General features: G+C 39.2%; 2 pseudogenes; both read right to left on the bottom strand.

The window, feature by feature from the left end:
- Positions 1-21,582: 21,582 nt before the first annotated feature.
- LOC132424481 (centromere protein U pseudogene) lies at positions 21,583-23,550 on the bottom strand (annotated as a pseudogene).
- A 27,136-nt stretch (positions 23,551-50,686) lies between these two features.
- Positions 50,687-51,634, bottom strand: LOC132424480 (E3 ubiquitin-protein ligase RNF220 pseudogene; annotated as a pseudogene).
- Positions 51,635-60,948: the final 9,314 nt, after the last annotated feature.

Below are 60,948 nucleotides of genomic sequence, written 5' to 3'. Positions count from 1 at the left end.
TCTGAGGGTTGTCTTTTCACCTTGCTTGTAGTTTCTTTTGCTGTGCAAAAGCTTTGAAGTTTCATTAGGTCCCATTTGTTTATTTTTGTTTTTATTTCCATTATTCTAGGAGGTGGATCAAAAAAGATCTTGCTGAGATTTATGTCAAAGAGTGTTCTTCCTATGTTTTCCTCTAAGAGTTTTATAGTGTCCTGTCTTACATTTAGGTCTCGAATCCATTTTGAGTTTATTTTTGTGTATAGTGTTAGGGAGTGTTCTAATTTCATCCTTTTACATGTAGCTGTCTAGTTTTCCCAGCACCACTTACTGAAGAGACTGTCTTTTCTCCATTGTATATCCTTGCCTCCTTTGTCATAGATTAGTTGACCATAGGTGCTTGGGTTTATCTTTGGGCTTTCTATCTTGTTCCATTGATCTATATTTCAGTTTTTGTGCCAGTACCATATTGTCTTGATTACTGTAGCTTTGTAGTATAGTCTGAAGTCAGGGGGTCTGATTCCTCCAGCTCTGTTTTTTTCCCTCAAGACTGCTTTGTCTATTGTGTCTTTTGTGTCTCCATACAAATTTTAAGATTTTTTTGTTCTAGTTCCATAAAAAATGCCATTGGTAATTTGATAGGGATTGCATTGAATCTGTAGATTGCTTTGGGTAGTAGAGTCATTTTCACAATATTGATTCTTCCAATCCAAGAACATGGTATATCTCTCCATCTGTTGGTATAATCTTTTATTTCTTTCATCAGTGTCTTATAGTTTTCTGCATACAGGTCTTTTGTCTCCCTAGGTAGGTTTATTCCTAGGTATTTTATCCTTTTTGTTGCAATGGTAAATGGGAGTGTTTCCTTAATTTCTCTTTCAGATTTTTCATCATTAGAGTATAGGAATGCAAGCGATTTCTGTGCATTAACTTTGTATCCTGCAACTGTACCAAATTCATTGATTAGCTCTAGTAGTTTTCTGATGGCACTTTTACGATTCTCTATGTATGGTATCATGTAATCTGCAAACAGTGACAGTTTTACTTCTTCTTTTCCAATTTGTATTCCTTTTATTTCTTTTTCTTCTCTGATTGCCATGGCTAGGACTTCCAAAACTATGTTGAATCATAGTGGTGAAAGTGGATATCCTTGTCTTGTTCCTGATCTTAGAGGAAATGCTTTCAGTTTTTCACCATTGAGAATGATGTTTGCTGTGGGTGTGTTGTATATGGCCTTTATTATGCTAAGGTTGGTTCCCTCTATGCCCAGGTTCTGGAGAGTTTTCATCATAAATGGGTGTTGAAATTTGTCAAAAGCTTTTTCTGCATCTATTGAGATGATCATATAGTTTTTATTCTTCAATTTGTTAATATGGTGTATCACAGTGATTAATTTGCATATATGGAAGAATCCTTGCATCCCTGGGATAAATCCCACTTGATCATGGTGTATCATGGTGTTTTAATGTGTTGCTGGATTCTGTTTGCTAGTATTTTGTTGAGGATTTTTGCATCTATATTCATCAGTGATATTGGTCTGTAATTTTCTTTTTTTATAGTATCTTTGCCTGGTCTTGGTATCAGGGTGATGGTGACCTCATAGAATGAGTTTGGGAGTGTTCCTTCCTCTGCAATTTCTTGGAAGAGTTTGAAAAGGAAGGGTGCTAGCTCTTGTCTAAATGTTTGATAGAATTCACCTGTGAAGCCATCTGGTCCTGGACTTTTGTTTGTGGGAAGATTTTCTTTTTTGCGGTACGTGGGCCTCTCACTGCTGTGGCCTCTCCTGCTGCAGAACACAGGCTCTGGACATGCTGGCCCAGCGGCCATGGCCCATGGGCCCAGCCGCTCCATGGCACATGGGATCCTCCCAGACCGGGGCACAAACCCGCGTCCCCCACATCGGCAGGCGGACTCCCAACCACTGCGCCACCAGGGAAGCCCTTGTTGGAAGATTTTTAATCATAGTTTCAATTTCATTACTTGTGATTGGTCAGTTCATATTTTCTATTTTTTCCTGGTTCAGTCTTGGAATGTTATACCTTTCTAAGACTTTGTCCATTTCTTCCAGCTTGTCCATTTTGTTGGCATAGAGTTGCTTATAGTAGTCTCTTAGGATGCTTTGTATTTCTGCAATGTCTGCTGTAACTTCTCCTTTTTCATTTCTAATTGTATTGATTTATCCTCTCCCTTTTTTTCTTGATGAGTCTGGCTAATGGTTTATCAATTTTGTTTATCTTCTCAAAGAACCAGGTTTTAGTTTCATTGATCTTTGCTATTGTTTTCTTTGTTTCTATTTCATTTATGTCTGTTCTGATCTTTATGACTTCTTTCCTTCTGCTAACTTTGGGTTTTGTTTGTTCCTCTTTAGTTCCTTTAGGTGTAAGGTTAGATTGTTTATTTGAGATCTTTCTTGTTTCTTGAGGTAGGCTTGTATAGCTATAAACTTCCCTCTTGGAACTGCTTTTGCTGCATCCCATAGGTTTTGAATCATCATGTTTTCATTGTCATTTGTCTCTAGGTATTTTTTGATTTCCTCTTTGATTTCTTCAGTGATCTCTCGGTTATTTAGTAATGTATCGTTTAGCCTCCATGTGTTTGTGTTTTTTACGTTTTATCCCCTGTAATACATTTCTATCTCATAGCGTTGTGGTCAGAAAAGATGCTTGATGTGATTTCAATTTTCTTAAATTTACTGAGGCTTGATTTGTGACCCAAGATATGGTCTATCCTGGAGATTGTTCTGTGCACACTTGAGAAGAAAGTGTAATCTGCTGTTTTTGGATGCAATGTCGTATAAATATCAATTAAATCTATCTGGTCTATTGTGTCATTTAAAGCTTCTGTTTCGTTATTTATTTTCATTTTGGATGATCTGTCCATTGGTGTAAGTGAGGTGTTAAAGTCCCCCACTATTACTGTGTTACTGTCAATTTCCTCTTTTTTAGCTGTTAGCAGTTGCCTTATGTATCGAGGTGCTCCTATGTTGGGTGCATATATATTTATATGTTATATCTTCTTCTTGGATTGATCCCTTGATCATTATGTGGTGTCCTTCTTTGTCTCTTGTAACATTCTTTATTTTAAAGTCTATTTTATCTGATATGAGTATTGCTACTCCAGCTTTCTTTTGATTTCCATTGGCATGGAATATCTTTTTACATCCCCTCACTTTCAGTCTATATGTGTCCCTAGGTCTGAAGTGGCTCTCTTGTAGACAGCATACATATGGGTCTTGTTTTTGTATCCATTCAGCAAGCCCGTGTCTTTTGGTTGGAGCATTTTATGCATTCATATTGAAGGTAATTATCAATATGTATGTTCCTATGACCATTTTCTTAATTGCTTTGGGTTTGTTTTTGTAGGTCCTTTTCTTCTCTTGTGTTTTCCACTTAGAGAAGTTCCTTTAGCATTTGTTGTAGAGCTGGTTTGGTGGTGCTGAATTCTCTTAGCTTTTGCTTGTCTGTAAAGCTTTTGATTTCTCTATTGAATCTGAATGAGATCCTTGCCGGGTAGAGTAATCTCAGTTGTAGGTTCTTCCTTTTCACCACTTTAAGTATATCACGCCACTCCCTTCTGGCTTGTAGAGTTTCTGCTGAGAAATCAGCTGTTAACCTTATGGGAGTTCCCTTGTATGTTATTTGTCGTTTTTCCCTTGCTGCTTTCAATAATTTTTCTTTGTCTTTAATTTTTGCCAGTTTGATTACTATGTGTCTTGGTGTGTTTCTCCTTGGGTTTATCCTGTATGGGACTCTCTGCACTTCCTGGACTTGGGTGGCTATTTCATTTCCCATGTTAGGGAAGTTTACGACTATAATCTCTTCAAATATTTTCTCTGGTCTTTTCTCTCTCTCTCCTCCTTCTGGGACCCCTATAATGAAAATGTTGCTGCATTTAATGTTTTCCCAGAGGTCTCTTAGGCTGTCTTCATTTCTTTTCATTCTTTTTTCTTTATTCTGTTCCACAGCCATGAATTCCATCATTCTGTCTTACAGGTCACTTTTCCGTTCTTCTGCCTCAGTTATTCTTCCACTGATTCCTTAATACCTTTCTTCATATGCAACCACTGAACTTCAGACGTGGAGTAAGTGGAGCTCTGGATTTAGCGAGGGTAGGAATTTCTCCTGGTGAATAAGATGGTGGGGGGGTGGATATAGGAGCTGAGTGCATGCTAGGAAACAATTCTAGTGATTACCACAGAAACTAAGATGGGTAAAGAGGAAGTTCAGAAGTGAAATGGTAGTGAAAAATGGCAGGGTCAATGGATTGGACCATTCCAGTGGGTCAAGAATTGTGGAGAAGTATCACAAAAAAGAAGCTAGAAAAATAGGAGACGGTGATCAGAGAGTGGAACGCTTGCACGTGAGATCCTGGAGATGGTAGGGTTGTTGGTAACAATGTTTGGGGTGCGACAATGGGCATAAGTGACTGAAATCGGTTGGAGAACAAGATCACTGAAAGAGAGGAGTTCAAACAATGGGAAGTCTGGTGATAAGTAGGAGACCACCTACAGGAATGTTGACGTTACCAAAAAGGGTGACAGGGAAGGTGGCAGAGAGAGAGTGACCCTGGTTACATATCCCTTTGAAATATGATGAAAGCTACACACTATCATTTCAGAAAAGTGCACATACACATATATTTTTGGTGGTGTAATATTCAAATCCCCTGCCCTCTTCATGGATGGATCTCTAGACCAGGCTGAACATTAAAGCAGCTCTGCTCCAAAATTTTAAATTTATCCTTAGGTAGAGTTATTATTTCTCTCTCCCTCCCCTCCTTCCCTCCCATTTCCCTTCCTCCCTCTTTACCTGCCTTCCATGTGACTAACCATCACTTATGTGAACTTTGGTTAAGTACTCCTTTTGGAAGAATCCTGTTCCCCGAATGCAACAGCGAAGAACCGTGCTTCCCCATTTGCAACGGTAGGGGGCACCCTAACATTTCTAAACTTCGCGATGAGGTTCAGCCCACAGTGCAGAAGAGCAGCAGCCCGTTCAATAATACTTTCAGAAAAAAAGGAGAATATCAAGCTGGAGGGAAGAGACTGTTTACCACTGCACTTTCTGAAATCCAGGGTGATCCTAGCAGTTTCTTCTTTCATTATTTAGTGGCAGTAGTTAGACTGGAAAGGAACATTTTCAATAGTAAGCTAGAGGGAAAGTCTGTTTGGATCATGAAGTTCCATCTCTTAGTGAAACAGGTACAGCATTGTGAAATATTCATGTGAAATATAAATAAATACCCAAATATATCACCACGTTTTCACCTAAATCATGTTTCTACAGAGTTCAGGATGGTCTTGTTAATAGTAAAATATGTTCAACTCATAAAAACTTTAAAAAGCCACTGTTTCCTAGCCCAGACAAATAAACTCAATAAATCTTCCTCACAAAATAGCTAACAAATGGAGGAACTTGTTGGAAATATTATGGGGACCAATAAAGGGTAATTTTATTTTATGTAATAACCACTTATGAAAACTCACTGTGGCTTGATGTGAAGAGCTGGACTCCTTAGAGGTTAACACCCCAATCATAAACCAACAATGAGGGTAAACTTGAAGGGCATTTCTTCTATTATGAAACATTTACAATAATAACCTTGTAAAAAATAATGGGATCTTTTTAAAGCTCATTTATTTCCTGGCTAAGTGGCAATTTCCCATGACTCAAAATGCCAATACTTCCTCCTGAAACCCTAGGGATAATCCAATTCATGTATGTTCATTTAAAAAAAATCTGGTTAAAATAAGCAGGTGATTCTATTTTAATAACATTTGTCCTGCCAGAAATAAGACAGTCTCAGGTGCAAATAAATATATAAACAAACAGATTTTCTTTAAAGCACACGGGATCTCATATCATTTCCAAATTAGCCAATTAGCATGGTGCTATTGGAAGAGATAATTAAAAAGTACATTTAGACTCAGAAATGTTTCCTGAGAGTAATCTGGAGCGTACAGTCCTTATTCCACCTGTAAGTACTTTGGCTGATTTTCCACTCTGTAGATAGAGGTGAATACACCTTCATCTGGGCAGAGGGAAAGCCTTTTTCTTGCTCTCCTGGAGTAAGCTTACATATATCAATACTTCAAACCAATCAATAAACAATTATCTTTTAACAAAAGAACTCCCCATACCAACTCTCTAAGTTGTTTGAGGAGAGTTAACTACTACAGAATTTAAATTAAGATTAAAAGTGTTGTCTTTGTCCAAAGATCCAGCCTGTAATTTGTTCTGTTAGAAATATTTTCACAATTAGAATCCCTGGTAAGTTCATCGACTTTTGTAGTAAAGGATGTCTATCAGAAAAACTGAATTATTGAACTGTACGAGGTCACTTATATGTGGAATCTAGAAAAGACAACAAACTAGTGAATATAACAAAAAAGAAGCAGACTCACAGATATAGAGACCAAACCAGTGGTTATCGATGGGGAGAGGGAAGGGGGAGGGGCAATATCGGGGTTGAAAATTGGGGTACAAACTGTTGGGTGTAAGATAAGCTCAAGGATGTATTGTACAACACGGGGGAAATAGCCAATATTTGTACTAACTGTAAATGAGAAGTAACCTTTAAAAATCGTATCACAAATTTTAAAAGATAAAAAGAAAAACCGAATTATTGAGCTTTAGAGGTGAAAGAATTTTGCTGCGGAGAGGTGGGGTTTGGGGAGGACAGAGGATGAACAGACAATCTGTATTTGATAGTCATTAAGCTGGTGCCTTTTAAATTTTAAAGTGCATATAAATCACCTATAGAGCCTGTTAAAATGCAAATTCTTATTCAGTAAGTTGGGGTAGGGCCTGAGACTCTGCATTTCTAATGTTTCCACGTGATAAAGTGTTGCTGGTTAGAGGTCACACTTGGAGTGACAAAGCGTTAAGCTTTCTGGCAATTCTGTGCCTTTGCTTTATGTGTACTAGCTGTCCACCATTCACCCTCCCTGTTGGTATAGCTCTTTTACTATTTACACGCCTGCTCTCTGCTCAGGCGTGCATGCATTCCTTCTTTTTGGGTAGCATTCACTTTATTTTTAAAAATAAAATTTTAATTTTAGAACAGTATTAGGTTTACAGAAAAATTGTGAAGATAGTTCCCCGCACTGATTCCCTTATTATTAACTTCTTAATAATTAATTAAGGTCCATTACAATGAATGAACCAATACTGATACAGTGTCATTAACTAAAATCCACACTTTATTCAGATCTCTTTGTTTTTACCTCATGTCCTTTTTCTGCCCCAGGATCCCACCCAGGACACCACATTCCACTTAGTTGTCATGTCTCCTTAGGCTCCTCTTGGCTATGATAATAGTTTCTCAGACATTACTTGTTTCTGATGACCTGGACAGTTTTGAGTAGTGCTAGTCAGGTATTTTGTAGAATATCCCTCAATTGAGAATTGTCTGATTTTTTTCCCTCATGGTTAGACTGCAGTTATGTGTTCTGGGGGGAAGACCACAGAGGTAAAGGGTTATCCTCATCACATCACATCTAAGGAACATACCCTCAACATTATTTATCACTGTTGATGTTGGCCTTGATCACTTGGCTAAGGTAGTGTTTTCAAGTTTCTCTACTGTCAAGTTACTCTTTTTTCCCCTTTTCCATACTGTTTTCTATGGCAGGCAGTCACCATGTGCAGCCCACACTTAAGTGGGAGGTTACGTTCTACCTCTCTGAGAGTGGAGTGTCTACATAAATTATTTGCGATTCTTCTGCATGGGAGATTTGTCTATCACCCCCCATTTATAGTCTATTTCATCATTTATTTATATCATAGATATTTATTCTATACTTTGGGTTATAACCCCATGCTATTTAATTTTGTTGCTCAAAACATTCCAGTGTGGTTTTTTGTTTGTTTGTTTTTAGCACTTTTGAATTTTCTGGCACTATAAGATGCTCCAGGCTCATCTTGTATATTTTCTGCCCCAGTCATAGAATTAGCCATTTCTCTAAGGAGCCCGAACCAGACCTTTTAGTAGAGAATGCTACGGGAAACCAAGTTCTGGGCACTAAGTGTGTTAGTTGCTACAGGGGTATCTTTGCTTCTGTGCCCTCTTGGCTGATAGAGCAAGCAAATATATGTGTGAATATTAATCCATGTATATACACATATCTGCAAATATTTCTATGTATAAATATTTGTATCTACATTAAGCTAAACAAGAGTTTATATTGATGTCTCTGACTCCATTTTTTTTAACATCTTTATTGGAGTATAATTGCTTTACAATGGTGTGTTAGTTTCTGCTGCATAACAAAGTGAATCAGCTACACGTATACATATGTCCCCATATCTCCTCCCTCTTGCATCTCCCTCCCTCCCACCCTCCCTATCCGACCTCTCTACGTAGTCACAAAGCACCGAGCTGATCTCCCTGTGCTATGCAGCTGCTTCCCACTAGCTATCTATTTTACGTTTGGTAGTGTATATATGTCCATGCCACTCTCTCACTTTGTCCCAGCTTACCCTTCCCCCTCCCCGTATCCTCAAGTCCATTCTCTAGTAGGTCTGTGTCTTTATTCCCATCTTGCCCCTAGATTCTTCATGACCATTTTTAATTTTTTTTAGATTCCATATATATGTGTCAGCATACGGTATTTGTTTTTCTCTTTCTGGCTTACTTCACTCTGTATGACAGTCTCTAGGTCCATCCACCTCACTACAAATAACTCAATTTCGTTTCTTTTTATGGCTGAGTAATATTCCATTGTATATACGTGCCACATCTTCTTTATCCATTCATCTGTTGATGGACACTTAGGTTGCTTTCATGTCCTGGCTGTTGTAAATAGAGCTGCAATGAACACTGTGGCACGTGGATGTCTCCGACTCCATTACCGCATGGCTCATTCTAGACCTCGTTCCTTGCTTATCTATAACCACCCACTCCAACAATGAAAATCCAGGCTCCAACCTCCCGCCATCCACTGAGGGCCTGCTGGCGGGTGGGGCCATGTTGCTATGAGGCTGCCTGCATGCCCCAGAGCGGTGCGAGGCTAGTGCTGGTTTGCTGGTGGGCGAATATGCCTCTGGCGCTAATAGGCTAGATGGTAGATTCCAAAATGGCATGCGCCAGTGCTGGCATCATTGCGGTAGAGTGAACTCCCCGACATGGCTGCCACCAGTGTCTTCATCCCCAGGGGGAGTCCCAGTTGCCTCCTGCCCCTCTGGCAGGATCTCCAAGGTCAGCAAGTGGGTCTGACCCAGGCTTCTTTCCAATTACTGCCTCTGCATTGGGACTCAGAACATGTGAGGTTTTGCATGTGCATGTGTATCTTATAGTACTCTGGCACCCAAACATAAGTGCTACTAGTTTTCAAAGCCAGACGTTTTGGCGGTTTGTCTTCCTGGTGCAGGACCCCTGACCAGGGAGCCCAGTATGAGGCTGGGGCTGCTCACTTCTTGGGGAGAACGTCTGCAATTGTGATATTTCTCCTGTTTTGGGGTCACCCACTCAGGGGTGTGGGTCCTGACTAAACTGTGTCTCTGCCGCCACTACCCATCTCATTGTGGTTCCTTCTTTATATCTTCAGTTTTGGAAAATCTTTTCTGGTTGTTCTCATAGATAGTTGCTCTGTAAGTTGTAATTTTGGTGTGCCTGCAGAGGAGGTGAGTTCAGGGTCTTCCTACTCTGCCATCTTGGTCACACCCTCAATCGCATTTTTATTTTCAATCACATGTTTTAGTTGGATGTGGAAGTTTGCCTGACAAGTTGATAATTACTGTCACTCAGCACGTTGGCAATATTCACTGTATTTTAGTTTACATTGTTATTTTAGAAATAACTGCTTTCTGACTAATTATTGTTTAGTTGTTGGCCATATGTCTTTTCTCTCTGCTTGCTTTCAAGACTTTCTGGTATTTTTTGCGTGACTCTATTTTGCTCAAAACTCATCTACTCCTTATATCTGGATTCACTTTTGAGAAGAGAATGAAAAAGAAAAGCCAAGAGTTTCATATGCTTTATTCTCTCAAGTTAAAAAATAAAGAATAACCCGATTTAAATTTGGTGGAGATTTTTGCTGAATGAGACTGAAGTTTCAGAGATTAGGAACAGAGCTGAAATCTAGTTTTGGGCATGGGGACTGCAGTAACACTGTTTTCCTCCCATTACTAACACATGGACCTGATGGGTAAAATACAAGAACAACAGCAGAACTAAATCATACCTTTAAAAAAAGAGATGGAAATCTGTGGGTACTTCATTTAAAGCAAAGGTAATTTGAAGTTAGAGAAACATGTTTGCAGCACGATATCCTGATAACCTAGGCCTGTGTGGTATACACGTCAGAACTGAAGCTCTTTACACCCAGCCAGGGCTCTGTAAGGGCTGCTGTGGCAGACTGCGTTCTCCAGAGATGGTCATAAGAATATTTCTCAGTCCACATGGTTTTGTAGAAATTTGCCCCTCCTTCATCAAAGGTGGAATCTAATTCCCCTTCCCTTGAATCTCTTATGTCTCACTTTTAACCAACAGAATTGGTCAGTGGAAGTGATGTTCCATGATTTCCAGGTCTCGGTCAGAAAAGGTGGTGCATCTTCCAGTTGCTGGTTGGAACACTCTTGCTGGGGGCCTGTGCTGCCATGGAAGCTGTCCAACTGCCCCGAGGCCACCGTGCCATGAAGAAGCCCAAATTATCGCATGTGGAGAGACCACCTGGAGAAGCCCTGGAACTACCCTTAGAGCGATGCCTGGCCAGCGCCCATCTGCTCCTGCTGGCCTCCACCCCACCTCCCCACCCCACTTCCAGCTCCAGTCACCTAGCACTGCAAATGCTTCAGAGATATTGAGCCAGAACTGCCCACAGAGCCAGTGTCAAATTTCTCACCCCCATGAGATAAGAAAATGATCATTTATGTTATTTTAAGTCACTTAAAATTTAGTGATTTGTTATGCAGCGTTAATGACTTGAACAGCTGTTCTTTTAGTGAAAAAGGGACTAAAGGGATCCTTTCCACAGACCCACTGATGTGGCAAGAACTCTCCTCTCTGTCTGGGGACTCTGGGCAAATAGTCTCTTTTGGGAAATTAAAGTCATAAGAGATCTCTCACCTTCTGAGGTTGTAAGGTATGAAAACAAATTAAATACGGATCATTGGGGATTTTTTCATTATATGGTAACTGGCTTTTAGGAAATAAAGCTAACATGGAATGAAGTAGAGCCAAGAGTCAGAGGGAGAAAGAGTCCTGAATACAATATTTGAGCACCTAGTTCCAGCTATGCTTGATTACAGTTACATAAGCCAATTTATTTTGTTTTTGCTTTAGTTTGTTTGAGTTTCATTACATTTAACTAAAGCATTCTGACTATTACAACTCCACTTTTCTAGACCAGTTCATATCCAAAGAGATAGGAAGGGGCAGCAAGTTAGCCAATGAGGTAGACTCTTACACAGTGGCTTAAATGAATCACAGCTCCTGGATTCATGTTCTCTGTGACCCCTCCCACAGTGAGTCTGGGTGTGACCATATGACTATTGGTAAGTGTTTGCATTTGGGGGCTGGTCCTCTTGGAATTCTCTCTCGTAGAACCCAGCTGCCATGCTGAATGGATGTCCAGGATATTCTGCTGCACATGCAAGGCCATTTGGAGAATGCCTAGAGGATGAGATACATCACTGAGAGATAAACCACGGGGAGGAACACCAAGGCAGCTCAGCCCAGCTCCTAGCTGAATGCAGCCACAAGAGTGATCCAGCCAACAACACGTGGAACAGAAAAACCGCCCAGCTGAGCTTAGTTAACGCACAGAATCATGAGAAATAATAAATTGTTAATTTTTTAAACAAGTTTTGGAGTAGCTTATTAGGCACCAAAAGAGAACTGAAAGAGCCAAGGATCAAAACACCCAGTCAGAGTAGATCTTACCCAGGTGCCCAAGAAAGAGTCCATGATATCCATCCACCCATATATCCATTCGTCATCTATCCATCCATCTATTCATCCAGATATCCATCCATCCATCAATGCATCCATCTACCCATTCATCCATCCATCATCTACCCATCCATCCATCCATCCATCCATCCATCTATCCATCCATCCATTCATCCATCATCCAATCAATGCAGCATTTAATAAATGTCTACTATATACTGGCCAAAAAAAAAGAGTCATAAATGGCAAGTAAATATGCATAATCACTATGTAAATAAGGGACTTTAGAATTCAATGTTTATTTCTTTCAGAAGATTTAGGGCTTCCCTGGTGGCTCAGTGGTTGAGAGTCCGCCTGCCGATGCAGGGGACACGAGTTCGTGCCCCTGTCCGGGAAGATCCCACATGCCGTGGAGCGGCTGGGCCTGTGGGCCATGGCCGCTGGGCCTGCGCGTCCAAAGCCTGTGCTCCACAATGGGAGAGGCCACAACAGTGAGAGGCCTGCGTACCGCAAAAAAAAAAAAAAAAAAAAGAAGATTTAAAATGGTCTTGACTGTGAAGGAAATGGCTTCTGACTAATCAATACTTAAAACTAAATTTTCCAGCATATATATGGAGGTAGAAGCTGTGTTTTAAGGCCACATCCTCCCAAAGTGTATCACAATTACCTACATTTATGAACAAACAAGTTATTTTAAGGTTTAAAGGGAATACGTTTTCATTGCAATGAGAAACCAGCCATCATTTTCTGCTTTGAAATTCATTTCTTCACTAAGAGGCATTTGACTACCAGAGTTCAAATCTTATGTCCATCACTTTGTAGATTTATGACCTTGTGGGCAAGTATTAACCATTCCTAGCTATGAGTTCCCTATTTGTTAAAAGACACAATAGTAGCATCTACCGTTTGTGGTAAGCCCCAAGCAAATAACTATTATTATTTTATTATTTTTTGTGTGTGTGTGTGTTATGCGGGCCTCTCACTGTTGTGGCCTCTCCCGTTGTGGAGTACAGGCTCCGGACGCTCAGGCTCAGTGGCCATGGCTCACGGGCTTAGCCGCTCCGCGGTATGTGGGATCTTCCCGGACTGGGGCACGAACCCGTGACCCCTGCATTGGCAGGCAGACTCTCAACCACTGCGCCACCAGGGAAGCCCAATAACTATTATTATTATGCAAGATGATTCCTGGATCATCAACTCTGTCCTAGGAAACCCCTTCGCTTTTCTTTATTTGAAAGGAAATGGTAGTCATCTTTACTTCCTAACAGGAAAAACTAGTAAATAAATCCTTATTAGTATTAACTGACTCCATCCTTCCTTTTCACTCCATGCTTTGGGTAATAAAGATTTTAGTAAATAATGTTAAACTTGAAAAAATGCATTAATGTATTAAATGATTTTTATACCCATAAGCATTACCTTATTATATGATGTCTGAAGGAGGAGCTGGTGCAATTATCTGAATATGATTAGTTTTATAATGGAATGGGGAAGCAAGGAGGGAGAACTGGGCTCATTTTTTCCTTTTTGGAAGAATGCATAAAGCTGTGTTAACTGACAAAGGAGAGAACTTAGCTTTCAGGGGATTCGGGTTTGAGGAGTGAACAGTAAGTTCTAGCCAAGCTGGGAAACTTTGGGAGGTTCTAATCTGCAGAAAGTAGAAAGCCTCCATGTACCAAGAACATGGAAATCATGGCCCCAGTTTGGGCTTTGAATCTGCCACAGTTCTGTTCCCAGAACTGCATGAAGTAGCTCAAAGGGTGTATGAGCTGGAAAAATATTTAGAAGACTCTAGAATTGCCACGATGAAAAAAATATAGTCTCATGTCTCAGTCCTCACAGAGCTTACAGTTTAGAAAGGGAGGTAGATTTAACCACACATAGAAACAAAGCTGAAGTTACGCTGTGACGGGTGGGAAGACTGGAGCCATACAGAATACCAGGAAAGCCTCTAACTGGGGAATTTGAACCTCTGTATTTCATCGAAACTTAAGAGGCAGTTTTTATATGATGCATGGTTATTCTATGTACCACTGAGAAAAAACTCATCCACAAGGGAATTCCTAAAAGGGAACCTCCACATGAAGCTGGGATGCCCCCCGCAATAAAAGGGCAAGTGAGAAATAAATGATCTCACGGAAAGGGACAGCAAGGAAATTTACTTGTCTCAATGTCGGCACTGAGCTGATGGAGGAAAAGAAAACTCTCTCGAGAATTTCAACGTCAAGTCAGTGCTTAAGCGTTCTCCATCTGAATTCACATCAGTAATATGTCCCAAAACTCAAGGAGAGAATTTAAAGTGACTTCAGACTGGTAATTCCCTGAGATGACTGGCAGAGGCAAACTGTTGGAAGAATTGACTTGCATCCGGGCCAACAGTATTCACAAGACTCCACTCACTTGTAGGACACACTCTAATCTCAGAGAGGCTAAAGTATGAAGAAACTGGGATGGAGGTTGGGTCTCAAAGATTCACAGGCTCTACCTTGGTGAGGAGGTGGGAGGACATTCCAGTCACAGGCATGAGCACATGCAAAGGGCCCCAAGGAGAGGGAGGCTCAGGGAGGTCAGGGGACAGGAGGGCCGAGTGTGCAGAGCACAGATGCAGGGAACATGGTGGTGAGTCAGGCTGGAGAGGTGGGCTCAGGTGAGACCGCACAGGGTGTTGGAGCCACATGAAGGAGTTTTGTCCAGATCCAGAGAGAAATGGGGGAGACTAAAAGGTTTTTGGAGGGAGAGTTTGAGAGAATCACATTTGTGTTTAGAAACAATGATTTTGGCTTCAGTAAGAAAAATGGATGGAGGGTAGATGGAAGCTTAGTGGATGGTGCCTACAGTATAATGGTCCAGCAGTCCCCAACCTTTTTGGCACCAGGGACCGTTTTCGCGGAAGACAGTTTTTCCAAGGACTGTGGGTTGGGGATGCTTTCGGGGTGATTCAAGTGCATTACATTTATTGTGCACTTTATTTCTATTATTATTACATCAGCTCCACCTCAGATCATCAAGTATTAGATCCCAGGGGTTGGGGACCCCTGGTAACCTATGACTCTCCTCTTTGCAAGAAGGATAACCTGGAAAGACTGAGGCTCACTTTGGACTTAACTGACTGAAAGGGAATAGTCCTCAGACATGGCGAGATCAGAGAGCGTCACCCATGCCAGGAGGTCTGCGGGTGATGGGGATCCTGGGAAGGACCCTGGTGGACTCTGAAGGTGTGGCCTGGCTTTCTCATAATATACCTTACAACACATTATTTGCCTCTTTTTTGTTGTTGTTCTCAAGTGAACTGCCAAGAAACCGTAAGTGTTTTGAAAGAGATTTTCACAGAACAGATGATAATGTTTTCTTTAAATTCTCACCTGTCTTACTTTTTAATGAAAATTTCCTGAAATTCAGTAACTTGGGACTGGTTCTACAATCAGAGAAAGGCAGGGTGTATAGTCTCAGTGGATGAATTTGCTATGCTTGGTCTTTCTGCAGATGCCTTAACTCTGGCTTTTTATTATTTTATCTTTGAACTCTGAACACAGTGTTAGGAAAATGACTTCCAACACTTATGAGATTTAAAATTTGTCCATTGTTTTACAATTTTGCTTTATAAATAAGCATAAAATTATATAAACAGGCATTAGTGGGATCATATCACACATATTGGGATTTTATTTAGTGAAATTACATTTTTCCTGTTTCCTTTTTCACTTGCTTTTCTCCATTCCTAGCCTTCCCAGTCCATGACTCTGTAACCCCCTCCCACCAGTAACCCATGAAATTTATTTGTTTAATTAAAACTTACGTAGTGCTAATAGGAACTGGGCATATTTTAAGCACTTGACAAACTTTAGAGTCTGATGAACCTTGTGGGTTTCTTCTCAGAATAATGTTTTTTAAATGCATAAAATAAAATGCATGGGATTACAAAGAAAACCAATTATACTGAAAAAAATTATCAAATCTTTAAAATATTGTGATATTAAATATCATATTATTTAATAGCATATTAAATAAAAAGATCTAGTGTCAGGTCAAATAACTGGCATATTTCAAAGTAATGATGAGCACAAATAACATTTTGAGATACTTGGAACACCTCTGACGTGATAGGAAAATATTTGTAATTGTATTTGTAACACAGTCACAGGTATAGCAAATAATACTGCAGTTTTTTGCCAATATTCAGAATTGAAGGAAGTGCTAAACTTCAGGTGGATGTTGTGGAAATCATTTTTTCTATTCAAGTTCGTGCATCAACCCCCGGTAAAGATATTAGTGCCTTTTGGGGGAGGAATGCCATTTCTACCAAATGAACAGAGTATCTTGTACTCTGTGTGTTCAGAGCTCATAAGAATGTAGTTTGGTATTCAGGGAAATAAAAGTTGATGTTTCCATGTTGGTAGAGGAACACATGGGAATTGCTTATACGTCGAAGCTAAAAAATGATAGAAATGAACTTATTTACAAAACAGAAATAAACTCACAGACACAGAAAACAAACTTATGGTTACCAAAGGGGAATGTGGGTAGGGGAGGGATAAGGGAGGCGTTTGGGATTAGCAGATACACACTAATATGTATGAAATAGATAAACAACAGGTCCAACTGTATAACACAGGGAACTATATTCAATATCTTATAAAAAACTATAATGGAAAATAATCTGAAAAAGAATATATATGTATATATATTTATATATAAAAAATATAGATACACATATATAACTGAATCACTTTGCTGTATACCTGAAACTAACATAACATCGTAAATCAACTATACTTCAATAAAAAAAAAAGAACCCCAGGTTTGTGGACAGACACCTGCACGTGGGCATCTAAAAGGGCATCTGGATGCATGTAAAGGAGGCCTGTGGTCTTCACTCCTTGTTCTCTTCTCAGACAAATTACTTTCCCAACTCAGTAAGGGTCACACAATTATAAAATCCACTCACTCAATTATAGAAACCATTTACCCAACTATAAAAACAATTCACCTGATTGTAAAACCCAGAAGCCTGGGAATCATCTTTAACTTTCTCCTTTCCCTCACCCTCATGTCCAGCCCATCACCACCAGGGGCTGTCAGTGTTCCCTCTTAAAATTTTCCCCCGATCCATTCATTTCTATCTCCATTGCCATTTCCCAATCCAATCTCCATCACCTCTGACTTAGCCTCTTGGATTCCACTTTTCTTTCTTTGAAACTTGTTCTCCATAATGATTTTATAACACATTCACTTATGGTCAATTAATCTATGACAAAGGAGGCAAGAATGTACAATGGAGAAAAGACAGTCTCCTCAACAAATGGTGCTAGGAAAACTGGACAGCTACATGTAAAAGAATGAATTTAGAACATTCTCTAATAGTATAAACAAAAATAAACTCAAAATGGATTAAAGACCTAAATGTAAGACCTGAAACCATACAACTTCTAGAAGAAACAAAGGAGAACACTCTTTGACATATACTGTAGCAATATTTTTTTTTGTTTTCAAAGGCAAAAGAAACAAAAACAAGAATAAACAAATGGGACCTAATTAAACTTAAAAGCTTTTTCACAGCAAAGGAAAACATCAACAATATGAAAAGACAACCTACTGAATGGGAGAAAATATTTGCAAATGATATGACTGATAAGGGGCTTATATCCAAAATCTATAAACAGCTCACATAACTCGATATCAAAAAAACAAACAACCCAATTAAAAAATGGGCAGAAGAACTGAATAGACATTTTTCCAAAGAAGACATGCAGATGGCTAACAGGCATGTGAAAAGATGCTAATCATCAGAGAAATGCAAGAGAAAGACAAAGACTCTATGATATCACTTATATGTGGAATCTAAAAAAAATGAAACAAACTAGTGAATACAGCAAGAAAGAAACAGACTCACAGATATAGAGAACAAACTAGTGGTTACCAGTGGGGAGAGGGAAGGGGGAGGGGACAAGATAAGGGGAGGGAATTAACAGGTACACACTACCATGTATAAAGTAAATAAGCTACAAGGATATATTGTACAACACAGGGCATACAGCCAATATTTTACAATAACTTTAAATGGACTATAACCTTTAAAAATTGTGAATCACTATGTTGTACACCTGAAATGTATATAATATTGTGAATCAACTATATGTCAATAAAACAAACAAACAAAACTCACTTCAGGGTCACCCCTCAAAAATTAGAATAAAATCCAAACCCTTTAACATTGTGTAAAGGCCTCGCATGGTCTGACTCTTTCTTACCTTTCAGATCTAAGTGCTTCTTTCTCACTCTTGTTTGGCGCTCCAGCTATACTGGGCTCCTCTCTGGTTCTCAAACACACCAATCCTTTTGCTGCCTCCAGACATTTGCACATGCTATTTCCTCTGCCTAAAATATGCTTTCCCTAGATCTTTGCATCACAGGACCCTTCTCACCCTCTGGGTCTTAGCTCAAGTAGTACCTTCTCACAATGGCCTTACCAAACTGCTCTGATGTGGTGTCCACTTTTTCATTACTCTACTATGATTACTTTTAGATTTTAACATGCACACTTAAATGTGTTGTTATTTTTTTTGAATTTTATTTTATTTTTTTATACAGCAGGTTCTTATTACTTATCCATTTTATACATATTAGTGTATACATGTGAATCCCAATCTCCCAATTCATCACCCCCCCCCCGCCACTTTACCCCTTGGTGTCCATACACTTGTTCTGTACATCCGTGTCTCAATTTCTGCCCTGCAAACCGGTTCATCTGTACCATTTTTCTAGGTTCCACATATATGTGTTAATACACGATATTTGTTTTTCTCTTTCTGACTTACTTCACTCTGTATGACAGTCTCTAGACTCATCCACGTCTCTACAAATGACCCAATTTCATTCCTTTTTGTGGCTCAGTAATATTCCATTGTATATATGTATCACATCTTCTTTATCCATTTGTCTGTTGATGGGCATTTAGGTTGCTTCCATGACCTGGCTATTGTAAATAGTGCTGCAATGAACATTGGGGTGCATGTGTCTTTTTCAATTATGGTTTTCTCTGGGTATATGCCCAGTAGTGGGATTGCTGGGTCATATGGTAATTCTATTTTTAGTTTTTTAAGGAACGTCCATACTGTTCTCCATAGTGGCTGTATCAATTTACATTCCCACCAACAGTGTAACAGGGTTCCCTTTCCTCCACATCCTCTCCAGCATTTGTTTGTAGATTTTCTGATGATGCCCATTCTAACTGGTGTGAGGTAATACCTCATTGTAGTTTTGATTTGCATTTCTCTAATAATTAGTGATGTTGAACAGCTTTTCATGTGCTTCTTGGCCATCTGTATGTCTTCTTTGGAGAAATATCTATTTAGGTCTTCTGCCCATTTTTTTGATTGGGTTGTTTGTTTTTCTAATATTGAGCTGCATGAGCTGTTTATATATTTTGCAGATTAATCCTTTGTCTGTTGATTCGTTTGCAAATATTTTCTCCCATTCTGAGGGATGTTTTTTCACCTTGCTTGTAGTTTCTTTTGCTTTGCAAAGGTTTTTAAGTTTCAGTAGGTCCCATTTGTTCATTTTTAGTTTTATTTCCATTACTCTAGGAGGTGGATCAAAAAAGATTTTGCTGTGATTTATGTCAAAGAATGTTCTTCCTATGTTTTCCTCTAACAGTTTTATAGTGTCCAGTCTTACGTTTAGGTCTCTAATCCATTTTGAGTTTATTTTTGTATATGGTGTTAGGGAGTGTTCTAATTTCATTCTTTTACATGTAGCTGTCCAGTTTTCCGAGCACCACTTATTGAAGAGACTGTCTTTTCTCCATTGTATATCCTTGCCTCCTTTGTCATAGATTAGTTGACCATAGGTGTGTGGGTTTATCTCTGGGATTTCTATCCTATTCCCTCGATCTATATTTCAGTTTTTGTGCCAGTACCATATTGTCTTGATTACTGTAGCTTTGTAGTATAGTCTGAAGGCAGTGAGTCTGATTCCTCCAGCTCCGTTTTTTTCCCTCAAGACTGCTTTGGCTATTTGGGGTCTTTTGTGTCTCCATATTAAATGCATTGTTCTAATGTCTGCAGTAAAGTAGTATCTCTGTAGCCTTCCATTAAACAATACAAAAAATGTAGCATGCTTTTATGTCTTCTGCTTCCTCTCTTTTCTCCACCTCCCATCTTTTTTTTTTTTTTTCCAGTACGCGGGCCTCTCACTGTTGTGGCCTCTCCCGTTGTGGAGCACAGGCTCCGGACACGCAGGCTCAGCGGCCATGGCTCACGGGCCCAGCCTCTCCGTGGCATGTGGAATCCTCCTGGACCGGGGCACGAACCCGTGTCCCCTGCATCAGCAGGCGGACTCTCAACCACTGTGCCACCAGGGAAGCCCCCATCTTTTTTTTAAACACATTTTTATTTGCACATTTTATTTTGGTCATGCCCCATGAAATGTGGGATCTTATTTCTCCAACCAGGGATTGAACCCATGCCCCCTGCAGTGGAAGCATGGAGTCTTAACCACTGGACCACCAGGGAAGTCCCTCTCCATCTCCCATCTTGATTTCAACTGGAATTCTAGTTTCAGATTATTTTGAATATTTTAACAAACAATTATTTAGACTTAAGAATAAATTTTTCTAATAGTTCATGCATTTATCTATTCCTCTGAGATTTATTTTCTTTTTTCTGAAGTTTGTTTTCTCATCATTCTTTCAGCATGGATCTGTGGGTAATAAATTGAGTTCTTGGATATAAAGGTGGATATATACATTTGTTAAAATTCATCAAACTCTATACTTAAAATCTGCACATTTCACTGCATGTAAGTTAGAAATATAGTATCGGAAAAAATTTAATAGATGAACCAGTGGATACCACTGAGAACCCAAGCTGAAGAAACTTCTCTTAGAAAACAGCACAAAGAGATAAAAAATGGAAAGTATGAATATGATGTCAGGAGAGAGAGAGAGAAAGAGAGAGAGAAAGAGAGAGGACAGATTTAGAAGGTGTAACATTCAATTAATGGGAGTTTTAGGAGAAAAGGTAGTCTCTTGGAATGAGAACTGGAATGAAGGATATACTCAGAGAAATAAAGGAAATTTCCTAGAACAGAAGACAGATGGAAAGGGCCAACTGAGCAATATAAATATGTACTTTATATCCATATTTAGGCACATAGCAGTTATTGAAGTTAAGAATAGCAAAGCTGACGTGGAAATACTTAGGTGTCAGACGTGGTTTTACCCACTGGACAGAATGTAGTATGGGCCATGTGTTCATCACCAATTTTTGAATATTTCCTGTGCACCAGGCATTGTGTCAGATGCTTAGTGATTTAGAAGCATGTGAGAGATGACCCTTGCCTTGAAGAAACTCTTTGTCTAGAAGGAGCAATAGACAGGTCAGTGGATAAGTGCAACCAAAGGCTGATAAATGGAAAAATGGAGCACACACATACACAGATAGGGCAGCACCAGGGGTTAATCAGCCTGGTAAGGGGAGAACAATGTCCTATCTAATTGAAGTGAGACATCTAGAAAGGAAAAATAACATGTAAAAAAATTTCTTTTCAGAATACAGTTCTTTAAATTGCTTTAGTAACAAGGTGTGGGTGTGAAAGGCTGGCGGTGGGGAAAACACAGGTGTGAGGTCTGTTAGCTGTAGTCTCTAGTTACTCAGGTTAACGTGCAGTTGCTGGAGTGCTGCTCAGAGGCCCAAGTGGGTTTTGGAAAGCTTTCAATCACAAGCAACCATGAAGGTAACCGCAGACGAAGGGAGAAGATCTAAACATCTCTGGGCTTCCGCTATATCTGTGAGGGAAAAAAAGGGAAGGACCAAAGAATTTATGTACGTAGAATTTTCATGGAGAATACATTATTTCTTTTTTTTTAATTGAAATATAGTTACTTGATTTACAATGTTGTGATAGTTTCAAGTATACAGCAAAATGATTCAGTTATACATATATATATAAATTTCAGACTCTTTTCCATTATAGGTTATTACAAGATATAGAATATAGTTCCCTGTGCTTTAAGTAGGTTCTTGTTATTTATCTATTTTTCATATAGTAGTTTGTATCTGTTAATCCCAAACTCCTACTAATTTATCCCTCTCCCTACCCTTTTCCCCTTTGGTAACCATAAGTTTGTTTTCTATGTCTGTGAGTCTATTTCTCTTTAGAATACATTATTTCTTCATAGAGTACTTGGATTTTACCTTTTATGGGTTCTATCTACAAAAGGGATAGAGAACAGGTGGGTAGGGTTGGTACTAAATGTGGAAAACCCTTTTCTGGCTGAAATCTGTAAGTAAGATGAGGTTTAGCTAAAATTTTCTTTGTTATTTGGCAGTTGATTTCTCAAAGAAAGATAACACTAATACTGAAGGTAATTTCAAGTTTCACAAAATAATTTAACTGGAGACAAATATCCCCAGATCTATTTATGCAAGGAGCCACAGGCAATAACTGAGTAAACTGCAGAATTTGGATGAAACAGAAACGAGACTATTCTATTGGCTGCAGCTCATTACATAGATCCTAGAAATGTTGGTCATATCACTACTCATGCTTGTGAGAAAATGCTAAAGGGAACTGGATGTCTTAAATTCTACCTTTTAAAAATGGGTTCCCAGGCTTCCCTGGTGGTGCAGTGGTTAAGAATCTGCCTGCCAGTGTAGGTGACATGGGTTTGAGCCCTGGTCTGGGAAGATCCCACATGCTGTAGAGCAACTAAGCCTGTGCACCACAACTACTGAGTCTGCGCTCTAGAGCCCACGAGCCACAACTACTGAAGCCTGTGCATAGCAACGAAGACCCAATGCAGCCAAATAGAAACAAAGAAAGAAAAATAAAAGGCAAGTTAGAAATTAGAAAAAAACAAACACAAAAAGACAAAAGTTGCCTTTTCTTTTCGATATCTGAGATCATCTTAGCGTTCTTCCTTTTCAGAGTTTTCAACATCTGGATTTCTTTAAGCAGTTCGATGAGTTCTTCTTTCAAATTAGAATGAAGTTTGTTGATGGCTTCCTTACAAATTCTGAGTCTATTTTTTGTTTATACTCTAAGGGGATGCACTCAAATGCAGACAAAACAACATCTAACTCCATGATGTGACTGGTTTTCTTTTAAACACCAAATAGGTACACAGTCAGAAGTATCCAAATCTGTGACTTCACTTCTTGGTTTCTTCCTTTTGCCACAAAACATCTTTTTCTGAGTTTTCAGTTGACTTTCTGTTGCCAGGGTCTCTTTTTCAACAGAGAGCTCAGCATTAAGGGGTCCTATCTTTTTAGGCGTGACTGATTCAGCTGGTTTCTCTGAAAGTTCTGAAGATGCTGTAGCTGAAACAGCTTCATGTTGTCATGTATTATGTTGTCTGCTGGTTTAACTTTTCTTCTTATATCACTTTCTTCAGTGCTTTCAGATTCATCACTAATGGACTTGAGTTTTCTTCCTGGCTTTTTTGCACTAATTTTTACAGACTCGTTTTCACTTGCTTCAATTTCAGAAGTGTCCGAACTTCTTTGTGCTTCTTTTCCTTGAGGAGTTGAGGGGATAGATGATCCGCAGTGTTTGGAGAATTCTTCCTTATCAGCATATATAGAGTGCTGTGTAGAGGAGGGTATCTTTCGTGGAGTGTGTTCTTCCTACAGTGTTCTTTGAACATCTCGTACCAGAGCACCGCACTCGCCCCGGCGGGGCCATCCCAGCCCACCACTCTCTCCAGTCCCCTTTTAAAGCTAAAGTATTTTGAAGCAAATACCAGAGAGTATGTTATTTTACCTGTAAATACTTCAGTAAAATCATGGCCATCTTATAGAGAATGAACTAGTGGCTATCAGTGGGGAGAAGGAGGAGGGAAGGGGCAAGATAAGGGTAGTGGAAATAAAAAGGGATTATATTAAATTATGTGTGTGAAACTTTTGAAAATTGTAAAGCATCATAGAATTTAAAGAATTTTTCACTCAATAAAAACTATTCCATTTAGACTAGTAAAAAAAAAAGAAATCATCTTTCTTTCATATCATACTTGTTGCAGATACTCAAATTATCACTAATACTCATCATTACTTTAAAATTATAGTCGTTATTGGAGCCAACACTAGATCTTGTTATTTAATTCATTAGTAATAAAGCACATATTTCACCATATCATATTATTAAAATGATTTGACAATTGTGTTTATAACTGATTTTCTTTTTTTTAAACAAAAACATTTTTTACTTATAAAATGTAAAGAGTTACACAAATTTAGAAGAATAACACATGTATACATATATATTTATCTTTTTCAAAGGAGAATTTGCATTATGACCTATTACTAAATGTTGTCTGAATAATGAGCTTTCGTTGGCAAGGTTTAATCACTATTGTCGGTTTGGTTTAACATCAATATTACACCTTCTACTTTGAGTGATCATTTAGAGTAATATATAACTGATTTTCTTTGTAAATTTTTTTAAGTCTTGTATTTTAAAATATTAATATTTAATTAATATTTTTCTTAATAGTGTTGACCTTTTTTTTTGCAGTACGTGGGCCTCTCACTGCTGTGGCCTCTCCCGTTGTGGAGCACAGGCTCCGGATGCGCAGGCTCAGTGGCCATGGTTCACGGGCCCAGCCGCTCCGTGGCATGTGGGATCTTCCCGGACTGGGACATGAACCTGTGTCCCCTGCATCAGCAGGCGGACTCTCAACCACTGCGCCACCAGGTAAGCCCAATAGTGTTGACCTTTGTTCCAAGCTAGAATAAGGGTAGGGAGAAAAAGAAGATTTGTGGTTCCCTGGCGTTGGTGGTGGGAATGGAGATGAACACAAATGGCATGAGATTTCTTTTTGGAATGGTGGAAATGTTTCATATTAGATTGTGGTGATGGCTGTATAATTCTGTAATTTAATAAAAAGTATTGAGTTGTAGGTATAAAATGAGGGAATTTTGTGGTATGTAAATTACCCCTCAATAAAGCTGCTTTAACAAAAGAAAAAATCATTAAAATTATTAAAAATCATTTTAATAATCATCTATATAGGAATGAGAATAAAATAGATTATTATAGTTTACATGTATTAAGTTCTGTGTTCAGAGCTCTTTATTAAGCATTCTGTATTGTGTTGTGTCATCCTTTCAACATCCAATCAACTAAGCATAACTGTTCTCACTTTTCTGATGGGGAAAGTGAAGGTCCAAGAGGTGTAGTAAATTGCCAAAGATCACACAGCTAGGAAGTGATGCAACTAAGATTCAAAAATTTTTTTTTTTTGCCTATTCTGGATCTTGTGCCCTTAACCACTGTGTACAAATGCCTCACCACTACAACATACTTGACTTCTGAAAATAGACCCACCCTTGCATGCATGAATTAACTGCTTTGCATAAGACTATTTATTCTATTGTTTAGTGCCCTTAAATAAATTCCTTGTTGACTGAGAATTTGGGGGCAGAAGGAGAATTGGCTTTGGAGTCATACAGCTTTAGGTTAGTTAGGCATAATATTCCATCACTTTCTGGTTGTGAGACTTTGGGTGAGACTCCAGCTCTGAGCCTCAATGTTCTCACCAAATCCCATGAAGATTATATGAGACACGTGAAAGCTCTAGAGCAGCTCACTATATGGAGACTGGAACCCAGTATATGTCAGCACTCTGCTTCCACTATCGCTTCCACTATCTCTTCTTCCAACTCCTTCATCCCACTCTGAGTGTGCTTTTTCCTTCCCCTCCCACCATCTCTCTTCCATGCTATATTGTCAAGGCTACATTTATATCCACATATCCTAGGTTTCTTCATTTAGCATTTTTGGGGATTTAATTTCTACTTCTTTACCTTCTCCTATATACATTTAAAAACGCCCAAGCTTGGCTATTACCTTGTGTTAATTCTCATTGCATTTTTTTAATGTAGGCTATGTAACACACTTTCAGAAAGTCGGCAGGGTGTAAACAACCTATCTCATCATTTCGTATCACATTCCCTATGAGATTATGAAGTAGTATGTGCTGTATAAACCATGGCACATTTTGGTCATCACTGTGTTGTCAATTTCAATTAAGGCTGAGAACGTCTGGCGAATAGATGGGGGTGGCCAGGGGAGGGGAGGGGAGGGTCAGACAGGCTGGTGGTCACATGGGCAGCCTGGCATATTCTTAAAACTGATTTACAAGGCTGTTTTAATTACCTTGGCAACTCTCCGTGGGACACTCTCCAAGTTCCTCACATTAAAGTCTTCTCATCAGCAACCACCCAAATTATCGATGATTAAAATGCATAAACCACCCAGTTCTCTGCTGGGCTCATCATATGGATGAACTCTAAGGTTTTCATAGTCTGAAATGTCAAGCTGATTCTCTGGTTGCTATTGGAAACAGTTTAGATCTCTTAAAAACACTGAATAATCTCTCCAGGTCAATTCATATTCATATTGTGACTACTGAATAAATCAAATTGGGTTAAAGAATCTTTTATAGAGAATTAAAAGGGGCTTTTTGTCAGAAATTGGTACATTATTAGTTGGCACTGGGAGACATATAAAGAGGTAGACATCTAGGTTGTATTATTCAAATATATATAGAATTAAATGTAATTTTGACTTGGTTGAGACCTAGGGCATACAAATAAAAATAAGTAAGTGCATACAGATATACATATGCACATTTCCAGATACTTCTCATGCTCAAAAATAACCATATGCAAATTGTGATTTTAGGGTCTCTGAGGGAAGATCCAAGCTGAATATGGTAGTGGCCTTGCTATTATGAGACAGAGGTGTTGCAGAATAAATCAGAAATGGGGAAAGTTCCTAAAAGTTTATCTGAGGCAAAGCAAAGTGGAAATGGGACAAGACTGGCTTGGGAAATGTGGGCAGGAAGCAAGCCTGCTGGCCCATTTTGGCTCCAGGGAGGATTTTCTACCTGGGCATCGTTTCCTGGCTTCCTAAAAACACCCAGACAGATGAGATCTGGAATGCAGTTGAGTAATAGAGATAAGGAGGTAGGGGAAAGAGATGGCTTATTAGATGGCTGCATCACAAGCCGCCCCAAAACCTAGTGCCTTAAAACAACACCATTTATTGTGTAAAATTCTGTGGGTCAAGAAATCCTGGCAGGACTCAGCAGAGACAGCTTATCTCTACTCTGCACACTGCTGGCTGAACTCACTCATGCAGCTGTGCTCGACCGGGGCTGGGAAGGCTCTAATGTCCAAGGTGGCTTCACTCATAACACTGGGAGCCTTGGTGCTGCCTGTCAGCTGGGTTGCTTCGGTTCACCTCCACTTTACCTTTCTCTCTCTCTTTTTAATTTTTATTTATTTATTTTAATATCTTTATTGGATTATAATTGCTTTACATTGTTGTGTTAGTTTCTGCTGTACAACAAAGTAAATCAGCTATATATATACCTATATCCTCTCCCTCATAAGCCTCCCTCCCTCCCTCCCCATCCCACCCCTCTAGGTCATCACAAAGCACTGAGCTGATCTCCCTGCGCTATACAGCAGCTTCCCACTAGCTATCTATTTTACACATGGTAGTGTATATATGCCAATGTTACTCTCTCAATTCATCCCACCCTCCCTTTCCCCCTCTGTGTCCACAAGTCTGTTCTCTACATCTGTGTTTCTATTCCTGTCCTTCCAATACCTCCCTGAATGCACTGCTCTCTTTTCTCTCTTTTTATAAATTGAAATATAGTTGATTTATAATATTATATTAGTTTAAAGTATATAGTGCTCCAGTACTTTTATAGATTATACTCTATTCCGATTATTATAAAATATGGCTATATTTCCTGTGCTGTACAATATATCCTTATAGCTTATGTATTTTATACATAGTATTTTGTACCTCTTAATCACCTACTCCTTTCGTGCCCCTGCCCCATCACTTTCCTTACTGGTAACCACTAGCTTGTTCTCTATATCTGTGAGTCTGCTTCTCTTCTGTATATTGATTTGCTTGTTTCACTTTTTAGATTCCACATATAAGTGATATCATACAGTATTTGTCTTTCTTTGACTTATTTCACTAAGCCTAATACCCTTTGGTCCATCTATGTTGCTGCAAATGGCAAAATTTTGCTCTTTTTTTGTGGCTGAGTAGTATTACATAGTATATATATACCACATCATCTTTATCCTTTCATCTGTTGATGGACACTTAGGTTGCTTCCATATCTTGGCAATTGTAAATAATGATGCTAGGAACATTGAGGTGCATGTATCTTTTCAAATTAGTGTTTTCATTTTCTTCAGATATATACCCAGGAGTGGAATTGCTGGATCACATGGTAGTTCTATTTTTAGTTTTTTGAGGAACTTCCATATTATTTCCCACAGTGGCTGCACCAGTTTCCACCAACAGTGTATGAGGATTCCTTTTTGCCACATCCTCACCAATATTTATTTGTGGTCTTTTTATTGATAGTTATTCTGACAGGTGTGAGATGATATCTCACTGTGGACTTGATTTGCAGTTCCCTGATGATTAGCAATGTTGAGCATCTTTTCATGTCTCTGCTGGCCAGCTGCATTTCCTCTATGGAAAAAAGTCTGTGCAGGTCTTCTGCCCATTTATTAGTCAGGTTTTTTTTTTTTTTTGATATTGAATTGTATGAGCTGTTTATAGATTTGGATATAGCACCTTATCAGTCACATCATTTGCAAATATGTTCTTCCATTCAGTAGGTTGTCTTTTTGTACTGTCAGTGGTTTCCTTTGCTGTGCAAAAGCTTTTAAGTTTAATTAGGTCTCATTTGTTTATTTTTGCTTTTGTTTCCTTTGCCTTAGGAGACAGATTAAAAAAAAAACTTTCTAGATTTATGTTAACGTGTTCTGCCTATGTTTTCCTCTAGGTGTTTTATGGTTTCCAGTCTTACATTAGGTTCTTTAATCCATTTTGAGTTTATTTTTGTATATGGTCTAAGAAAATATTCCATGTTAATTCTTTTACATCTAGCTGTCCAGTTTTCCCAGCACCAATTATTGAAGAGACTGTCTTTTCTCCATTATATATTCTCATCTCTTTTGTTGTAGGTTAATTGGCCATAAATGTGTAGGTATATTTCTGGGCTCTCCATCCTGTTACATTGATTTATGTGTCTGTTTTTGTGCCAGTATCATACTGTTTTGATTACTGTAGCTTTGTATTATAGTCTGAAGTCAGGGAGTGTTATTCCTCCAGCTCTGCTGTTCTTTCTCAAGATTGTTTTTGCTATTTGGGTTTTTTTGCATTTCCATACAAATTTAAAATTTTTTGGTTCTAGTTTTGTGAAAAATGTCATTAGTATTTTGATAAGGATTGCACTGAATCTGTAGATTGTCTTGGGCAGTATGGTCATTTTAACATTAATTTCTCCAGTCCAAGAACACAGTGTATCTTTCCATCTGTATTGTCTTCAGTTTCTTTCATCCATGTCTTTTTTAAAAAATTTAAGTACAGCTGGTTTGCAATGTTGAGTTAGTTTCTGATGTACAGCAAAGTGATTCAGTTCATATATATATATATATATATATATATATATAAAATATTATTTTCCACTATGGTTACCTGTGCTATACAGTAGGACCTTGTTGTTTATTTTATATATAGTAGTGTGTATCTGTTAGTTTCAAGCTCCTAATTTATCCCTCTCCCCACTTTCCCCTTTGGTAACCATAGTCTGTTCTCTATGTCTGTGAGTCTATTTCTGTTTTGTAAATAAGTTCATTTGTATCATTTTTTTAGATTCCACATATAAGTGATATCGTATGATATTTGGTTTATCCCTGTCCCTGGCATGTAGCCATTTTGAAGTCCCAGCTGAAATATTTACTAGAGCCTTATACTTTCTGGTCTTGAATTCCTATTTTTGCCTCCTTGGCACTTGAGAGTGTTCAAAATTCTTCCTTCCTTTCAGCATCTTTTTGTTTAACCTCTTAGATTTTTGCTCCATTCAGTGTATGCATCCAACACAAGCCTTGGGTGGGACGTGTCACACTTCTCTCCATTTCTTTTCTCTTTATGAACCTGAGCACTCAATTATTAGCTGCCTTAGGAGGCGGCCCAAGTTCTAATCTTTCTAACTTTGTCAGGAGCTCCACGTTTGTAGTCCTCTTCCCAGATTTTTACACGACGCCAAGAATTTGCAAATGCTTTGAAGATAAAAATGGCTTTACTTGGCTTAACCTTTCTTGGCTTCTTCTGTCCTAATTGCCTTGCAGCTCTCTGAGCCTTCAAATAGATATTTTTTGGTACTATATGCAATTTTTTCTAGTTGTTTTTGGAGGAAGAATTGCTCTTCCACAATCTACTCCTTCCTATCAAGAAGGTGAAGTCTCTCATGTACTTTTTGGTACATGAATTTTATCATTACATGAATATCTTCTGTGTTTTATCATTTCTACGAGTTTTTCTTTAAAGGCAGTTATCTTCTATGTATGTATATATGTGGTTTTGTGTGTGTGTGTGGGCTTGCATATGTTTTTAGTAGTGGAGGCTTTTCCATAGGGAAGTTTCATTTTCCTTTTTACCAGAACTCCATTTTTGTATCAGTTTTCACCTTGGTTTCTGTGACTGGATTTTCTGTATGTGTAGTGGTGCATATTGGATCTTCACCCATGGATAGAATAAGAGCTAATTTCTCTCAGGCTCTGTTTCCAACATGGCTGGAGGTGGGTGACTGATTTATGCTACAATTTTGGACTGGTGGGTTGAGATTTTCTGATCTTCTTTCACTGAAGATAGACTGTTTTTCTTGTGTCTGGACTCAGTTGAGGAAATTACAGTTTGGCTCATGTGAACAAAATTGTGCAACAAATCATCATGTGTTAAAAAACAGAGTAACTCCATTGACACTTGATGAAGCAAATTTACAGCCATTATATGGAAATAGTGTTCCTTATACAAAGTAATAAACTATCAGAACATTCTATCCACAAGAGATCTATAGGCTGAAAACAGAAATACATGACAGAATATTTAGTACAGAAATTAGTGAGGGGAATCGGGAAGATGGTGGAAGAGTAAGAGATCACCTTCCTCCGCACAGATACACCAGAAATACATCTACACGTGGAACAACTCCTACAGAACACCTACTGAACTTTGGCAGAAGACCTCAGACCTCCCAAAAGGCAAGAAACTCCCCACGTACCTGGGTAGGGCAAAAGAAAAAAGAATAAACAGAGACAAAAGAATAGGGACGGGACCTGCACCAGTGGGAGGGACCTGGGAAGGAGGAAAAGTTTCCACACACTAGGAAGCCCCTTCGCGGGCGGAGACTGCAGGTGGTGGAGGGAGAAGCTTCGGAGCCGCGGAGGAGAGAACAGCAGCAGGGGTGCGGAGGGCAAAGCGGGGAGATTCCCGCACAGAGGATCGGTGCCGATCAGTACTCACCAGCCCGAGAGGCTTGTCTGCTCACCCGCCGGGGCGGGTGGGGCTGGGAGCTGAGGCTCGGGTTTCGGTCGGAGCGCAGGGAGAGGACTGGGGTTGGCGGTGTGAACACAGCCTGCAGGGGATTAGTGCGCCATGGCCAGCCGCAAGGGGGTCCAAGAAAAAGTCTGGAGCTGCCGAAGAGGCAAGAGACTTTTTCTTCCCTCTTTGTTTCCTGGTGCGCGAGGAGAGGGGATTAAGAGCGCTGCTTAAAGGAGCTCCAGAGACGGGCGCGAGCCGCGGCTATCAGCGCGGACCCCAGAGACGGGAATGAGACGCTAAGGCTGCTGCTGCAGCCACCAAGAAGCCTGTGTGCCAGAACAGGTCACTATACACACCTCCCTTCCGGGAGTCTGTGCAGCCCGCCACTGCCAGGGTCCCGGGATCCAGGGACAACTTCCCCGGGAGAACGCACGGCGCGCCTCAGGCTGGTGCAATGTCCTGCTGACCTCTGCCGCCGCAGGCTCGCCCCGCATCCGCACCCCTCCCTCCCTCCGGCCTGAGTGAGCCAGAGTCCCCGAAGCAGCTGCTCCTTTAACCCCGTCCTGTCTGAGCGAAGAACAGACGCCCTCCCGCAACCTACACGCAGGAGCAGGGCCAAATCCAAAGCTGAGCCACGGGAGCAGGTGAACAAAGAAGAGAAAGAGAAATCTCTCCCAGCAGCCTCAGGAGCAGCGGATTAAAGCTCCACAATCAACTTGATGTACCCTGCATCTGTGAAATACATGAATAGACAATGAATCATCCCAAAGAGAGGACGTGGAATTTGAGAGCAAGATTTACTATTATTTCCCCTTTTCCTCTTTTTGTGAGTGTGCATGTGTATGCTTCTGTGTGAGATTTTGTCTGTATAGCTTTGCTGTCACCATTTTTCCTAGGGTTCTATCCATCCATTTTTTTTGTTTTTTCTTAAAAAAAAATTTTTTTAATAATTACTTTGTATTTTAATAACTTTATTTTATTTTATCTAAATTTATTTTATTTTACCCTCTTTCCTTTCTTTCCTTTTCTTTCTTCCTTCCATCCCTCCTGCTTTCCTTCCTTCCCTCCCTCCCTCCTTTCCTCCCTTCCTTCCTCCTTTCTTCTTCCTTTCTTTCTCCTTCCTTCCTTCCTCCCTCCCTCCCTCCCTCCCTCTCTCTCTCTCTCTCTCTCTCTCTCTTTCTTCTTTTTCTCCCTTTTATTCTCAGCCGTGTGGATGAAAGGCTCTTGGTGCTGCAGCCAGGAGTCACTGCTGTGCCTCTGAGGTGGGAGAGCCAACTTCAATACACTGCTCCACAAGAGACCTCCCAGCTCCACATAAGATCAAACGGCGAAAATCTCCCAGAGACCTCCATCTCAACACCAGCACCCAGCTTCACTCAACGACCAGCAAGCTCCAGTGCTGGACACCCTATGCCAAACAACTAGCAAGACAGAAACACAGCCACATCCATTAGAAGAGAGTCTGCCTAAAATCATAACAAGTCCACAGACACCCCAAAACATACCACCAGACGTGGACCTGCCCACCAGAAAGACAAGATCCAGCCTCATCTACCAGAACACAGGCACTAGTCCCCTCCACCAGGAAACCTACACAACCCACTGTACCAACTTTAGCCACAGGGGACAGACACCAAAAACAATGGGAACTATGAACCTGCAGCCTGCAAAAAGGAGACCTCAAACACAGTAAGATAAGCAAAATGAGAAGACAGAAAAACACACAGCAGATGAAGGAGCAAAATAAAAACCCACCAGACCTAACAAATGAAGAGGAAATAGGCAGTCTACCGGAAAAAGAATTCAGAATAATGATAGTAAAGATGATCCAAAATCATGGAAATAGAATAGAGAAAATGCAAGAAACATTTAACAAGGACCTAGAAGAACTAAAGATGAAACAAACAACAATGAACAACACAATAAATGAAATGAAAAATACTCTAGATGGGATCAATAGCAGAATAACTGAGGCAGAAGAACGGATAAGTGACCCGGAAGATAAAATAGTGGAAATAACTACTGCAGAGCAGAATAAAGAAAAAAGAATAAAAAGAACTGAGGACAGTCTCAGAGACCTCTGGGACAACATTAAACACACCAACATTCTAATTATAGGGATTCCAGAAGAAGAAGAGAAAAAGAAAAGGACTGAGAAAATATTTGAAGAGATTATAGTTGAAACCTTCCCTAATATGGGAAAGGAAATAGTTAAACTTAAGTCCAGGAACCACAGAGAGTCCCATACAGGATAAATCCAAGGAGAAACACGCCAAGACACATATTAATCAAACTATCAAAAATTAAATACAAAGAAAACATATTAAAAGCAGCAAGGGAAAAACAACAAATAACACACAAGGGAATCCCCATAAGGTTAACAGCTGATCTTTCAGCAGAAACTCTGCAAGCCAGAAGAGACTGGCAGGATATATTTAAAGTGATGAAGGAGAAAAACCTACAACCAAGATTACTCTACCCAGCAAGGATCTCATTCAGATTTGATGGAAAAATTAAAACCTTTACAGACAAGCAAAAGCTGAGAGAGTTCAGCACCATCAACCCAGCTTTACAACAAATGCTAAAGGACCTTCTCTAGGTAAGAAACACAAGAGAAAAAAAAGACCTACAATAACAAACCCAAAACAAGAAAATGGGAATAGGAACATACATATCGGTAATTACCTTAAATGTAAATGGATTAAATGCTCCCACCAAAAGACACAGACTGGCTGAATGGATACAAAAACAAGACCCATATATATGTTGTCTACAAGAGACCCACTTCAGACCTAGAGACACATACAGACTGAAAGTGAGGGGATGGAAAAAGATATTCCATGCAAATGGAAACCAAAAGAAAGCTGGAGTAGCAATTCTCATATAAGAAAAATTAGACTTTAAAATAAATACTATTAGAAGAGACCAAGAAGGACACTATATAATGATCAAGGGATCGATCCAAGAAGAAGATATAACAATTGTAAATACTTATGCACCCAACATAGGGCACCTCAATACATAAGGCAAATACTAACAGCCATAAAAGGGGAAATCAACAGTAACACATTCATAGTAGGGAACTTTAACACCCCACTTTTACCAATGGACAGATCATCCAAAATGAAAATAAATAAGGAAACACAAGCTTTAAATGATACATTAAACAAGATGCATTTAACTGATATTTATAGGACAGTCCATCCAAAAACAACAGAATACACATTTTTCTCAAGTGCTCATGAAACATTCTCCAGGATAGAACATATCTTGGGTCACAAATCAAGCCTTAGTAAATTTAAGAAAATTGAAATTGTATCAAGTATCTTTTCTGACCACAACGCTATGGGACTAGATATCAATTACAGGATAAGATCTGTAAAATATACAAAAAAAATATACAAACACATGGTGGCTAAACAATACACTACTTAATAACCAAGTGATCACTGAAGAAATCAAAGAGGAAATCAAAAACTACCTAGAAACAAATGACAATGCAGACACGACGACGCAAAAGCTATGGGATGCAGCAAACGCAGTTCTAAGAGGGAAGTTTATAGCAATACAATCCTACCTTAAGAAACAGGAAACATCTCGAATAAACAACATAACCTTGCATGTAAATCAATTAGAGAAGGAACGAAAAACCTGCAAAGTTAGCAGAAGGAAAGAAATCATAAAGATCAGATCAGAAATAAATGAAAAAGAAATGAAGGAAATGATAGCAAAGATCAATAAAGCTAAAAGCTGGTTCTTTGAGAAGATAAACAAAATTGATAAACCATTAGCCAGACTCATCAAGAAAAAAACGGAAAAGACTCAAATCAATAGAATTAGAAATGAAAAAGGAGAAGTAACAACTGACACTGCAGAAATACAAATGATCATGAGAGATTACTACAAGCAACTCTATGCCAATAAAATGGACAACCTGGAAGAAATGGACAAATTCTTAGAAAAGCACAACATGCGAAGACTGAATCAGGAAGAAATAGAAAATATAAACAGACCAATCACAAGCACTGAAATTGAAACTGTGATTAAAAATCTTCCAACAGGACCAGATGGCTTCACAGGCGAATTCTATCAAACATTTAGAGAAGAGCTAACACCTACCCTCAAACTCTTCCAAAATATAGCAGAGGGAGGAACACTCCCAAACCCATTCTACAAGGCCACCATCACCCTGATACCAAAACCAGACAAGGATGTCACAAAGAAAGAAAACTACAAGCTAGTATCACTGATGAACATAGATGCAAAAATCCTCAACAAAATACTAGCAAACAGAATCCCACAGCACATTAAAAGGATCACACACCATGATCAAGTGGGGTTTAATCCAGGAATGCAAGGATTCTTCAATATACGCAAATCAATCAATGTGATACACCATCTTAACAAATTGAAGCAGAAAAACCATATGATCATCTCAATAGATGCAGAGAAAGCTTTCAACAAAATTCAACACCACATTTATGATAAAAACCCTCCAGAAAGTAGGCATAGAGGGAACTTTCTTCAACATAATAAAGGCCATATATGACAAACCACAGCCAACATCATCCTCAATAGTGAAAAACTGAAAGCATTTCCACTAAGATCAGGAACAAGACAAGGTTGCCCACTCTCACCACTCTTATTCAACATAGTTTTGGAAGTTTTAGCCACAGCAATCAGAGAAGAAAAGGAAATAAAAGGAATCCAAATTGGAAAAGAAGAAGTAAAGCTGTCACTGTTTGCAGATGACATGATACTATACTTAGAGAATCCTAAAGATGCTACCAGAAAACTAAGTAGAGCTAATCAATGAATTTGGTAAAGTGCAGGATACAAAACGAATGCACAGAAATCTCAGGCATTCCTATACAGTAATGATGAAAAATCTGAAAGTGAAATAAAGAAAACACTCCCATTTACCAATGCAACAAAAAGAATAAAATATCTAGGAATAAACTACCTAAGGAGACAAAAGACCTGTATGCAGAAAATTATAAGACACTGATGAAAGAAATTAAAGATGATACAAATAGATGGAGAGATATACCATGTTCTTGGATTGGAAGAATCAACATTGTGAGAATGACTCTGCTACCCAAAGCAATCTACAAGTTCAATGCAATCCCTATCAAACTACCACTGGCATTTTCCACAGAACTAGAACAAAAAATTTCACAACTTGTATGGAAACACAAAAGACCCCGAATAGCCAAAGGAATCTTGAGAACAAAAAACAGAGCTGGAGGTATCAGGCTCCCTGACTTCAGACTATACTACAAAGCTATAGTAATCAAGACAGTATGGTACTGGCACAAAAACAGAAATATAGATCAATGGAACAGGATAGAAAGCCCAGAGATAAACCTATGCACATATGGTCACCTTATCTTTGATAAAGGAGGCAGGAATGTACAATGGAGAAAGGACAGCCTCTTCAATAACTGGTGTTGGGAAAACTGGACAGGTACATGTAAAAGTATGAGATTAGATCACTCCCTAACACCATACACAAAAGTAAGCTCAAAATGGATTAAAGACCTAAATGTAAGGCCAGAAACTATCAAACTCTTAGAGGAAAATGTAGGGAGAATACTCTATGACATAAATCACAGTAAGGTCCTTTTTGACCCACCTCCCAGAGAAATGGAAATAAAAACAAAAATAAACGAGACTTAATTAAACTTAAAAGCTTTTGCACAGCAAAGGAAACCATAAACAAGACCAAAAGACAACCCTCAGAATGGGAGAAAATATTTGCAAATGAAGCAACTGACAAAGGATTAATCTCCAATATTTACAAGCAGCTGATGCAGCTCAATAACAAAGAAACAAACAACCCAATCCAAAAATGGGCTGAAGACCTAAGACATTTCTCCAAAGAAGATATACAGACTGCCAACAAACACATGAAAGAATGTTCAACATCATTAATCATTAGAGAAATGCAAATCAAAACTACAATGAGATATCATCTCACACCAGTCAGAATGGCCCTCATCAAAAAATCTAGAAACAATAAATGCTGGAGAGGGTGTGGAGGAAAGGGAACACTTTTGCACTGCTGGTGGGAATATGAATTGGTACAGCCACTATGGAGAACAGTATGGAGGTTCCTTAAAAAACTAAAAATAGAACTACCATATGACCCAGCAATCCCACTACTGGGCATATACCCTGAGAAAACCGTAATTCAAAAAGAGTCAGGTACCAAAATGTTCATTGCAGCTCTATTGACAATAGCCAGGAGATGGAAACAACCTAGGTGTCCATCATCGGATGAATGGATAAAGAAGATGTGGCACATATATACAATGGCATATTACTCAGCCATAAAAAGAAACGTAATTGAGCTATTTGTAATGAGGTGAATGGACCTAAAGTCTGTCTTACAGAGTGAAGTAAGTCAGAAAGAGAAAGACAAATACCGTATGCTAACACATATATATGGAATTTAAGGGAAAAAAATGTCATGAAGAACCTAGGGGTAATACAGGAATAAAGACACAGACCTACTAGAGAATGGACTTGAGGATATGGGGAGCGGGAAGGGTAAGCTGTGACAAAGCGAGAGAGTGGCATGGACATTTATACACTACCAAATGTAAAATAGATAGCTCGTGGGAAGCAGCCGCATAGCACAGGGAGATCAGCTCGGTGCTTTGTGACCACCTAGAGGGGTGGGATAGGGAGGGTGAGAGGGAGGGAGACGCAAGAGGGAAGAGAGATGGGAACGTGTGTATATGTATAACTGATTCACTTTGTTATAAAGCAGAAACCAGCACACCACTGTAAAGCAATTATAATCCAATAAAGATTAAAAAAAATAGAAATTAGTGAAAGTGGGGAAATTGAAAATAAATGTAATACACATCAACATTTCTAGCTTCAAGTCACTGTTGGAAGGGGAAGAGAAGGAAAATGGGCTTTAATATATTAAGTCCTTACTACGTGAAGGTACTTTACCCATTTTATTTCATTTATTCCTCAAAACAATCTTATGAAGCAAAGGTTAGTTTTTCCATTTTACTGGTGAGGAAAATATGACTTAAAGAAGTAACTCACTTAAGGCCAAAGAGTGTGTAAATTAATTTTGATTTGATCAGTATATATTAAATGGAAACTGGGATACAAGTGTTGAAGAAGACAAAGTCTCTGACCTTCATAAATGGATGAGATACCCTTTTGGCCTCTCTTGATGTACCTGCTCTCCTCTGCTGTGTGTAGTAATCTTTTTACTTTATTTTTTTATCTTTTTTTTTTTAAAGATTCTTTTCTTGCAAGCTTACCCTCCTAGAACTTTATTTATTTGGTGGCACTGGGTCTTAGTTGTGGCAGGCAGGCTCCTTAGTTGTGGCTCGCTAGCTCCTTAGTTGTGGCATGCATGTGGAATCTAGTTCCCTGACCAGCGATCGAAACCAAGCCCCCTGCATTGGGAACATGGAGTCTTACCCACTGGACCACCAGAGAAGTCCCTGTAATAATCTTTTTAGATGTCTGTCTCCAACTCTGGGCCAAGAGTTCCTATAGGATAGTGACAGAAACACATCCATCTTTGTATCCCTAGTGCTAAATGAATTAACAGATAGCAATCGTTAAATCCAATGTTCAGATAGAGGTGGATCTTATAACAAAAGCCGTGCTGTTTCCTTAACCCATGGAGCCATGGAAAGAGGTAACATGCTGGGAAAATCTGCCTAATGAACTATGACAATGATATGTTCTTCAATGCATGAGCTGTATATCAGCAGGGATAGGATGAATCAGTGTTCACTTTGATTTTGGAAAGAGAGTTGGCTTTGATAATTTATATAAATAATTTCCCCCTTTACACCACATATCATCAGCTTTTACTGAATAACTGGAAATAAAAGTGACTGATAGTGATACAAATTGATATCTTCTCCAAGTTGTTTTGCTTTTAAATATATTTCTCTTGTTATTTAAAGCACAATGATTTACGATAGAAAAATGGCTAAATTCTTCAATCTCCTTTAAATAGTTTTGCCCATAAATATATCTCTTTTATTATTAAAAACACAGTAAATTCTAATGGATGGTTGGTATAGTTACCCTAGGAAGGTGTGAAATTGCTTTATCAGATTAATTTAGTAAGACTCAGTTTTTGACAGCTTCTTCAGAAGGCTATAGCAGTAGATAACATACAGGCAAAGCTGTTATAACATAGGGAGCTAAATTATGGTGGTTTAAAATAGAATTTTGTTTATTCAAGTCTCACACAAGATTTTTGAGGTGAGTGTCCAGGTGAGGGCAGCTCAGCTCCACACAGGTGTCTTTCATCTCGTGGGTTCCTCCACATCCTCGGGCTTTGTGTTCATCTGCATGGTCAAGCAGAATCTCAGGCACAGTAGACTGGGAAGGAGGGGATGTCTAGGGCAAGTTATCTTTTCTCATAAGTAACTGAAGTGTAAGTTGCACACTTTACTTCTGCTCATGTTAAATTAGTGATAGCAGTTACATGGCTACACTTAGCTTCAAGGGCGGTCAGGCAATATTGTGTTAACTGGGTAACTCTTTCCTAAACTCTATTGCTGTAGAAGAACGGGAGAATGGATTTTGTAAGGCAATTAGCAGTCTCCACTGCTAATTGTAATCCTGGAATTGACAGGACAAAAAAAGAAGGGATGGGTTCTGGAAAATCTTTGGTATCTGTTACCCATAAATGACAATGTGCTAAGCAACTTTCAGAACTTTCATGCATTTTAATCCTGAGAAGAGCTACTTTAGCTTGTCTTGAAAAATCCCTATTCCAATTTGGGGTAGCGGACACAATATAATCTCCATCTCTTTTTTTCTGTGAATCACTCAGAGCTATATGACTTGCCCATTGCCCAGGTGTCCAGTCAGTTGGTTGTGGATCCCAAAGCACAGATACAAGGAGTTTTGCTTTGCAAAGTATTGAAATGATGGCAGACATGAATGACTTTCTGAGACATTCAGGCTCGGGTGTGAGTTTATTTAATAGAAATTTATCAAGTGTTGCTCATTGAAGATTCTACATACATTTAAGCTTGGGAAGCACTGTACTAGAAAATCAGATGTCTGATGAAGTTATCTAGCTCTTTATAGGACTTTAATAAGACTACCAAGATCCACACCTACCCTCCAGGGAAGTCTAATATCAGAGCAAGCCCTCACTATAATATTTAGCTTACTTTTCCTTTATAGCATCTGGAGGTTTCCTTTTTTTTCCTGTAAACTTAAACAAAACAAAACGAAACCCAGTTCAGAGATGGTTATATTTTATGCAGCATTTCTAGACTTCTGTTGGCTGAGAAGAATTTAGATTATTTTAGTGCACTGGTTTTTGTTTTCTAAAAAAATTTTAACTGACCATAACAGTGCAAGACTAGAAATCAATTACAAGAAGGAAAAAAAGGGCTTCCCTGGTGGCGCAGTGGTTGAGAGTCCACCTGCTGATGCAGGGGACACGGGTTCGTGCCCCGGTCCAGGAAGATCCCATATGCCGTGGAGTGGCTAGGCCCATAAGCCATGGCCGCTAAGCCAGCACGTCCGGAGCCTGTGCTCCGCAACGAGAGGGGCCACAACAGTGAAAGGCCCACATAACGCAAAAAAAAAAGAAAAGAAAAGAAAACCTCTGCAAAAACCACAGAAACAGAGAGGCTAAACAACATGCTACTAAACAACCAATGGAACACTGAAGAAATCAAAGGGGAAATAAAAAAATACTGGAGACAAAAGAAAACAAAAACAAAATAACCAAAAACCTATGTCATAGCAAAAGCAGTTCTGAGAGGGAAGTTTATAGCAATATCAGGAAACAAGAAAAATATCAAATAAACAACCTAACCTTACACTTGAAGGAACTAGAGAAAGAAGAACAGCAAAACCCAAAGTTAGTGGAAGGAAAGAAATCATAAAGATCGAAATGGAAATAAATGAAATATAGACTAAAAAAACTGTAGAAAAGATCAGTAAAACTAAGAGCTGATTCTTTGAGAAGATAAACAAAATAAACATTTAACCAGACTCATCAAGAAAAAGAGATGGTCAAAATCAATAAAATCGGAAATGAAAAAGGAGAAGTTACAACTGACACCACAGAAATACAAAGGATCATAAGAGATTTCTATTAATAACTATATGCCAATAAAATGGTCAACTTAGAAGAAATGGACAAACTCCTAGATAGGTATAATTTCCCGAGACTGAACCAGAAAGAAATAGAAAATATGAACCTTCCAATTACCAGTAATGAAATTGAATTGGTAATAAATAAAACTCCCCCAAAACAAAAGTCCAGGTCCAGACAGCTTCACGGGTGAATTCTACCAAACATTTAAAGATGAGTTAACACCTATTCTCAAATTATTCCAAAAAGTTGAAGAGGAAGGAGCACTTCCAAACTCACTCTTTGTGGCCAGCATCACCCTGATACCAACCCAGACAAAGAAATCACAATAAAAGAAAATTACAGGCCAATATCACTGATGAATACAGATGGAAAAACTGCAGATGGAATCCAACAATACATTAAAAGCATTATACCCCATGATCATCTGGAATTTATTCCAGGGGTGCAAGGATGTTTCATATCTACAAATCAATCAGTGTGATACACGACATTAACAAACTGAAGAAATGAAATCATATGATCATCCCAACACATGTAGAAAAAACTTTTGACAAAATTCAATATCCATTTATGATAAAAACTTTTAACAAAGTGGGTATAGAGGGAACATACCTCAACACAATAAAGGTCATATATGATAAACCCACAGCTAACATCATACTCAACAGTAAAAAGCTGAAAGCATTTTCTCAAATTCAGGAACAAGGATGCCCATTCTCACCACTTTTATTCAACACAGTATTAGAAGTCCTAGCCTCAGCAATCAGACAAGAAAAAGAAATAAAAGGAATTCAAAATGGAAAGGAAGAAATAAAACCGTCATCATTTGCAGATGACATGATACTATATACAGAAAATCCTTATGATGCCACTAAAAATTATTAGAACTAATAAATAAATTTGGTAAAGTAGCAGGACAAAAACTTAACATATGGAATTACGTTACATCTCTATATATTAACAATGAACTAGCAGAAAGAGAAATTAAGCAAAGAATCCTATTTACAATGCCATCAGAAAGAATAAGATACCCAGGAATAAACCTACCTAAGGAGGTAAAAGACCTGTACTTGGAAAACTATAAGACAGTGATGAAACTGACTCAAACAGATGGAAAGATATACTGTGTTCATGGATTGGAAGAACTAATATTGTTAAAATCGCCATAATTCCCAAGGAAATCTACAGATTCAATGTGATCCCTATGATAATAACAATGGCATTTGTCACAGAAGTAGCACAAATAATTTTAAAATTTGTATGGAAACAAAAACGACCTTGAAAAGTCAAAAAAACCTTGAGAAAAAGAACAGAGCTGGAGGTTTCATGCTCCCTGACTTCAGACTACAGTACAAAGTTACAGTCATCAAAACAGTATGGTACTGGCACAACGGCAGACACACAGACCAGTGGAACAGAATCGAGAGCCCAGAAATAAACCCACACACTTATGGTCAATTAATCTAGGGCAAAGGAGGCAAGAATATACATGAGAAAAAAAAGTCTCTTCAATAAGTGGTTCTGGGAAAACTGCACAGTTACATGCAAAAGAATGAAATTAGAACATTTTGTCACACAATATACAAAAATAAAGTTGAAGTAGGTAATGACCTAAATATGAGACTGGAAACCATAAAATTCCTAGAGGAAAACATAGGCAGAACATTCTTTGACATAAGTTGTAGCCATATATATATATATATATATATATATAAAATCTGTCTACTAAGACAAAGGAAACAAGAGCAAAAATAAACAAATGGAACCTAATTAAACTCAAAAGCTTTTGGACAGCAAAGCAGAACATTGACAATACAAAAAGACAACCTGCTGAATGGGAGAAAATATTTGCAGATGATATGACCAATGAGGGGTTAATATCCAAAATGTGTAAACAGTTCATGCAGTTCAATATCAAAAACCAATCTGATTAAATATGGACTGAAAATCTGAATATTTTTCCAAAGAAGACATACATGTGTTCAACACATACATGAGAAGATTCTCAATGCTGCTATCATCAGGGAAATGCAAATCAAAACCACAATGAGATATCATCCCACATCTGTCAGAATGGCTATCAACAAAACACACACACACACACACACACACACACACACACAAACAAATAACAAATGTTGGTGAGGATGTGAAGAAAAGGGAACCCTCATACACTGTTGGTGAGAATGTAAATTGGTGCCGCCACTGTGGAAAATAGTATGGCCATTTCTCAAAAAACTAAAAACAGAACTACCTTATGACCCAGCAATTCCACTCCTGGGTATATATCTAAAAATACTGAAAACACTAATATGAAAAGATACAGGCACCCTAATGTTCCTAGCAACATTATTTACAATAGCCAAGATGTGGAAGCAACCTAAGTGTCCATTAACAGATGAATGGATAAAGAAGTTGTGGTAAACATATACAATGGAATACTACTCAGCCATTATAAATAATGAAAAATGCCACTTGCAGCAACATGGAGAAACCTTTTCTTGATAGCTGTGAAGTTTCTTGGATTATGTATTTCTACAGGGTAGACTATATCTGCCAAGGCGAGAATTTTTAACGAAGGGTTCCTTTCAAAGGAAGTCTTTAAAATATCAGAGTTCCTTATGTATGTCTGCAGATTGAGATTTCAGTTTATCTGGAACAGACCTTGTTTAGGAATATTTTAGTATGGCCATTTAGCTTTTTTTTTTTCCTTTGATACCTCTCTCACTGGATTCCTTTTTTTTTTAACATCTTTATTGGAGTATAATTGCTTTACAATGGTGTGTTAGTTTCTGCTTTATGACAAAATGAATCAGTTATACATATACATATGTTCCTCATATCTCCTCCCTCTTGCATCTCCCTCCCACCCACTCTAGGTGGTCACAAGGCACTCAGCTGATCTCTCTGTGCTATGTGGCTGCTTGCCACTAGCTATCTATTTTACATTTGGTAGTATATGTAAGTCCATGCCACTCTCTCACTTCATCCCAGCTTACCCTTCCCCCTCCCCGTGTCCTCAAGTCCATTCGCTACATCTGTGTCTTTATTCCTGTCCCATCCCTAGGTTCTTCATAACCTTTTATTTTTATTTTTTTTAAGATTTCATATATTTCTGTTAGCATACGGTAGTTGTTTTTCTCTTTCTGAGTTACTTCACTCTGTATGACAGACCCTAGGTCCATCCACCTCACTACAAATAACACAATTTTGTTCCCTTTTATGGCTGAGTAATATTCCTTTGTACATATGTGCCACATTTTCTTTATTCATTCACCTGTCGATGCACACCTAGGTGGCTTCCAGGTCCTGGCTATTGTAAAAAGAGCTGCAATGAACATTGTGGTACATGACTCTTTTTGAATTATGGTTTTCTCAGGGTATATGCCCAGTAGTGGGATTGCTGAGTCGTATGGTAGTTCTACTTTTAGTTGTTAAGGAACCTCCATACTGTTCTCCATAGTGGCTGTACCACTTCATATTCCCACCAACAGTGCAAGAGGGTTCCCTTTTCTCCACACCCTCTCCAGCACTTATTGTTTCTAGATTTTTTGATGATGGCCGTTCTGACTGGTATGAGATAATATCGCATTGTAGTTTTGATTTGCATTTCTCTAATGATTAATGATGTTGAGCATTCCTTCGTGTGTTTGTTGGCAATCTGTATATCTTCTTTGGAGAAATGTCTATTTAGGTCTTCTGCCCATTTTTGGATTGGGTGGTTTGTTTTTTGGATATTGAGCTGCATGAGCTGCTTGTAAATATTGGAGATTAATCCTTTGTCAGTTGCTTCATTTGCAAATATTTTCTCCCATTCTGAGCATTGTCTTTTCGTCTTGTTGATGGTTTCGTTTGCTGTGCAAAACCTTTGAAGTTTCATTAGGTCCCATTTGTTTATTTTTGTTTTTATTTCCATTTCTCTAGGAGGTGAGTCAAAAAGGATCTTGCTGTGATTTATGTCATAGAGTGTTCTGCCTATGTTTTCCAGCCTAGTGTGTGGCCTTACATTTAGGTCTTTAATCCATTATGAGTTTATTTTTGTGTATGGTGTTAGGGAGTGTTCTCATTTCATTCTTTTACATATAGCTGTCCAGTTTTCCCAGCACCACTTATTAAACACTGTCTTTTCTCCATTGTATATTCTTGCCTCCTTTATCAAAGATAAGGTGACCATATGTGCGTGGGTTTATCTCTGGGATTTCTATCCTGTTCCATTGATCTATATTTCAGTTTTTGGGCCAGTACCATACTGTCTTGATTACTGTAGCTTCGTAGTATACTCTGAAGTCAGGGAGCCTGATTCCTCCAACTCCATTTTTCTTTCTCAAGATTGCATTGGCTATTCGGGGTCTTTTGTGTTTCCATACAAGTTGTGAAATTTTTTGTTCTAGTTCTGTGAAAAATGCCAGTGGTGGTTTGATAGGGATTGCATTGAGTCTGTAGATTGCTTTGGGTAGTATAATCATTTTCACAATATTGATTCTTCCAAACCGAGAACATGGTTATCTCAACAACTGTTTGTATCATCTTTAATTTCTTTCATCAGTGTCTTATAATTTTCTTCATACAGGTCTTTTGTCTCCTTAGGTACGTTTATTCCTAGGTATTTTATTCCTTTTGTTGCAGTGGTAAATGGGAATGTTTTCTTAATTTCACTTTCAGATTTTTCATCATTAGTGTATAGGAATTCAAGAGATTTCTATGCATTAATTTTGTATCCTGCTACTTTACCAAATTCATTGATTAGCTCTAGTAGTTATCTGGTAGCATCTTTAGGATTCTCTATGTATAGTATAATGTCATCTGCAAACAGTGACAGCTTTACTTCTTCTTTTCCGATTTGGATTCCTTTTATTTCTTTTTTTTCTCTGATTGATGTGGCTAAAACTTCCAAAACTATGTTGAATAATAGTGGTGAGAGTGGGCAACCTTGTCTTGTTCTTGATCTTAGTGGAATTGCTTTCAGTTTTTCCCCTTTGAGGATGATGTTGGCTGTGGGTTTGTCATATATGGCCCTTATTATGGTGAGGAAAGTTCCCTCTGTGCCTACTTTCTGCAGGGTTTTTATCATAAATGTGGTGTTGAATTTTGTCGATAGCTTTTTCTGCATCTATTGAGATGATCATATGGTTTTTCTCCTTCAATTTGTTAATATGGTGTATCACGTTGATTGATTTGCGTATATTGAAGAATCCTTGCATTTCTGGGATAAACCCCACTTGATCATGGTGTATGATCCTTTTAATCTGCTGTTGGATTCTGTTTGCTAGTATTTTGTTGACGATTTTTACATCTATATTCATCAGTGATATTGGCTTGTAGTTTTCTTTCTTTGTGACATCTCTGTCTGGTTTTGGTATCAGGGTGATGGTGGCCTCGTAAAATGAGTTTGGGAGTGTTCCTCCCTCTGCTATATTTTGGAAGAGTTTGATAAGGATAGGTGTTAGCTCTTCTCTAAATGTTTGATAGAATTTGCCTGTGAAGCCATCTGGTCTTGGGCTTTTGTCTGCTCAAGATTTTTCATCACAATTTTAATTTCAGTGCTTGTGATCGGTCTGTTCATATTTTCTATTTCTTCCTGGTCCAGTCTCCGAAGGTTGTGCCTTTATAAGAATTTGTCCATTTTGTCCAGTTTATTGGCATATAGTTGCTTGTAGTAATCTCTCATGATTCTTTGTATTTCTGCAGTGTTAGTTGTTACATTTCCTTTTTTATTTCTAATTCTGTTGATTTGAGTCTTCTCCCTTTTTTTCTTGGTGAGTCTGGCTAATGGTTTATCGATTTTGTTTATCTTCTGAAAGAACCAGGTTTTAGTTTTATTGATCTTTGCTATTGTTTCCTTCATTTCTGATCTGATCTTTATGATTTCTTTCCTTCTGTTAACTTTGGGGTATTTGGTTCTTCTTTCTCTAATTGCTTTAGGCGTAAGGTTAGGTTGTTTATTCGAGATGTTTCTTGTTTCTTAAGGTAGGAATTTATTGATGTAAACTTCCCTCTTAGAATTGCTTTTGCTGCATCCCGTAGGTTTTGGGTCATCGTGTTTTCATTGTCATTTGCTTCTAGGTATTTTTTGATTTCCTCTCTGATTTCTTCAGTGATCTCTTGGTTGGTTATTAAGTATTGTTTTATTTAGCCTCTATGTGTTTGTATTTTTTACAGATTTTTTCCTGTAATTGATATCTAGCCTCATAACTTTGTGGTCAGAAGAGATACTTGATAGGATTTCAATTTTCTTAAATTTACCCAGGCTTGATTTGTGACTCAAGATATGATCTATCCTGGAGAATGTTCCATGAGCACTTGAGAAGAATGTGTATTCTGTTGTTTTTGGATAGAATGTCCTATAAATATCAATTAAGTCCATCTTGTTTAATGTATCATTTAAAGCTTGTGTTTCCTTATTTATTTTCATTTTGGATGATCTGTTGATTGGTGAAAGTGGGGTGTTTAAGTCCCCTACTATGAATGTGTTACTGTTGATTTCTCCTTTTATTGCTATTAGTATTTGCCTTATGTATTGAGGTGCTCCCATGTTGGATGCATAAATATTTACAATTGTTATATCTTCTTCTTGGATCGATCCCTTGATCATTATGTAGTGTCCTTCTTTGTCTCTTGTAATAGTCTTTGTTTTAAAGTCTATTTTGTCTGATATGAGATTTGCTACTCCAGCTTTCTTTTGGTTTCCATTTGCATGGAATATCTTTTTCCATCCCCTCACTTTCAGTCTGTATGTGTCCCTAGGTCTGAAGTGGGTTTGTTGTAGACAGCGTATATATGGATCTCGTTTCGGTATCCATTCAGCCAGTCTATGTCTTTTGGTTTGAGCATTTAATCCATTTACATTTAAGGTAATTATCGATATGCATGTTCCTATTACCATTTTCTTAATTGTTTTGGGTTTGTTATTGTAGGTCTTTTCCTTCTCTTGTGTTTCTTGCCTAGAGAAGTTCTTTAGCATTTTTTGTAAAGCTGGTTTGGTGGTGCTGAATTCTCTTAGCTTTTGCTTGTCTGTAAAGGTTTTAATTTCTCCATCAAATCTGAATGAGATCCTTGCTGGGTAGAGTAATCTTGGTTGTAGGTTTTTCCCTTTCATCACTTTAAATATGTCCTGTCACTCCCTTCTGGCTTGCAGAGTTTCTGCTGAAGAATCAGCTGTTAATCTTATGGGGATTCCCTTGTATGTTACTTGCTTTTTCCTTTGCTGCTTTTTTTTTCTTTGTATTTAATTTTTGATAGTTTGATTAATATGTGTCTTGGTGTGTTTCTCCTTGGATTTATCCCTTATGGGACTCTGTGCTTCCTGGACTTGATTAACTATTTCCTTTCCCATATTAGGGAAGTTTTCAACTATAATCTCTTCAAATATTTTCTCAGTCTCTTTTTCTATTCTTCTTCTGGGACCCCTATAATTCGAATGTTGATGCGTTTAATATTGTCCCTGACGTCTCTGAGACTGTCCTCAATTCTTTTCATTCTTTTTTCTTTATTCTGCTATGCAATAGTTATTTACACTATTTTATCTTCCAGATCACTTATCCGTTCTTCTGCCTCAATTATTCTATTGATCCCTTCTAGAGAATTTTTAATTTCATTTATTGTGGTGTTCATCAATGTTTATTTGCTCTTCAGTTCTTCTAGGTCCTTGTTAAACGTTTCTTGTATTTTCTCCATTCTATTTCCAAGATTATGGATCATCTTTAGTATCATCATTCTGAATTCTTTTTCAGGTAGACTGCCTATTTCCTCTTCATTTGTTAGGTCTGGTGGGTTTTTACCTTGCTCCTTCATCTGCTGTGTGTTTCTCTGTCTTCTCATTTTGCTTATCTTACTGTGTTTGGGGTCTCCTTTTTTCAGGCTGCAGGTTCATAGTTCTTGTTGTTTTTGGTGTCTGCCCTCAGTGGCTAAGGTTGGTTCAGTGGGTTGTGTAGGTTTCCTGGTGGAGGGGACTAGTGCCTGTGTTCTTGTGGATGAGGCTGGATCTTGTCTTTCTGGTGGGCAGGTCCACCTCTCGTGGTGTGTTTTGGGGTGTCTGTGACCTTATTATGATTTTAGGCAGCCTCTCTGCTAATGGGTGGGGTTGTGTTCCTGTCTTGTTAGTTGTTCGGTGTAGGGTGTCCAGCACTGTATCATGCTGGTCGTTGAGTGGAGCTGGGTCTTGGTGTTGAGATGGAGATCTCTCGGAGATTTTCCCTGTTTGGTATTACGTGGAGCTGGGAGGTCTCTGATGGACCAATGTCCTGAACTTGTCTCTCCCACCTCAGAGACAAGCCCTGATGCGTTTTTCTTCTATTTATTTTGAGTGAATTATAGGCCCTCCCCACTCTGATACTCACTAGGGTTTAAGCATGATCCTCTGCACATAATTTAAAAATCAAAACACCAACTGGCGGATTTAAGCAAACCCCCTATTTTTAGAACAGTATTAAAAAAAATTGCAGATTTTATTTTCGGCCACACAGCCAAGCAGCAACAGAGGCGGCTCCTGGGCATTCCTCCATCCCTCAGTGCAGAGCTGGGCTGACCATTTCCTTGCCCGGACAGCTGCCTCTCCTCTGCTCATCTTTCAAATTTCCCTTTCTACAGGAAGTTTAGCTAGCCAACCATAGGCAAAGTTATTTTCCTTTATCTCTGTACACTATAGCATCTTCAATAAATCTGTCTATATTGGTTTAATCCATGTTGAATGTAGTTTATAAAGGGAAAGGACAAGTACCTTTGTATAGCATATACAGACAAAGCATCAGTCCATGGGGTCCAAAAGAGGGGCAGGGCAGACAATACTTTTCCCTGGGAACAGTAGCTCTAATTCCAGGAAGAGTTCTCAGCTGAAGTCTGTGCAGCCAGAAGCACCCTCCTCCAGCCCCAATCTCAGCCCCTGCTTCAGCTGGGTTCCAATTTCCCATGCCTCCCGACTTCCTTAACCCCTGATGAAGAGCCCCCGGAGCTAAGGCTAAGAAGATCATGTCCTTAGGGCATGCATCCCATGTTTGGGAGAAGAAATATACACCACTGAACACGGAGCACATGGGAGATGGAAGTGACACCATGGTGCAGGGAGGGGGAGAGGCAGGCACCCCAAGAGGTGGAAGGGCCTGGCCCCCAGCCAGACCTGAAGACGGCGCTGCTTCCAGGTGTTCTTAGCAAAAGAAGAAACTCCTACAACCTAAGGGGAGGAGTTGTCCCATTTATACACAACATTGTAAACATGTATGGTCCTGTTGTTACATGTGATTCAGTTTGGTGTTTGCATGTCTGTCTGTCCATCTGTCAGGCTGGGGTCTGGATCTCAGGAGCCTTGCTGGGCTACCTCCCCTTCCTACTGCCCCCACCTTCCTACCCCAGGAATGGAACCTGGAACAGGTATGGTCCCCCATCTTGGTGGGATCTGGCAGGCAGGGCCTGAGCCTCTGCCTCCACTCTGGCTCCAGAGTCCTTGGTGAGTGCATGTATGTACGTGGAGAACCTGAGTGGAAGTGTGTACAAGGGGGAGGTCACATCATGGGGGACAGGGGGCGGAGAGGGGGGCTGTTGGAGGCAAGGCCTGCCTGGGGTGGCTGGTTCACGAGTGGATTCTCCATGGGTCTCTGGGTGGAGATTCTCAGCAACCAGGGTCCGCAGTCAGCACCCCTCACAGAGCACATGCTAACCCTGGATGGTCTTCAGGGGCATCGAGTATGAGTCCATGCCGACAAGGCACTTGTAATGGTCCCCACAGGATAGCCGCCGTCCAAGCTCCCTGACCCGGCAGGGTCTCAGACATGGTCACAGCTACATCTTCGGTTGCTATTCCTTGCCGGTCTTCTGCACGGCCTCCTGCGTGCTGCTCTCACCGCTGCTGGTAGAAGGCATCTCTTTCCTCGCCTGTTTAGAGAACTCGGGCGTGGTGCATGTGCTGTGAGGGCCGTTTAGGACTGCCCCCTGGAGGAGTGTGCCTCTCTCCTCGGCTTCACCTGGCTCCTCACCTGTGCAGGGGATGGCATCAGCCTCCTTGTACCATGGCTTCCCAAGCTCCAGAATGTCATCCACATCCAAGTCAGCATCCCTGTCCTGATTCTCTTGGCCGCGGTACATAAGGAAGCCAGAGCCTGGAAAACCACTTCCCAGGAGAGTGGTGGCCCGCCTCCACCTCCGTGGGCTCCACTCATGCCCCAGGGTGGTGCTGTTCTCATGCCCCACGTCCAGGGTATCAGTCGATCCAGGGCATCATTCACAGCCATGAAGGAGCCTCTGCCCTTTGTCTTGCTTCCTCCGTTTCATTTTCCCAATCAGAGCATTCAGTAGGGTCTGCGGGAAGGCCTACTTCCTCCTTCCTGCCGGCCCCCCGCCCTGCTAAGTCATTGGTTCAGACACTCAGCATAGCCGCCAGGGGGCTTCTCTAGCGGGACCCCGTGGCCGGGTATGTGGGCGGATTGCCCCTGGCTGCCTGGTGGCGGTGGCAGTCATGATGACTCCTCTATAGTATATTGTATATGGTTCCATTAGGGATCTTAACCCATATTAGTAGTTTATCTAGATACCTGTTTCCTCCCTACACCATGAACACCTGGAGGACAGGAAATGCACTCTATTTCTGTTTCTCTATTGCCTATAACATCCAGAGGCACAGAGGTCGGTCTTGATAAATAAACCCATGTTACTGAATAATGAAATTCATTTCAAAACTTAGGGTGAAGCAAAGGGTTGAATCTTTCAGATAAACTGGTGTATTTCCTTCTAATAATACTGAAGGACACATACCTCATTCTCTGTCAGAAACAGAGCAAATTTCTGGTGAGCATTTCTATAGCTCCTCGGTATTCCTTTGTTTGCTTGTAGCTGCCCTTGGTCCTATTTTAATCATCTTTGATCTTTTTTTTAAAAAAATTAATTAATTTATTTATTTATTTTTGGCTGTGTTGGGTCTTCGTTGCTGCATGCGGGCTTTCTCTAGTTGCGGCGAGAGGGGGCTACTATTTGTTGCGGTGCATGGGCTTCTCATTGCAGTGGCTTCTCTTGTTGCGGAGCACGGGTTCTAGGTGCACAGGCTTCAGTAGTTGTGGTGCTCATGGTCTAGAGTGAAGGCTCAGTAGTTATGGCGCACAGGCTTAGTTGCTCCGTGGCATGTGGGATCCTCCCGGACCAGGGCTCGAACCCGTGTCCGCTGCATTGGCAGACAGATTCCCAACCACTGTGCCACCAGGGAGGTCCCATCATCTTCAGTCTTATTCTGCCTGTGTTTTATTATAAGCAATCCCAAGTGTTTTTAAAGATGTAAAGACCTAAGTAAAAACCAAAGAACACCATGAGTCTGTGTTACTGACAAGGGCCCTTGGATCCTTTAATCAGTAGAAACTGATAAGAGGCCAGATGAGAATTTCAGGTAAGGCTTTATTGAGGCTACTTCTGTAGCTCCAAGGAGCAAAAACAAGAAACAGGTGTCTTTACTGTTCCCTGAGAGAAGCTCTGTGGGTCCTTAAATGGGATAATAGAAGGGGCAGGTCCATGGGTCCACAGGAGGCCCACCTTAGGCGGTCTGCTCACCTCTGTGGTGGTGCCGTGTGCAGGAATCATGCCACAGTACCCTGTTTTTTCTCCTGGCACCTCAGAAATGGCAGTTGGTTTGTGGCCTTTTTGTATCCTATTGTGCATAATTACCCCAACTGCACATGAATGTAGTTATTTTTAGTCATTCATAGTGTCTTTGTATTTTGTTACTGGAGGAGACCTTTGTCCTGGTGCAAGCACTCTGGTAAAGAATCCCAGGTCCCAGCCTATCTCAGCTGGATTCAAGGGGTTGCCCTTAGCAGCATCTTGGGACCAGAAGGGACGGGAACCAATGCCCTTAATGTTTCTGAAGGAGGGGAGAACATTCACTTTTTTTTTAATCCATCAGAGTTAGAGAGGAATCTCCCTGAGCAATTTGTTAAGTCCTTAACTAGGACCAGTTTAAGGAAAGGTATTGAGATTCTCTGACCTGCTGGATGTGTTAGTACATTATACAGTCAAATTTGGAATATGTGATCCACATATTTTCCAGAAGGCTTTGAATTCCAACAATGCCTAAAACATTTACCAGCAATTTTTAGACCATAAGGCAGTTTTTTAAAACTGTATGGCAATTTTAAACTGGAAATACAATTGACTTTCTAAATGCCGTGGGGAAGAAAAAAATTAGTGAATTAGAAACTGAACTGAAGTCAATTCTCTAATCTTTATTTCTTCTTCTTATACCGATCTACTTATCCACATCTATTTTCTCTCCCCACATGTTCCCTTTTCTATTACTCTAAGTCTAACATGCAGCTTTCAGTTTTTTAATACTTTTTTTGGAGTGACTCAGGAACACATGAGCTTTCTCTCCCTACTCCAGAAACTTCCACACCATTGCCTGTAAGCCCCATGGAAGCTTGAATTGCTTGATTCTTCATTTACCTTCTAGTTTAGGATATGTGTGGCTCAGAGGACCCAGAGAAAGAAGGGCCTTCATCTTCAAAGTTCCAAGATAATAATGTAATTATATGATGAATTCAAGTCTTTGAAAGTCTATGCCTGGAATCTAACTGCATCCTGAGTTCCCAAAAAACAAATTTGTGTCATCTGATCACTTTCTTTCTATTCACCATGAAACTTTTCTCCTTGTCCCTCCTAGTCTGAAAAAACACTTGTTTTGCTTAAATATTACACAAATATGTTTCACTGGGCAGAAAGAGGAGTGCAGAGGTCAGGAGGGAGGGTCCTCTAAGGTAACTAAGAAGCTCCTTAGAGTTTCCCATGTCTTTATTATAGAGCTGCCGGAGCTTTGATAGAAGTTACCTGCATGGCTGCAGGTACAACCCTACCTTTATAGACTAGCATGTCTTCTACTCCCTGGGACAGCCTGAAGGTCTTCCCATGACTTAACTGCCTTCCTATACCTTATATCTCAGGCCAGGGGAGAGTAAACTATAGCTCATGGGCCAAATTTTATGTTTTTTTTTTAATGACACTCCTGTTTAATGCTTTCAATGTTTAATTCTGATTTTATATTAACAATGTAACTCTTGCTTTTTTATTTTTTAAAATAAATTTATTTATTTTATTTATTTATTTTTGGCTGTGTTGGGTCTTCGTTGCTGCGCGTGGGCTTTCTCTATTTGTGGTGAGCAGGGGCTACTCTTCGTTGCAGTGTGCGGGCTTCTCATTGCGGTGGATTCTCTTGTTGCAGGGCACAGACCCTAGGTGCGCGGTGTTCAGTAGTTGTGGCTCATGGGCTCAGTAGTTGTGGCTCGCAGGCTCTAGAGCACAGGCTCAGTAGTTGTGGCACACGGGCTTAGTTGCTCTGCTGCATGTGGGATCTTCCCAGACCAGGGCTCGAACCCACGTCCCCTGCATTGGCAGGTGTATTCTTAACCACTGTGTCACCAAGGAAGCCCAAATTTTATGTTTTTATATGGTTTACAAATTAAGAATAGCTTTTACATTTTTAAATGGTTGACGAAAAAACTAAAAGAAGAATAATATTTTGTGATGCATGAAAACTTATGTGAAATTCCAATTCTGAAATATATATATTTTACATATTGTCCACAGTTGCTTTCATGCTACAAGGCAGAATTGAGCAGTTGTGACAGAGACTATGGACCTCACAAGGTCTAAGATATTTACTTGTTTGCTCTTTATAGAAAATACTTGCTGACTCTGTTTCTCTCTGCTCCTGTATTCCCTTGTCTGTGTAGGCTGTTTCTAAGTTGTTCCAGGACCCCTTGGATGTATAGGCCCATCCGTTCACTGTTTCCACTGGAAAAAAAAAAACATTCCCATCAAATTTTTACATATATTTTGAGGATCTTTACTGAATTTTGGGGAAGGGACGTAGGAAGGGATCACAGGCATATTGCACATCTTGCCACTTTTCTTGCTATCGCACCTTTTTCTACTTCTTCCTTTCCCCCCTCTCCATCTGGCTTCACCGAGAATTTCCTCCAGGTCACTTCCACACACTCTGAGGTTCCCTGCAGGTCTCAGCATCTATCCCAGGCAGGCTTATTGAGGAGTGACTTCCAAACAAAGGTAGTACTGTCCCTGAAAAAGAATTCTAGTGAACATAATTTTCTCCATTTCATTACTATGGGAGAACAATAGTTCTGTAGAGATTTAGCTGAGGCTCAGAGCCTTTGCTAGGTGCTAATGACTTTGCTTTCTAAGACTCTTAAGCTGGATCTCAGTTGGATCCCAAGTCTCTTTATGGACCACTTTGTCCATGCATTCTTTCCGACCTCAGATCTCTGGATGGTCTTTCAGCTTTAATCCTCTTGCCTGTATCAGTGAAAGAAGAGATCAGAGGCTGTTCTTTCAGGCACTTTCAGCTACTTAAACCCATAATTATAGAAGTCTGATTTTTATTGTACAATGCTTAGCAATTTAGTTTTTAATCAAAACATCACACTCAGAACTTTAGTTGGAATGGTGGGTCAGTGATCTATTGTTACATGGAAGGATTGCTTAGTGAGTAGCTGGGATTATTAAAATATACAGCAGTGTCAGAAATTCTGGCTGGAGTCCTGATTGAGAGTGATTAGAGGTTATTTATCAAACTCTTCTGAAAGCTATTCTTTGTTCTCCTGATCATGGTTTTAGAAGAGAGTTCTTCTTGGGAGCATAGTTACAGACAGTAAAATATGTATGTGAAATACATATTTTATTTAATAATATAACATTTTATTTCTTTCAGCATATAGATAGAGAAATATAGGAAAAATATTTGCATATCACCATACATTTCTGATCAAGATAGAGTCATAAATTCTTCTCCAAACATGTTGGAATGATATATAACATATAAAAGACCCTGTGTGGGCTCGTAATCTAGAGGAACATCTCTCTGGGCAGAAAATCAAAGGTGTGATTGAGGTTCAAAGTATAGGTTTTCTGGGCTTCGGGTTACATGTATATAGGGACTGTATAGGGCTCACTGTTTAATGTCCCCTGCTCCGGAAATGAGGCATAAAGAGGCTATTGTGGGCTTATGACTAATTTGTGAGCCTGAGGGGTTGGGATTCAGCCTCACCAATATCAACCGAGCAAGTCTCCCACTGGCTCAGTGACTGAACTGGATTTGTAATATTTCCCCAAATCACTCTGGGATAAGGACTTTGAATCATCAATATAAGTCCACCTGGGATGGAGACGAGAGAGAGAGAAAGAGAGAGAAGGCAAAAGATCCCATTCAACAAATCTGAGATTCAAATTCTACAACAAATGAAGCAATTTTAAGCCAACAGCGAAGATAAAATAAATCAACAATCAGATGAAAAAATTAGTTTAGATAAAAATAATAACACAACAAATCCCAAAGCTATAAAGCAGATTGACAATTTTGACTATATAAAGATAAAAAGAAATTTGCATTGCAAAAGTCACTGCATTTACTGATGGCGACAGGATTTGACTGCTTAAGAAGACTCATAGGATCCCAAATGACAATGGCTTTCAAATCTACAGTTTATTTTAGGAAAATGATGTAATATAGCAACAACATTAAAATAAGCATATGCATCACAGCCAAGGGCAGCCTGGAGAGGCTAGGTGCAAACTTCAGCCATACTCTGTCTGGAGGGCTGTACCAGGATGTACTTTATCTCTCAGATCAGGAACCACTGATGTATGGTGGCTTCCTTCCTTCCACAAAATATCTCAGAACCAGGGAGCCCCCAAAGGAGCCTCAGATGGGGCTTATTCTTACCTTGCTGGTCACTTAGGCATATTCCTTCCATGTAAGAGCTTAAGTCAGAGCTCCTCTAGGAGTCTTAGTGAGGCTGGGTACAAATCATCAGTCTCACTGCTAACAATCAACAATGCTAACAAGCTGGTATAAACTACTATGCCAAAACTCACCTAAAACCCATGGTTTCAAAGCAACACTATTAATCAGTTCATTTCATTCCTTGATCAATGCTGTGCATGTGTTTCTGCCAAACAGTTCAGGCTAATTCCAGACCTGCAGGAAGTAATCCTTGCAACACAGCCACCATAAACAAAGTCAAAAGACAAGTGACAAACTAGGAAAATGAAGTGCAGTTTACATTGTAGAAAAAAGGTCAATTTCCCTAATATATAAAGAATTTCTACAAATAAATATTGAAAAGACTATCAGCCCAACTGAAAAATGGTCAAAGGATATGAAGAGACACCTTACAGAAATGAAAAAATTCTTAAACATAAGAAAATAAGAATACGAAAAAGTGTTCAATTCTGCTCATGATAAGGAAATGCTTATTGAAACTACTGAAACGCCATTTCTCACCTATCGTTGGCAAATATCAGAAAGTTTGAGTACACATTGTGTTGGCAAGGCTATCAGCCAACCACTCTCCTCACAGCTGGTGGGTCCTTTCTTTCTTTCTCTTTCTTTCTCTCTTCCTTCCTTCCTCCCTTCCTCCCTCCCTCCCTTCTCTCTCCCTTTCTTTCCTTTTCTTTCCTTCTTTTCCTTCCTTCCTTCCTTCCTTCTTTCCTTCCTTCCTTTCGATATTTTTGCTTGTTTGATGTGGACCATTTCCAAAGTCTTTATTGAACTTGCTAGAATATTGACTCTTTTATGTTTTGGTCTTTTGGCCGCGAGTCATGTGGGATCCTAGCTCCCCAACCAGGGATCGAACCTGCACCCCCTGAATTGGAAGGTGACGTCCCAACCACTGGACCACCAGGGAAGTCCCAAAGTGAGTCCTTTCTTGAAAGGGTATCTGAGAATCACATTTCATTGTCTACTGTGGTAAGACAACTTTGATGGAGGATTTTTATATCCACAAGCCCTTATATCAGGAATGATTTTTCTTAAGGTATAAATCAGTCAGTGTCTTCCCATTGTACCCAGCCTACATCTTAATGTCTCTACTCCTTGTTCCTTGCATTCCAGGTATCTTTCACCTGGGATGCAAGAAATAACAATGCAAATAAAAATTGATATGATAAGGTAGTCTACCTAATTAACTAATGACTAAAAAGAAAGCCTCTCAATTTTAGAAAGTTTAAAAGATGAAAAAAATATATATTCTGGATAAAAGTTATAAGATTCAACTCTGCTATTGTCATGTATAACAAAAGCAGCCACAGGACAATATGTAAACAAATGGGTGTGGCTGTATGCCAATAAAAGTTTATTTATGAACAGGATTTATTTATGGATTTAACAAATCCATAAATGTATGGATTTAACACATGGGCCATTGTTTGCTTATACCCCAAAGATATAAAGTAATAATTTCATTTGGGAAATTCTAGTCAGTGGGAGTTTAGAGGAGGGAGAACTTGCATTTAGCTAGCAAACATCTAAGAGGACTTCACGAGGATGATGATACCTAATATGGAACCTTAGCACTGGGTGAAATCTCAGCTTGGGGGTATGGTAGGGAGAAAGGTGAGGGTGAGGCAGGAGGGATGCTCTTGTTGGAGGAAAATATGTCAGCAAAAGCACAGTGGAGTTGGTTAACAAGAGGGTGTGTAGTAGCAACTCACTGGTTTAAGAATAGTATATATTAAGAGGACTAAAAGGGATATAGGTGGGAAGGCATGTTTGGGCAAGACCAAGAAAGGTTCAATCAGGCAGAGGAGAATGTGTTTATTATGTAGTCACCTTGGGTGGGTAGATGGTGAGCCACTGAGTCAGAGATTGGCATGGTCAGTCATGCCTTAGGAAGTCTGGTGCTCTGAGGGCCTGAAGCTTAACTAATTAGGGGGGTGCTCTTCAAGAATGAATTTGACATTAGGTAGGGGACCTTGGAAGGGGCTCATGTGAGTGTTGGGTTCTGAAATCTAAGTTTCACTAGCCTCCTAGAACATCCACCTGTGCAGGAGATATTAAATGGGGTGGCTACAATACTAGTCTTGGTAAGAAATAACAAGAATTAGACATGTAAATGGCAGAGGAAATTGGGAAGATGGGACAAACATCAGACTCTTTTGAGGTAAAAGTGTAGGGCTTGGCAACTGGGAAGCTAAAAATAGACAGATTTACAGCATCTGCTGGAGGCAAAGAAGAGGAGGAGACAAAGATAGAGCTGAGATTTACAGTTTATAAGGGATAAAAAAAGGTGGTGATGACATAAACAGAAAAAGATAACACAAAAGGAGGTACAGGTTTTCCAAGGAAGAGAATGCACTCAATTTTGAACAGAGTGAGTTTAAGATTAACTAGGTGAAAATGTTCAGCTGGCCATTGAAAACGTGAAAAAAGAGTTGGGAAAGAAGTCTGAATTTAGGGGTCACCGACATCAACATGAGTGTTGTGAGAGAATGAGATTATCCAGAGAGAGGATGCAGAGAGATCAGAAGTCTTTGGATGGAGCTGCCTCCTTATTTGGCAGAGGTTGAAATGGAAAAATTCTGCTTGTAGAACTCATATGCTATCTGGATGTCCTTATTTGCTTTCTGACTGCCATTTTTCTTAGTAGATTATTTGGAATGAATCTACTTTTTTTAGATTCCTCATTCTATGAATTTATTTTAAATAATGGGTGATATCCAGTGGGGTAACTAATGAAGAATATAGAGGAGGGCCACACATAACAGCATTGACAGTATCAGAGTTTGGGAAAGAGTCCCTGAATCACTTTTTTTTAAGAGTTATTCTCCATTTATAGTTATTATAAAATATTGGCTATATTTCCTGTGTTTTACAATATACCCTTGTAGCTTATTTTATACATAATAGCTTGTATTTCTTACTCCCCCATCCCTATATTTCCCCTCCCCCCTTCCTTCTCCCCAGTGGTAACCACTAGTTTGTTCTCTATACCTGCGAGTCTGCTTTTTTGTTTTTTTTATATTCACTAGTTTGTTGTATTTTTTAGATTTCACATATAAGTGATATCATACAGTATTTGTCTTTCTCTGACTTATTTCACTTAGCATAACGCCCTCCAAGTCCGTGTTGCTGCAAATGGCAAAATTTCATTCTTTTTTATGGAATGAAACTACTTTTTATGCGTCTTTATTATCTATTAGAAGTTATAGGTATTGCCCTGAAATATAATATTTAAATAAATTATATTCATTCTGACTTTAAGCACCTATTTCTTAAGACGACATTTACTGTGTTTTTTAGTCTTCTTTCATGAAGCTACGGAAGTTTGTGAAGTATATGCCCCCACCTCCTGACAGATAACCTTTAAACCTGTCTTACTTCCCTAGTATTTACAAGTACTCTACCTCAGAAGGGGTCAAACCTCTAGAACTGGAAGGAAAGAACTCTTCAGAGGCATGTAATTATAAATAACAGTTATGCTCTTTTACTGTAATTACTGTTCCATTTTAGAGCTTCCATCTGTCCCTTCATGATTCCTTCTGACACTAACAGGATCTAAGAAGTTTGCTGCAAGCTTCTGGGAAAAATACATATACTTCTTGAGAACGTTTAATTACCTGGTCTCAAATGGTTGGCACAAGAAACCAGGATATTTGTTATGTTGATATCTATCCGATTAGTCGACTTTCTTTCTTTAAGAAACATAGTTACATACACATCATATTTTATTATACACATCTATTATATTTTATTATACACATCATATTTCTCTATTGTCTTACTGATATTTTTCATGGGTTCTCCCAGTAATTACTTTTGCTGAGTATTTTGAGCGGCA

This window comes from Delphinus delphis, chromosome 4 (assembly GCF_949987515.2).
Source record: "Delphinus delphis chromosome 4, mDelDel1.2, whole genome shotgun sequence".
NCBI classification, from domain to species: Eukaryota; Metazoa; Chordata; class Mammalia; order Artiodactyla; family Delphinidae; genus Delphinus; species Delphinus delphis.
The sequence above is the reverse complement of the archived record's forward strand: the minus strand, read 5'-3'. Positions and strand labels throughout refer to the sequence as shown.